At 43.4% G+C, this 71182-nt stretch overlaps 4 protein-coding genes across 9 annotated transcripts; all 4 read right to left on the reverse strand.

Annotated features, from left to right (window-relative positions):
• Positions 1-1995: 1995 nt before the first annotated feature.
• On the reverse strand, positions 1996-7039 carry LOC115177982 (partner and localizer of BRCA2-like). Its single transcript, XM_029738995.1, has 7 exons — positions 6711-7039; positions 6440-6592; positions 5301-5383; positions 4954-5100; positions 4728-4854; positions 3733-3884; positions 1996-3621 (listed from the first exon to the last, which is right to left on the reverse strand). Exons 1-7 carry the CDS (start codon positions 6747-6749, stop codon positions 3411-3413), a joined length of 912 nt encoding a protein of 303 aa, XP_029594855.1. The 5' UTR covers positions 6750-7039; the 3' UTR covers positions 1996-3410.
• Positions 7040-7127: 88 nt separating this feature from the next.
• Positions 7128-15426, reverse strand: LOC115177976 (uncharacterized). Of its 3 annotated transcripts, none has more exons than XM_029738986.1 (7): positions 15104-15426; positions 14842-14928; positions 14664-14723; positions 14296-14479; positions 13455-14085; positions 8370-8887; positions 7129-8222 (listed from the first exon to the last, which is right to left on the reverse strand). In XM_029738986.1, exons 2-7 carry the CDS (start codon positions 14887-14889, stop codon positions 7792-7794), a joined length of 1872 nt encoding a protein of 623 aa, XP_029594846.1. In that variant the 5' UTR covers positions 14890-14928; positions 15104-15426; the 3' UTR covers positions 7129-7791. The 3 variants fall into 3 exon arrangements, with proteins under 3 accessions (XP_029594848.1, XP_029594846.1, XP_029594847.1); XM_029738987.1 differs by having other exon boundaries at positions 15305-15421; XM_029738988.1 differs by lacking the exons at positions 14664-14723; positions 14842-14928; positions 15104-15426 and having other exon boundaries at positions 7128-8222; positions 13455-14098; positions 14296-14433.
• Positions 15427-18571: 3145 nt separating this feature from the next.
• On the reverse strand, positions 18572-32526 carry LOC115177973 (oocyte zinc finger protein XlCOF6). Of its 4 annotated transcripts, none has more exons than XM_029738977.1 (3): positions 32355-32526; positions 24615-25363; positions 18572-22230 (listed from the first exon to the last, which is right to left on the reverse strand). In XM_029738977.1, the coding sequence occupies exons 2-3, from the start codon at positions 25291-25293 to the stop codon at positions 20675-20677; spliced, it is 2235 nt and encodes a 744-aa protein (XP_029594837.1). In that variant the 5' UTR covers positions 25294-25363; positions 32355-32526; the 3' UTR covers positions 18572-20674. The 4 variants fall into 4 exon arrangements, with proteins under 4 accessions (XP_029594837.1, XP_029594839.1, XP_029594840.1 ...); XM_029738979.1 differs by lacking the exon at positions 32355-32526 and adding an exon at positions 32277-32343; XM_029738980.1 differs by lacking the exon at positions 32355-32526 and adding an exon at positions 31049-31086.
• A 10039-nt stretch (positions 32527-42565) lies between these two features.
• Positions 42566-56084, reverse strand: LOC115177974 (zinc finger protein 883-like). The gene is made up of 3 exons (XM_029738982.1): positions 55870-56084; positions 49449-50200; positions 42566-44990 (listed from the first exon to the last, which is right to left on the reverse strand). Exons 2-3 carry the CDS (start codon positions 50128-50130, stop codon positions 43603-43605), a joined length of 2070 nt encoding a protein of 689 aa, XP_029594842.1. The 5' UTR covers positions 50131-50200; positions 55870-56084; the 3' UTR covers positions 42566-43602.
• Positions 56085-71182: the final 15098 nt, after the last annotated feature.

Here is a 71182-nt window from a genome sequence, read left to right on the forward strand (position 1 = left end):
CTTATCTTCAATTTAAGCCTACTAGAAAGTGTGTGCCCTCAGGCCTGGAGGGAAGGAAAAGTCAATCCACCACCTAAACATTTACTTTTCTTATTTACAATAAGTGACTCCAAAATAACAAAATACATTATACACCATTCAGTTTCTGTTGGGAAAAACACACCCAAAACAAACTGCAAATGTATCCAACAAGTTCGTAGTCACAAGATTGATGTGGTCGGCATTGCATGCTAGAATTATGAGGCCAACGACTAAACTTTTGACTACTTTAATAAACTATAAGTGAATTTGGCCAAATACTTCTTCAAATAGGCGAAATAGATATATATATACTTTTTTAGAAATGAAAGCATTTTATGTATGTAAACCCCCCCCCCCCACTCCCAAAAAACAAAGTGACATTCTGTACTGTCGCCTCATATGAAACATTTGATCTCAAATCCAAAATTCCAGAAAATAGAGCCACATTTAAGAAAAGGTATGGGATTTAATCCGATCGCGCTTTGTTCACAATGAACATTTAAAAGGCAATGTCCAATTAAAGCATTGTGTCAGGAGAAAAACACTAAATATATTTAATAAAAAATACCTGAAGTGAGGAGTTCCCTTTACATGTAGTATTGTTGCTTTACACTCGGACATTCAGAGACGGGACATATTATCGTGGCCCTGGTGGATTTTTAATATATATATATATTTAATGGTTGTATATAATACACATCGAGGTGAGGGTGATGGAAATGCATTTGGCGATTGATCTGCTCCTGCTCAATGGGTGGCACTGTGTGCTCTTTTCGAAGGATGGGTTCTGGTCTCTCCGGGGCTATGGGATCCAGGGGGTCGGGGGTGGTCTGCCGGGCATTGGGATGACAACCCAACTTGGGATGAGGAGGGCTTTTAGCGGGTGGAATAGTGGGGACCAATTGGAGGTTTACTTAGTAGCAATGCAAATATCATGGTACAGCTATATAGACACAAAATCATCATGTTACTTTTTAATGGTATGTTTAAAAACATTTACTTTGATAAATAGAATTGAAACTTGTGTCTCATTATGATAAGTGGTGAAATAAGTATAGCCAGTTATAATTGTAATGGCCTAGCAGATAATAACAAAAGACCATCAGTATTTACCTGGCTAAAAGAGAAGGAATGTAATATCTATTGTTTACAGGAAACTCATTTACCAATTTTAAATTAAGTTTTGTAGAAAAGGGACAGGGGGAGCGAAATATATTTCTCCCATGGGCAAAGAAATTCAAAAGGGGTGATAACATTAATTAACAGTAATTTTGATCCAAATGTGCAAATTGTCCAAACAGATCATCAAGGTAGATGGATTATTTTAAATATGTTATTGGACAATAAACAGACATGGCTTATTAACTGATATGGTCCAAATAATGATCATTCAAGCTTCTTTGAAAATATTTATAAGAATTGATTAACTTTACAAGCAACACTGGACTCTATTATTATGGTGGGAGATTTTAATGAATCATGAATGCCATGGATATATTGGAATTAGTGGATATATGGAGGCTTAAATACCCTGCCCTAGTGAGAGATACATGGCGGAGGCTTAATCAAGCTTGTCAACTTGATTACTTTCTTAGGTCATTCTCTCTGGCACCAAAAGTTTAAAAAGTGTTGATAGGAGACAGAATGCGGTCAGATCATCACATAATTGGCATAAATATTACTCTTACAGACTTTCCACGTAGGCGAGGATATAGGAAATGTAATCAAAGCCTACTGGATAACTTGTTTATAACTAGGACAGAAGAATTTATAAACTGATTTTTTCAGACATAAGATAGGTACAGCAGATCCCATTATTGTATGGGACACTTTTCAATGTGCCTTTAGAGGCCATGCAACTCAGTACTCATCTATAAAACAAAGGCAGTTTAGATCAAAAGAGTCCATATTAACAAAGGAAATTGAAGGACTAACAGTAGTTAGATAGCAATAAAAACTGTACCACAGCAACCAGACAGTTGAACCATGTCATTTATATGTAGGTACATATGGAACACAGACGCATGAACCAGACAGTTGAACCCTGTCATTTATATGTAGGTACATATGGAACACAGACTCAGGAACCAGACAGTTGAACCATGTCATTTAGATGTGGTAGAAAGTGATTCAGAAGAATCAGAATCAAAATGTGATTCAGCACCAGAGAGGTCACGGTTGCAGGTGTTTACTACAAAGCAAGAGCAATGTGTTATCCAGCTAACTTGCCTAAATATTCTGAAATAACTTGTTTTATAGAAATATATAAAGTGCATGGCATAATAAAACAACCAAAAACACATACCTAAGTTTAGCTTTCTTAATGAACAAGAAAATCAATAGTTATTTCTGGTTGCTTATCAAAGTTAGAGCGCTAACTCATTGATCCTGCTATGTAGTATACCCTTCTGGGCTGCATTCAGCAGGACACGTTGGATAACCTCAGATAGAAATGTGTTTGGTAGAACAAACATGCCTCTCTGGCATGTATAACAGTAGTTCAGAGTGGTCTATAGTGGTTCAGAGTGGTCTACAGCAGTCTGTAGTAGTTCAGAGTGGTCTATGGTAGTGCAGAATGGTCTATAGTGGTCTGTAGTAGTTCAGAGTGGTCTATAGTGGGTCAGTTGTGGTTCAGAGAGGTCTATAGTGGTTCAGAGTGGTCTGTAGTAGTTCAGAGTGGTCTAAGGTGGTCTGTACTGGTTCAGAGTGGTCTATAGTGGTTCAGAGTGGTCTATAGTGGTCTGTAGTTGTTCAGTGGCCTATAGTGGTCTGTAGTTGTTCAGAGTGGTCTGTAGTTGTTCAGAGTGGTCTATAGTGGTCTGTAGTTGTTCAGAGTGGTATATAGTGGTCTGTAGTTGTTCAGAGTGGTCTGTAGTTGTTCAGAGTGGTATATAGTGGTCTGTAGTTGTTCAGAGTGGTCTATAGTGGTCTGTATTTGTTCAGAGTGGTCTATAGCGGTCTATAGTGGTTCAGAGTGGTCTATGGTAGTTCAGAATGGTCTATAGCGGTCTGTAGTAGTTCAGAGTGGTCTGTAGTGGTCTATAGTGGTTCAGAGTGGTCTGTAGTAGTTCAGAGTGGTCTAAAGTGGTCTGTAGTAGTTCAGACTAGTCTATAGTGGTCTGTAGTAGTTCAGACTAGTCTATAGTAGTCTATAGTTGTTCAGAGTGGTCTATAGTGGTCTGTAGTTGTTCAGAGTGGTGTATAGTGGTCTGTAGTTGTTCAGAGTGGTCTATAGTGGTCTGTAGTTGTTCAGAGTGGTCTATAGTGGTCTGTAGTTGTTCAGAGTGGTCGATCGTGGTCTGTAGTTGTTCAGAGTGGTCTATCGTGGTCTGTAGTTTATCAGAGTGGTATATAGTGGTCTGTAGTTGTTCAGAGTGGTCTATAGTAGATCAGAGTGGTCTGTAGCGGTGTAAGCAGACATCTCCATTGAGGTGTGCCGTCAGGACAGTTCCCTGCACCCCCCAACGGGCGAGCTGACACCCCAGCTCTGGGAACCAGGCCCCCTCCTGGCCCTGACGCCTCCCAAGCTGCCACACACACACGGAGCCGGACCGGAAAACCCCAACCACACTGGAGCCATGGACATCAACCTCCAACAGCCTAGGGAGAAAAAACACACACACAGAATACACACACACCCACAAACGAGAGAGAGGTTAACACACAATTCCCTCTTCCTGCCAACTCTCCCCTTCCTCCTCCCCCTCTCACCTCCCGGTGCAGGCTTCGGGGAGGCCTAGTCTGGTTGCCAGGGCGACGGTGCCAGTCAGAGGGTTGGTGGCGACCAGCGAGAACAGAGCCCCTCCCTCTTCCTCCTCCACAGCACACAGGGACGGGTGTTGCAACAGGACAAACAGCACCCCCTGTAGGACGAATGGGGACATGACAAATCAAAATTCATTCAAAGTGTATTTCTCCAGGTCTCAACACACTTCACAGAATAAATAAATAAAAAATAAAAACAAGAAACAACCAATAAATCAGGACAACATCATGACTATACATACCATCACTATATCTACAAAGGTACCCCCGCACATTGACTCGGTACCGGTTCCCCCTGTATTTAGCCTTGTTATTGTTATGTAAATGTGCTCTTTTACTTTCTGATTGATTTGATCTTTTTTTTAACTTTAGTTTATTTAGTAAATATTTTATTAACCATTTCTTGAACAGCATTATTGGTTAAGGGCTTGTAAGTAAGCATTTCACGGTAAGGTCTACACACCTGTTGTATTCGGAGTGTGTCACAAATACAATTTGAGTTACACATTGACTGTCTCAATTCTCTGTACTCCCTGTTCACTTCCCTTCATGGATTTAGAAGGAAAGTAGTGGACACTCCCTCTAACCCATGGATGGGTTTTGGACAGTAATGATTTTAAATGTGTGTGGGAGAGAGTGCACATAGAGAAAGGGCAGAGAATTGGGTGGTTTGAGACGCAGACACTGGGAGGTTTCGTAGGACAGAATGGGACATGACAACATCATCACTATTCAGTCAAGGTGGGTGGAGGCTGTTGGTTAGACATGGGGAATTACATGGTGAGAATACACAAACAACAATCAGAAATTCTCCCATGTCCTTTAGGTCCTCTCACACATTATAGTAGGAACGAACACACTCTTCCTGGTACAGATACCACACACACACACACACACACACACACACACACACTAAATACACACTAAATACACACACTCACGCAGAGGGAGTATCCTCGGAGGCAGAGCGTATCCGTTGAGCCAATCAGAGCGTCAGTCTGTCCCTCCACCGCCGCCACGGTCCGCACGCGCTCAGTAGGACAGACCAAAGACAGGCAGCCATGCAGCCTGAGAGAGGTCGGAGAGACAGAAACACAGACATAGAGTACACACACACACAGCATTAACCATGCCAGACGAGAGAAGACCCTGGTCACCCGTGGTTACCTGCCATCCTGTGTCAGTGTGTAGACCTGCAGCGGGGTTGTGGCTACAGAGTAGGAGGAGCTAAACCAGCCTTCGGTTGGACATGCCCACCACCATCTGGACCTCCCCCTCACACAGCACTGGGACAGACTAGAGCAGCACAGTACCCTACACACACAGAGATACATGCGCACAGACACAGACACAGAAATATTAATAGAAACATTTACAGACGCATGAACACAGAGACAATCAAAGAAGAAGGAGAGAGAGGAGAAGGAAGAACAGGGAAGAAAAAGAGGGATGGGGAGTGGTAGCAATGTGTGTGTGTGTGTGTGTGTGTGTGGGTGGGTGGGAGGGGGTAGTACCTGGCCTCTCTGATTTCCAGCTGGCCCAGAGTCACACACAGAAGTCCAGGAGCGTCCGGCACAGGAAACACTGACATCACTGACTTAAACACACACACACAATGTACACTCACTGGACAGTTTATAAGGTACACCCATTTAGTATCGGTCGGACCCCCCATTGCACCAAGAACATTCTGAATTATTCGGGGTATTCTACAAGGTGTGGGAAACGTTCCACAGGGATGTTGGTCCATGCTGACGTGATGTCATCACACAGTTGCTGCTGATTGGACGGCGGTACATTCATGCCAGCAACAGCCCGTTACATCTCATCCCACAGATGCTCTATAGGGTTGAGGTCTGGGGACTGACCAGGCCACTCAAGTAAACTGAACTCGCTGTCATGTTCCAGGCGATGTTTTTCCACGCCTCTTGACCAGTGTTGGTGACGGTGTGCCCACCGGAGCAGCTTATTCTTGTTTTAAGCTGATAGGAGTGGAACCCGGTGTGGTCGTCTGCTGCAATAGCCAATCAATGACAAGGATCCACGAGTTGTGTGTTCTGAGATGCCGTTCTGAGCTGTTATTTGTCTGTTTGCAGCCCGCCTGTTAGCTTGCACGATTCTTGTCACTCTCCTACTCATTCAAGGGTTTTTCTTTATTTGGTCTATTTTCTACATTGTAGAATAATAGTAAAGACATCAAAACTATGAAATAACACATATGGAATCATGTAGTAACCAAAAAAAGGGTAAACAAATTAAAAGAGAGAATGCTAAGAGTGTGCAAAGCTGTCATCAAGGCAAAGGGTTGATACTTTGAAGAATCTCATAAAATATATTTGTTTTTATATTTATCTGTTAAACACTTTTTTGGTTACTAGATGATTCCATATGTGTTATGTTGTAGTTTTGATGTCTTCACTATTATTCTGAAACGTAGAAAATAGTAAAAATAAAGTACAACTCTTGAATGAGTAGGAGTCCAAACCTTTGACTGGTACACACACACACACACACACACACACACACACACACACACACACACAGTATTTAACACAGTTGTTACACACACTCATTAAAACAAAGAAACACCCATAAACAATATAAAACTCACAGTTGTTGCACACACACATTAAGACACACAACACAAAGTTACTTCTATGAAGGTCCAGGTGTGCAGTCGTCTCCAGTGTGGGGGGTTGGTCTGACCCCAAACACACACCTCCCACTCTCCTGCCACCGCTACACATACACCTACTGACAGCCACGACACACAGCACACATCCACCAGGCTGCCTCCTGCAGGGGCCTACACACACACACACACACACACACACCAGATTATTATTACACACAGACATTCTCTGAAGTGAGTTGTGACATGGATGTTGAAATACACAACAATGGCTTGACATCACAGTACTGACCTTCAGTGTGTGAGAGAGCATTAAGACACCCTCTGTCATCCCATCCCTCTTCTCTTCTTTCTTCCTCCACGCTCTCTCCTCCTCTCCTTCTCCTCTCTCCTCTGTGGCCTGTCTGGTTGAGTGGAGAGAGGGAGCTGGCTGGCGAAGAAGTTGGGTAGGGGGCAATGGAGGGGGTGTATTTGGGTTTGGAGGGAGAGATTGAGGCAGTAGTAGAGGAGTGGGAGGGAGCAAAAGTTGGGGCAGGGAATCAACCAGGCTGGGGTGGCAGGGAGCGAGGGAGGGAGGGGAGGAGGAGAGAAGGATGGCTGGAGAGGGGCAGGGAGAGAGGGAGGGAGGAGAGAAGGCTTGGGTGGAGGGACTAGAGGGGAAGGGGAGGGTCAGAGTGGGGGGGAGGGAGAGCAAGAGAGGGGGAGGGTCAGAGAGGGGGGGCAGGGAGGGCAGGAGAGGATGTGAGTCACCGGCTCTAAAGAACGTAATGGGGAGCTGTCAGGGAGGGAGAGGGGTATGTTGGGGTTAGGGGTCAAGGGGTCATCCCTAAGGAAGGTAAGGGGGGACTGGAGGAGAGGGGAAGGGAGTGGGTCTGTCCGCGAGGGGTGTGGCTGGTTAGAGAGGGGCTAAGGAGGAGCAGCGAGGGGCTGGGGGGGACAGCACACTCTGCATCTGTCTCCGTCCGGAGGGAAGGGCACTCAGTAGTGCACTCGACAGAGAACTTCGTAGGACACGTAGAAAGGCACTTAGTCTTTGTGTGGAAGGATGGACACTCGGGAGGGCACTCGGTCTTTGTTTCAGTTTGAAGGGAAGGGCACTCAGTAGTGAGTCGGCCTGTCTGCTGGTCTACTGAAGGAAAGTCTATAGACTGGCCAACTAAAACGGTAAGCTGATGGCCTATAGGCTGGTTTACAGGATGGTCTGTAGACTGATGGCCTATAGGCTGGTCTGTAGACTGATGGTCAGTAGGCTGGTCTACAAGGTGGTCTGTAGACTGATGGCCAGTAGGCTGGTCTACAAGGGGGTCTGTAGACTGATGGCCAGTAGGCTGGTCTACAAGGTGGTCTGTAGACTTGCAAACTGAATGATACTCTCAATGGAGGTCTGTAGAATGGTCTAGTGCGTCTGTAGACTGCTGGCCTATAGGGTGGTCTATAAGATGCTGGCCTATAGATCTGTCTATAGACTGTTCTACCGGAGTGACACAGTCTGTGACTGGAGGGGTGAGGCTGAGAGGGAGGGGCTCAGGCGTAGGCGCTTTAGACATCAGACCACCTGTGTCGCCGTGGACCGAGCCTCTGCTGCGGCGACGACGCATGTTGTAAGGTGAGAAGGGTTCCGGTTCTGGGACGGCAACGGCAGACGAGGCGCGAAGCTTCTGGAGCTTTAGCTGTCCGAACTGGTCGTCGGGGAGATGGAAATCCTGGAGGTCAAAGGTTGAGATGACGCGGCCCAGACTCCCAGGGTGCACTGCTGGTCCTCCAGGGGAGAGGGAGGAGGGCAGGAGGAGACACCACACACTCTCTACACACACACACACACACACACACACACACACACACACACACACACACACACAGAACACGAGTGAAAGGATTAAAATGTTAGTTAATAATTGAAGTCACAGTGAAACGTAACAGCCTTCAGATACACCACACGGCTCAGTCCCACCTTTGCTCTGCTTTGGTGTGTGAATGAGGGGAGAGACACAGCTCCTGAAGATGGGATAAAGCTGTTCCTCCACACCTCCAGAGAGAGGCCAGCGCTCTGGACATCCACCCCCAGGGAGAGGCTGTGAGGCTGGGCTAATAGCGGCCGGGGTCTGGGTGTTGTCTGGGCCTGGTGCTGGAGGATCCGAGTCCAAACTTAGAGAGCGGCCCAGTCTCGACCTCCTTCCTCTCCTCCTCCGGCCTCTGATAGGCCGAACACTGCAGGCTCTGGAAGGTAAACGCTCACTCTGATTGGTCCCTGACTCAGAGGTAAGCATCTGATTGGCTGATGGCTCCTCGACCGGTGTGCGATTGGTCGGTGAGTTTGAGGTCAGTTGACTTGAGCACTGGCGGTGATTGGAGGGTTGTGCTAGTGAGTCGGAGTGTGAAGTTGAGAGTGAGTGTGGGTTAGACATCCGGCCCCTGCTCCTTCTGTGGCGCCCCCTGTTGAGTTGGTTCAGAATGACAGCCTGCAGGTCTCTGAAAGTAGCATTAACAAAACAAGTTACATTAGATTTGTGAACCACAGACGAGACGGAGTAGGCTCACATTCAAATTACTGATACGCCGTTCAGTTGACGGTGGTGGAAAACGCTAAATGATGGAATTTCACGTGGACGAATGGTTATGCATCCCTCCAATAGAGTTCCAGACACTTAAATAATCTTTACCAAGGCGCATTTGAAGCAGTTCTGGTGGCTCGTGGTGTCCACAAAGCTTTATGTTGGCGTTCCCTTTGTTTTACCTATAATACAGTGCATTCATCAAGTATTCAGACCGCTTGACTTTTTCCACACTTTTTGTTACGTTACAGCTAGAGTTGAAACGGTATGAACATTTCATATCACTATTATAGTCACCAAAATGATCACGGTTATCAGTAATGTCAGTGTTAACTGTATTGTGAGTATTATTGCAGTTATCAGTATTATCTGTATGGTCAGTATTATCGCGGTTATCAGTACTATCAGTATTATCAGGGTATTGTTAAGATGTGCTGGAAATGTTCAAAATGTACTGACACACTGAAATAATTTCAAGGTTTATATTGAAAACCAACAAACAACAAACACAATTAGCAGCACTATGCACTTTTTAAAATAATATCATTAACATTAAAGATGGTGCCATGTGGCCATGCACTAAGTTTCCTTAAGGTTGTGTTCATTAAAACATGCACTAAGTAAGCAAATCAAAATGTCCATATAAAAGCAACACAAGTAAAGCAATGTGCATGTAAGAACAATACAAGCATATGTAAACACATCCAATGTGCAGGTGATAACATTAAAATAACACAATATGTAAACAAATCAAATGAACAACACTGATTGTATGTCCGTTCTCTCCTTCATAAAGAAACAAGGTGCTGCTGGCCTAACATCCTGTATGTATGTTCTCTCCTTCACAAAGAAACAACATCCTGTATGTATGTTCTCTCCTTCATAAAGAAACAACATCCTGTATGCATGTTCTTTCCTTCATAAAGAAATAAGTTGCTGCTGGCCTAACATCCTGTATGTATGCATCTTTGTTCACTTGAAACTGAAATGTAAAAATGTCGACATATTTACATTGTCCGGTTTAAGTCGTGATCTGCGAGGGGAGACAATGTGCCCGCTGGCACTGAACACTCTCTCTGATGGCACGCTGGGATGCACAAAAGCTTCTGCTGCCTTGAGGTAATCCTTCTCAGCAACCCAGCCCTTTCCCCTCTGATGCCGCTGTGGGGGTGTTGGAGGTGCTGCTGGTGCTTTGTGGTTGTTCCCTGACTTGTGCAGCTGCCAGCTTCAAGGCCTCCTGGACACAGCAGTCAGTGTCAACTTTGGCAGCCTCAGGCTCATTTAACAAGCTCCTTTTAAAGCAGGGGACATATTCTCAAAACTCTCTGATGTTGTGAGCTGAGTGATCTTCTGGGAAGAACTGTGTTTCCAGGCAGTTTGATTCCAGTTGCCAGTCTGGGGTGAGGTAATGGATAGTGAAGCTGATGTACGGTTGACCACCCCCTGCTTTCACTGGTCCAGAGGTCAGTAGTTGCAGCGAACCATGTGCCTTGAGCCAAACTTTTTCACAACATCAGCTTTAACCTGGTTGTACAGGTTTGGGATGTCAGTCTTGGAAAATAATGTTGGTGATGGCACTTTGTAGTGAGGCACAGCAACCTTCATCAGCCTCAGAAATCCAGGCCTCTCAACAATATGAAATGGCATCATTTCCTTTGCAATGTAATATGAAAGGGCTGCAGTGAGGTCTTGAGCATGTTTTGACGTGGATGCATAAGCAGCCTGCCTTTTAAATGCTTGCTGGAGTGTGTGTCACAACTGTAGATGAGGGACCAGTAGCATCACTGGGTTTGCTGCACGGCCTCTGTAAACAAGGGAATAGCAAATTTATTATTATTATTGGTGTTGTTAGACTGTGAGTTAATAATTATAATCTATCTTCTGTGTTGCATTTGAGTATATGCAATGACCCCATGCACAATTGACATAAATACAAATGAGTCTTAAGAAGACAGTGATAGTAATTGCAATGAGTCCAACAATTGACATAAATACAGGAGTCTTGTATAGGAGTCTATAGTGTTTCTCCTGTTGGAACACTAACAACCAAGTCGACGACTGACGGATTTTAAATCAACAAAATATGTCGGTTGGGTAACTAAACTACATAACGTGTTATCGTGTGCAATGGGGGAATAGAGTCTGCAGACACACGACCCATACAGCAGCAGAATAACGTGTTGTGTTTTTACAAGAGTAGGTAACACTGAAAGCTTCAGTTTACATTATTGACAAGCTTTTAGCAAGTTAGACAAACAATGACATTTCCCCCAATCCCAAAGTCCCCACATCATGCATTGAGCTAAAAGTTAACTTACCTTGCATTCGCTATAAAGTAGTGGGTGGTGGTCACGAAGATGACTCGAGAGATTTGAAGTGTTGCCCCCTTTCACAGCAATTATTTTGTTGCATGTTCTGCAGACAGGGTGACCATCTTCGATTAAGTTTCTCTCAGCACCCTTGTAAAACCCAAAATACAACCACAGTTCAGATTTGGTCCTCTTAGAAGGCTGAAAAATCTCCAGAGCGCTGTCACTGCCTTCCGCCATGTTTTCACACAAAACAAAACCCACATTGCATGCTGTGCCTGCATCAGACTGTTGCCAACTTTGGTTGATGCTGGACAGTATTTAACACATGTTTTGCAAACCGCGGTAATCAAACACGGTTTTAATGATAATATAAATTTGAAACGATAATACTAACCGTCGGGAATTTTACCGTGGTTAATCGTGAAACCGGTAACCGTTTCATCCCTAGTTACAGCCTTACTCTAAAATGTATTAAATAATTCCCCCCCCACCCTCATCAATCTACACACAATATCCCATAAAGACAAAGCAAAAACTGGTTTAGACATTTTTCTACATTTCTATAAAACATTTAAAAAAAAAATTATATCACATTTACATAAGTATTCAGACCCTTTACTCAGTACTTTGTTGAAGCACCTGTGGCAGCGATTACAGCCTCACGTCTTCATGGCACATCTGTTTTTGGGGAGTTTATCCCATTCTTCTCTGCAGATCCTCTCAAGCTCTGTCAGGTTGGATGGGGAGCATCGCTGCACAGCTATTTTCAGGTCTCTCCAGGGATGTTCGATCGGGTTCAAGTCCGGGCTCTGGCTGGGCCACTCAATGACATTCAGAGACTTGTCCCGAAGCCACTCCTGTGTTGTCTTGGCTGCGTGCTTAGGGTCATTGTCCTGTTGGAAGGTGAAGCTTCAACCCAGGCTGAGGTCCTGAGCGCTTTGGAGCAGGTTTTCATCAAGGATCTCTGTATTTTGCACCGTTCATCTTTCCCTCCATCCTGAATAGTCTTCTAGTTCCTGCAGCTAAAAAACATCCCTTCAACATGATGCTACCACCACCATGCTTCAGCATAGGGATGATGCCAGGTTTCCTCCAGACGTAATGCTTGGCATTCAGGCCAAATAGTTGAAACTTGGTTTCATAAGACCAGAAAACCTTGTTTCTCATGGTCTGAGAGTCCTTTAGGTGCCTTTTGGCAAACTCCTAGCAGGCTGTCGTGCCTTTTACTGAGGAGTGGCTTCCATCTGCCACTCTACTATAAAGGCCTGATTGGTGGAGTGATGCAGAGATGGTTGTCCTTCTGGTAGGTTCTCCCATCTCCACAGAGGAACTCTGGAGCGTTGTCAAAGCTTGGTCACCACCCTGACCAAGGCCCTTCTCCCCCGACTGCTCAGTTTGGCCGGGCGGCCAGCTATAGAAAGAGTCTTGGTGGTTCCAAACTTCTTCCATTTAAGAATGATGGAGGATACTGTTCTTGGGGACCAGCAATGCTGCAGAAATGTTTTGGTACCCTTCCCTGGATCTGTGCCTCAACACAATCCTGTCACAGAGCTGCACGGGCAATTACTTCGACCTCATGGCTTGGTTTTAAGCACTTCTGGACCCCACAAGAATAGTTCTTTATTTTAATCTTATTATTATCTATCCTGATGCCTAGTCACTTTACCCTGCCTTCATGTACATACAGTATCTACCTGGTACCTCTGCACAGTGATCTGGTACTGGTACTCCCTGTATATAGATGCAGTGATCTGGTACTGGTACTCCCTGTATATAGCTCCACATTGATCTGGTACTGGTACTCCCTGTATATAGCTCCACATTGATCTGGTACTGGTACTTCCTGTATATAGCTGCACAGTGATCTGGTACTGGTACTCCCAGTATATAGCTGCACAGTGATCTGGTACTGGTACTCCCAGTATATAGCTTAATTCTTCTGTATTTTATTCCTTGTGTTACTATTTGTATTTTTCTTATCTTATTATTTTTAACTGTGCAACATTGGGAAGGGCTTTCAAACTTTTATTTGATTATTGGTCTAAAAGGAGCTAAAACAGCCAATTTCATCATGAAATGGTTTGTGATACAAATGTAAAAGGCATATCAAACATCCTTAGAGTACAATACAATCAAGTATAACAACAACAGATATTAAAGGTGACCACTAACCTGTGGCTCTGTGAAGAGGCCATGCGTCTTGTGGTTCTGATGTAGTATTCTACAGGGAACGGCAGACCTTCCACCAGAGTGCACGAGTCCAGGACCCCACCAGTGTTACACAACCCAACAGCCCCTAACACGGAGGCTCCCACAGCTCCTGAATCACCTCCCTCTTCTCTCTCTCCATCTCTCCTCAGGTTCACCCATTCCTTCTCTATCTCCTTCTGTCCATATGTCCTCTGTTCTTCTCTCTCCTCTCCATCTCTCTGTTTCATTGCCTCTTTATCTGGAGTTAACCTCTCATTCTCCTCCCTCTCTAGCTCTTTCTTCTCACCCTCCTTCTCTTCCCCCATCTTTCTCTTCTCTCCGTCCTCTTCTTTCTCTGTCCGTGCGTCCAGCTCCAGCCCGTCCTCGCTGGTCTCTGTGTCATACCTCCCCTCTGCCCCCTCGCCCCTCCCCGTCCGCTCCCAGCACAGCCGGCTTCTCCGTGACCTCAGCCAGAGGGAGTGGCTTCGTCTGTGAGGGTTAAGGTCAGGTGTCCGAGGGCAAGAGTTATCGACGGGGATGAGGAAGCGGATGGACGGACTACTCCGCCTGGTGTTCTCAGATTCCACCGGACACGATGCCGCCACAGTCGAGTCTGCACACATACACTACAACGTAATTTCCAATACACATTACAACCTGGATATAACCTGAACACACACACACACACACACTACGACATAATTTACAATACACATTACAACCTGAACACACACACACTACAACCTTAATAATATAATAGAGGTAATATGCTAACGTCACAAAACTCTTTACAGCACTTAGTTTCTAATACAGGCAGACTGACCTCCAGCGGGGCCTAGTGGTAAGGCTGAACCTGGGGCTGTCCTAGCAGGGCAACCAAGGGAGAGGGGGGGTAGAGCTGGGTTGGGAAAGGTGTTGGCTGGGACTGGGTCTGTCTGGTCCTGAAGGTTCTGCTCAGAGATCCGGCTCCTCACATGCTTCCGCACGGCATCTGAACGCTCAGCTCGCTGTGTGTGTGTGTATAGGGGGGGATAATGTACATCAATGTGGTCAAACACGTGCAGTATCACACAACACAGATATCAGTCATGATTGTGGTGTTTGCTACACACACTACTAACGCACCAGTGCATACACCCCCCCCCCCCTCCCCACACACCTGCTACCGCCTTTACACACCATATCTCTCACCTGTAATCTCTGAACTGTCCTGGAGTACTCCCTCTGTAGCAAGGCCAGTTTCCGCCTCAACTGGGGAGGGACACACACACACACTTATCATGCTACTTGAGAAGGAAGGTAGACATAGCTACATGACATTTTAAGACCGCTTACACAGGGCCCTACTATATGTAAACAATACACCTACCTCCTCCTTGTCATCGCAATGGAGCACGCTCTCCAAATTATCCTCCATTCTTGTCACGCGATCCTAACGGTCACCTTTGACAGTTAGCTAAAACACAAGAGGTTTTCAAAAATAAACTATAGATTTAGCAAGTGAACAAGAATCATAGCTAGCGTTAGCTGACAAACTAGCTAGTTAGCTAACTAGTGTTAGCTGACAAACTACTGTAACGTTAACTACCTCACATTTTCAGAATAGTAGCTAACTATTTGATAAAACGTACCATTCAAAGCCTTTTGTTTCTGTATTTATCGGCGTCAATATGCTTAGCTAGTCACGTTTTTTGGGGGGGGGGCAGGAAGAATTCCATTCCAGTCGCTGTTTTTTCTGGTTCAATCAATGAACAAAGCAGACCCAGACCCAGCTGCTATCGCATTGGTGTCTATGGGAGCGCCACCCTTTTTAGCAGACCGTAAATTGATACCTTTTTTAAACGGCCTGAGTGAACTCCATTTATTTCTCCACCATTTCTGTCCAAACTCTCCCGCGACTTCACGGTCCAGACAAGACCAATGGATAACCGAAAATGCAACAGCCGGTTGACTAACTGCTTCTCAGGAAGGAATGCTGGCTGGCGAGGCTGGAGTGTATCTTCTTCTTTGGTATCATGGCGTTCACACATTTTGTTTGTGCATACCGCCACCTACTGTGCGATAGTGTGTGTTCAATCACGTTACATTTGTGATACAAACAGAGGGGAAAAAAAATTGGCCACCAACCAACCCGACACCTGTATAGCACAGAGGAGGCTGGTGGGAGGAGGACGGGCTCATTGTAATGGCTGGAATGGAATAAATGGGACGTTATCAAACATATAGAAACCACAGCTTGTTTGAATACTACACAATGAGTACATACTATTAGTTAATTTTAGGATACTGTAAACGAAGGATACTAGCACTTTGCCTGTCTACTGGAAGTTGATGCTGTTGCTATGCAACTTCTTGCTAGCATAACAAATAACTAGCTGACATTCGACGATTTTGGGTGTGTTTGTAAATTCAATCTGGAGTGCCAGAGTGCGCTCTGGGCCTTTTCGTAAATCAGGAGTATGGTGAGTTCTGACCTCACAATGGCAGTCAAGCACCCAAGCTAACTGGCTAGCTATTTCCAGACACAAATTAGAGAACACCTCACTCTGACCATTTTACTTACCCTAGTTAGCTGGTTAGGCTGTTTTCATGTTATCCTGAGCGTTGGTGAATGTAACTGTGCTGCTGGCAACAATTTAATTACGCTTTTTTTTTGCCTACTTTTACTAACACCGGCCATATATTCAATATATTCGAGGTGTTGAGCTGCACACTCAAACGAGAGTGCTCCGAAATCGGAGTAGATAGCCAGAATTATGTATTCGATGTATTAGTAGCCAACTAACATACCGGTTCGTAAGGATAGCTTAGCTAACAAACTGTCAGCCAACATAACGTGTAACTTATTTGACAAGTCATTACTTTATTACATTTCTTAACATTTGTCATAATTGGTTAAAGCAATGAATTTGTATCCGCTCTCATCGGACTTCGGCTGCATATTTTATTTAATTTTCTTCAAATCTGAAAACATTGTGAAGCCACGCCCATTTTCGGAAGAATTGCATTATGGGCCCTAAAAGCACGGAAATAGTGTCCACTGCTTGTATAGCTCCTATTTTGGCAAATTTAGTACGACATCTGGGAACTTTTATCATACTAACTATATCCATACTATGACCAAAAAACATACTACATACTCAATTTACATCGCAAATAGTTTGGTTAGTGCGGTTAGTATGAGTATTCGAACAAAGCTCACGTTTGACTCCGTTCCCTTTATTCCAGTCCAGCCATTACAATGAGCCCGTCCTCCTATAGCTCCTCCCACCAGCCTCCACTGGTATCCCACAATTTGATATAAATCTCATTAACATAAACTCTTCTTTAGTAAAATGTCATACACCCATGTAATTCTCTGCAGCTTCCACTTCCACTCATTAAAAACCTACTAGCCCATTCAACTACTTTGACAATATCTGCTCCTGCACCATGCCAACGGCCTGGGAGGACGGGACACTACCTCTCAACACACCCTGGAACTCTTTGGAAGTCAAATCTTGTTCACTCCCTCTCTCCCTCTAGACCAACACACTTCCCTCCCTCCCTCTCTAGACTGACACCCCTCTCTCCCTCCCTCTCTAGACTGACACCCCTCTCTCCCTCCCTCTCTAGACTGACACCCCTCTCTGCCTCCCTCTCTCTCTAGACTGACACCCCTCCCCTCCCTCCCTCTCTCTCTCTCTCTCTCTAGACTGACATCCACCCCTCCCTCTGTTTCTCTCTAGACCGACATCCACCCCTCCCTCTCTAGACTGACACCCCTCTCTCTCTAGACTGACACCCCTCCCTCTCTCTAGACCGACACCCACCCCTCTCTCTAGACTGACACCCCTCCCTCCCCCTCCCTCCCTCGACTGACACCCCTCTCTCTCTAGACTGACACCCCTCTCTCTCTAGACTGACACCCCTCCCTCCCTCTCTAGACTGACACCCCTCCCTCCCTCCCTCTCTAGACTGACACCCCTCCCTCTGTCTCTCGCTAGACCGACACCCACCCCTCCCTCTAGATTGACACCCCTCCCTCCCTCCCTCTCAAGACTGACACCCTTCTCTCCCTCCCTCTCTAGACTGACACCCCTCCCTCCCTCTCTAGACTGACACCCCTCCCTCCCTCCCTCTCTAGACCGACACCCACCCCTCCCTCTCTCTAGACCAACAACAAAGTCCTTTCCTATTATTGTGTATTCTATTAACTATCTGTGTTGATTGTTGTGTGTGTTTTAGTGTTATCTTGTCCACAGACTTATTACAGTGTAAGGAAACCAGTATGTCATTTTGTTATTAGGGTGAAATAACTTTCTTAAAACTACGTCTTTGTTGATTGTAATTGTGTGTTATCATAATCTGATGGCTCATAGAAAGTGTTACTTTGTTATTTTTTTAAAATTGTTAGAAATTGTGTCTTTTCCACAGCAGTACAAGTGAAAAATAAAAAAAATCTGTACCCACAGAAATATCCTTTATGTTTGAAGGTCTTTTTAAGCAGCAGTGGTCAGAGGAAACGGTTGTGTTTCTGCGACAGCCTTCGTCAGACATGAAAACTTAAAGAACAGCCTTTCCAGTATATATATATATATATATATATATATGCCTTTTAAACCCAGCAGCCGAAGACTTTTTGTTAGTTTTGAGTTGAGCACGCCAGTTCTCATTCTCATTCTAGTACGAGTGATGTTCAATGTGATGGATGCTGCCTCTCATAGCTACAGTAATATTGGTTTACACTTCAAATGTTCACATTGATATCGACTGTATGCAGATATGACCTGTATTTACCGTTTGTCTGATGTTCCCGTTCATACAGGAGAGAGACATGACTATTGTGGATCCTCTGGGAAGCCTCAACAACGTCATGAAGCTGACAAGGCAGAGAAGAGTCTCTCGATTCCCACCGGGGACCAGTATGAAATATTGTGAAAAATGTATGTACTCACTACTGTAAGTCACTTTGGATAAGAGCGTCTGCTAAATGAGTTAAATGTAAATTGTAAGCCTGACCTCTGCTCTGTCTGTGGGGAAATGATTTGCTCAATCAACCCATTTTTAAGTACACCAGCGCACACAAGAGAGAAGACATAAGGTTGCCATAGACACCATTGAAAACACACGTGAATTTTGTAATGATTTGGGGTTGAATTATACTTACACATCCATAAATCACTTACAGTCCTCATCTTATTTAATGTAAACCTACTGAAATGTATACATATACACAATGTCAGTCCGGAGTTCACGCCAGTCAAACTCAATCAAGCCCAGATAAAGTATTTGAAATGATTTCAGTCACAATGTACACAATGTTAACAATGTAATACTAAGTATGTTTAAGCAATGTAAAAAACAAATAAAAGCTTGTACAACACAGAATTGTTATCAGTAATTATGAGCTGTCTTTTGCCATGTGCTTTCATTCTTTAATTGAGTCTGCATGTACATGTGTGTGCATACATGCATGTTTATGTGTGTGGTTGCGTGTACATGCATGTGTGTGGTGCAATGCATACATGTGTGCGTGTTCTCTGATATATACAGGTAACTGCCAAAATAAAGGAAACACTAAATGAGGCAAGGTATATAGAAAGCAGGTGCTTCCACAGGTGTGGTTTTTTGAGTTAATTATCATATAAAAATTAGCATTATTTTGGCTACAAGAGATCTCCGTGACTTTGATAGAGGGGTCTCCAAGGAGCACAGAGGGGGTTAAAGTGTGTGTGTCAGTCATCAGATCACAACCGAATTTAACACTTATGAGAGATTCTGTAGTGGCGCCTGAGAAAGCGTTTTCCACCACCATCAACAAAACCCAAATGATGGAATTTCTCGTGACAGAACGGTGTCACATCCCTCCAACAGAGTTCCAGACATTTGTAGAATCTATGCCAAGGAGCAGTGAAGATGTTCTGGTTGCCGCAAAGCCTCATGTTAGTGTTTCCTCAATTATACCTGTATATGTACTACTACTACTGTTTTCTACATACATAAACAATGTATATAACAACATATTTATACAACCATATAGAATTAAGAGGACTGGAGCCTAGGGCTTTAACATGCCATAGACCGAGGCTACACAGGTTACCTATAACATAATTCCACTTGTGACCTATAAAACAGATTTCAGATAAGACATGTATTCTCATTTAATTAAACCTTTAAACTTCACATTTTATCCTGGTTAGTTTCATTGATAAAGATTTGTCTTGCAATAAAGGAATTTATGTCAAATGTTCACATGAAATCTGCATGAAGATTTAAGTTACCATGGAAACATATTTAGTCCTAAATATTCTGAAATAACTTAACCATACTGGTAAAGGAATATAAGGACTTGAAATTGGCATGGTGGAATTGACTCCTGCTTTACTGTGACTGGGAGCAGCGGTGTGTTCCAGAGACCAGATCCTTAAACCATTTGATCTCTTAAATCAGGGGTTTATTTTGAAAGCTAACATGAACATGTGTTGCTGGTTTTTCAAGTCTATATTTGTCCAAAAAAAATGATACTTCAGAATATTTAGTAGAGTAACTCAATGAATCTGCCATCTGGAACAGCCCCCAGGGAAGGGGAAAGTGTTGGGTGAAGTTGCCCCTAGATGCTGATCTTGTAGCATTTGCCACTAATGCTTAATAATAGGATTTGGGGAGGAGAACCTGATCCTATACCTGTCAGTTGTGTATGCATAAAACACAACACTGTGATTTCAGACAATTTAAAAGCCACAAATCCTTGTTTTGTGATTCAGTCCAATGCGGAGGAAACATAGTAACTACTCTCAAAAACCTTGGTAACCACTCTCAAAAACCACTCTGTGCTCCCAATTCCTCTGGGTGGAAAGGAAATGAGGGATAACTAGCCAGTTGCACAACTAAATGCCTTCCGCATCTGAACCCTCTGAATCACAGAGGTGCGGCGGGCTGCCTTAATCCACTTCATATGTGCCTGGGGAGGAGTTGACGGGGGCTAACTGGCTTGCTCAAGGGCACAACAGCACATTTTTCCCCTAACCTTTGCCGGCTCGGGGATTCGAACCAGCGATCTTTCGGTTACCGGCCAAACGCTCTTAATTGCAAGGCTACCTGCCGCCCTCTGGGTTTGTCTGCGTGTGAGAGTGTTTGTGTGTCTCTCTCTCTGGGGGTTAGATTGTAAGTAAAACGACAAATTGATGAGGTCTTCTGCAAGTTACAACACAAAGTTCTCTCTATTCATAAACAGAGCTAGAATCATCCTGAGGCCATTCTGCACAAAGTACATCACCTGCAGGATGTCCATGTCCTTTCTTATGTTTCAACATGGCTACTAAATAGGTGAACCTCTCCTTGCATATATCACAGCTGTAAGGCTTCTCTCCAGTGTGAGTGCGCTTGTGTACAGCCAGTGCGTCAGTTCGGGAAAACCTCTTCCCACACTGATCACAGGCGTGAGGCTTCTCTCCAGTATGAGTTCTCTTGTGTGCAGCCAGGTTTTGTGACCGACTGAAGCTCTTCCCACAGACAAAGCATGGGTAAGGTCTCTCCCCAGTGTGTGTTCGCTGGTGAATCACCAAAGAATTGTACTGAGAAAACCTCTTTCCACATTGATCACAGACGTAAGGCAGCTCTCCGGTGTGCACACGCTGGTGTGTTGTTAAACCTTGGCGGAATACGAAGCTCCTGCCACAGTCGGAGCAGTGGTACGGTTTCACTCCTTGGTGTATCTTCATGTGCGTTTTGAAGTTGCTTGGATGGTTGAAGGTCTTCCCGCATAGGTCGCAGACAATGGACTTCTCTTTACTGTGCCTTTTCTGGTGTTTCTTCAGATATATCGGATGAGAGAAACAATGCCCACACTCAGAACAGCGGTAAGTTCTCTCTCCCCGGTCGTGGGTCAGCTGGTGAAATTTAAGATTACCTTTTGTAGTAAAACACGCCCCACATTTAGAGCAGTGGAAGGGCCTTTCGGCAGAGGGCTTGTGTTTATGTTTGTGTGCTTTCAGTAAACTGGCGTGAATGAACCGCATTCCGCAGACGGAACATTGGAATGGTTTTTCTTCAGTATGCATTCTCATATGGAAATTAAAGGATGCCGAAATACAAAACTTCTTCTCACAGAATAGGCATTGGTAAGGCCTTTCTGCAGCAGGCATGTGTGTTTGCTCGTGGGCTTTTAGAGTGGATTTCTGAGCAAAACTTTTCTCGCACTTGGAGCATTGGAATGGTTTCTCTCCTGTGTGTTTTCTTTGGTGGTTTTTGAAGGTTGATAAAAAACTGTAGCTCTTCCCGCAGTCAGAGCAGTGGTAAGACCTTTCTGCGGGAGGCTCATGTACCGTTTTCTCATGTATTTTTCGATAGTGGTTGTTTGCAAAACCTTTCCCACACTTGGAGCATTGGAATAGTTTATTTTCAGTGTGGGTGCTTTGATGGATTTTCAAGCTTGATAAAACACTGAAACTCATTCCGCAGTCAGAGCAGTGGTGAGGTTTCTTCCCAGTGTGCATCTGCTGGTGAATCTTAAGAGTAATTTTTTGACTGAAAGTCTCCCCACACTGTGAGCAGCGGTAAGGTTTCTCTCTTGTATGGATTCTTCTGTGCATTTTGAGAGTCGCTGGACAGCCGAAAGTCTTCCCACACTCAGAGCAGCAGTGGTGTGGTTTCTTCCCTGTATGTCTCTGCGGTTTTTTATTGAGGTGTTTTGATGTGGGGAGACTCCAGTCTGTGTTGTCAGCATGAGGTTGTTGTTGATGCTCCCCAGAAGATCCACGGTTTCCACGTCTCTCTCCTGTGTGAAAGAAAGAAACAAACAGTGAACAGTTTGTCCAACACAAAGAAAGTGACGACATATTGAGGTATTAGTCCCTTCCAAAAGTATTCCCACCCCTTGATTTTTTCCCACATGTTGTTGTGTTACAGCCTGAATTTACACACATATACCCCATAATATCAAAGTGGAATTATCTTTTTAGAGATTTTTACAAATTAATAAAAACAAGAAAAGGTGAAATGTCTTCAGTCAATAAGTATTCAACCCATTTGATATGGCAAGCCTAAATAAGTTCAGGAGTATAATTATTTTTTTTAACATAAAACAGACCTTGAATAACCCTTGGAGCCTGGTGAAGTTATTAAATACACTTTGGATGGTGCATCAATACACCCAGTCACTACAAATATACAGGCGTCTTTCCTAACGCTGTTGCCGGAGAGGAAGGAAACTGCTCGGGAATTGAAGACTTTAATGGCTGTGACAGGAGAAAACAGAGTGAAAAATAGGGACCCTGTACAAGGCTCTGCATCTGTCCTCGTGCTCCTAGATCTCATTACCGCTTTTGACACCGATCACCAGATTATTTTGGAGAGATTGGAAACCCTAATTGGTCTAGCATGGACAAGTTCTTGCTTGGTTGTCAGAAAGATATAATTTTGTCTCTGTGGATGGTTTGTCCTCTGACAAATCAATTGTAAGTTTCGGGGTGTTAGTCAAGGTTTTGTTTTAGGACCATTATTTATTCTACTTCTTGGTGATGTCATTCGGAAACACAAACACTCAGAACAGCGGTAAGTTCTCTCTCCCCGGTCGTGGGTCAGCTGGTGAAATTTAAGATTACCTTTTGTAGTAAAACACTGCTTTTTTCACTGCTATGCGGAGAACACATAGCTATAAATTTCAATGAAACATGTTGAAGCATCAAAATTGCTTACCCTGGAAGCGGATGGTGGCAAATGTTTTACTTTTAAACTGTGACAAAACGAAGATGCTAGTTCTAGGTCCCAAGAAACAAAGAGATCTGCTGTTTGATCTGACAATTAATCTTGATGGTTGTACAGTCGTCTCAAATAAAACGGCAGGACCTCAGCGTTACTCTAGACCCTGACATTTCTTTTGACGAACACATAAAAAATATTTCAAGGGCAGCTTTTTTCCCCCATCTTTGTAACATTGCCACCCAGATAAGCACTAAATGCACTTCAGTTAGTGCTGCTAATCACTGTGGTGGAAATGTAATATTCATTATATACTATACTGTTTAATTAGACATACTATGCTGTTTTACTTAGAGATTTGTCCATTGTTATATGTTAGTATTTTTACTGATACATGCTAGTCTTGTGCGACTTCGTCATTAATCTGAGAATACAGATTAATGAGCTGCTTGGGTGCAACCGCATTATGCAACTTCCTGTGTTTACGATCGGCAGAAATGTAGCTATGTGGGAAGTGCAGGGAGGAACAGAGAATGGTGGCGATATCAGCTATCTTGATCTACACAGACAAGCTAAATTACTTTTTACAACTCCGTTCCCAGGGCCTGATTCTACACATCTGCTAACTGTCACAAAGATAAAAGGATGTACTTTCTTTAAGAGGAGAGAGGCAACTTTGTTCATTGAGCTTTCAACTCTTAACTATTCTTAGTGATGGTTGATTGCTTCATTTTTGCAAATCTTAAACTAAATGTTTTTTTAAGAATCTGCAGTATCTCTTCCAATAGAATACCTGCGACACCACGGCTGCTAGAATCTTGACTAGAACCAAAAAAATAACTATCATATTACTCCAGTGATAGCCTTAACAGGAAGCCAGTGTAGAGGCTAGGTAATGGAGTGACGTGAGAGAGAGAGGATAGACAGAGAGATGGGGCAGAGGTAGAGGTAGAGAGGTAATTGAGTGGTGTGAGAGGGAGGATAGACAGAGAGATGGGGCAGAGGTAGAGAGAGACGTAATGGAGTGATGTGAGTGATGTGAGTGAGAGGATAGACAGAGAGATGGGGCAGAGGTAGAGAGAGAGGTAATGGAGTGATGTGAGTGATGTGAGTGAGAGGATAGACAGAGAGATGGGGCAGAGGCAAAGAGAGAGGTAATGGAGTGATGTGAGAGTGGGAGGATAGACAGAGATGGGGCAGAGGCAGAGAGAGGTAATGGAGTGATGTGAGAGTGGGAGGATAGACAGAGATGGGGTAGAGGCAGAGAGAGGTAATGGAGTGATGTGAGAGGGCAGAGGGGTGCATTGCAAGTCGCTGTGCTCTATGTTTAACGATTCTACAATGAAAAAAGGTATTGATGCAACTTACAAAACGTTGATATCAGACTGCACTGTAATGTTAGACAACAACACATAGCAATGGTACTTAGAACCAAAACAAAAGGTATCCTGCTGCACTTACTTTGATGAATCACGTCTCCTTCCTCCTCCTCGTCTCCTCCAGCAGTTCCTCTCAACCCTGGTGTTTTCCTGCAGTCGACCAGCTGCACAGACACCCTCTTCAGACCCAGCAGTAAGGCATTACCAGGAGAGGACAGAGAGGGGGACCCACTCACGCTCTCCTCCCTCTGCTCTGGTGTGTATTTCTCTGGAGCTGGCTCCACCTCCAGCCCTTTGCTCGGCAACAAATCCCTGTCCTTCACACATTCTTCATCACAGTCTGCAGCGTCATCATCAAATGATTGGCTGGGACTCATGGGTTCCCCCTCCAGCCTTTTGCTAGGTAACCAATCCATGTCCTTCTGGTTCCCTTCTTCATCATAGTCTACAGCATCATCATCAATGGATTGGCTGGGACTCAAAGGTGCACCGATACAATCCTCCTGTATCTTTCTGATGTCCTCTTTCAGTCGGAGTAACCAAGACATTCCCTGCTCCTCCGATTCCATTGAATCTGCATTTTTCCCAAGTTCCTCCAGGATTTTACGGCACAATGAGTGATGGTGATTCTTTCCTTGAACATCAGAGCCATCCTTGCCACCTATTCCACTGCGTTCACACAGGCAGCGTAAACTGTCGTTGGTTAAAGTGTATAAACGCTGTTCCATTTCCTCCATCAACGTTTCCCTCTCTCCACTCATATTGTCCTGCTCACGTGGCAACAACAGCAATGAAGTCAATGTCAAGACAGATATAGTTCAGTTAGATGACCTGTAATGAAAATGAAAGATTATAACACATTAGCGATTGCATCTGTCATTTCACCCTAAAATGTTGTTTCTTTTACTTTGAGTGTTAAATTGGTTTAGGAATATACAGGCATCTTTAAAATTAAATATTAATGTTGGTATAGTCACAAAATGACATGAAAAGGCTATGCATGTCAAGATGAGATGGTGGTTTACGTCTGTTGTGTTTTGCCTTAGTTGGATTAATACCTAGGAACTAAGATGACATCATATAGGGAGATCTGTGGAAGGGAGCCATTTCAATTACGGCGGGCATGGGGTCGCTACTTGCAGATCTTCACAGAGGAGCCCAGGCAGTGGGAGAGCAGGGTTTGGGATACATGTTCCCCGGTTTCAGATACACCAGGGGAGGCAGATGTCTGATACAGTTTCAGTCTTCTCTGCTGTGTTGTTGGCACTAGTGTGGGCATTGGGGTGGGTGGATGAAGTGGGGTCTAAAAGGGTTACTTTGTGTTCAGACTGCCGCTGCCCTGGTCACACTGAGAGAAGGGAAGTCTAGAGCACAACCAGACTTGTTAATCGAGCTGTTGATGGCCCTTAATAGGGTGGAAAGCTTCTCTGTCAATGGCTCCTCCTGCTCTCTGCTGCAGCAGATATTTGAAAGGTCCATTGGATTTACTCATATTTTCATCATGGACAACATGTAATGTGTAGCTACAGCTTTCAATACCAGTGTTGTCCTGAATGCAGCTGCTGGTATCGATGCAGCTCTGTCTTTTGTGGCTAAAGCAGTCTGGACTGGTTGAAGCTGAGTGGGAAGGATTATTTTGAAAGTGTTTCAGTCTGACGTGAATTCTCATTATCCATACACCGGTAAAGAGTCTACAGTTAAAATGCTAAGACAGATACATAATTCTACATATGTTATTGTCTCAACTGTATCCAAACAGTTTTTTTTTTTAAATTGTTAGCTATATAGCTAGCTAGATAGACAGTTGCATACAGGTAAAGTTATAGCCAGCTAGCTATCTGAGCTGGCCAGCCGCATTCTGCTGTTAAGGTTGATAGCTGATGTGCTAAGCCCTGCATGACGATCCTCTTTTTCATGTTTGTCATTTTCAACTAGCTAGCTACTGAAAATAGCCACTGTGTTGCTAATGCTAATCGATTAGCAAGCTAATCAAACCCCATTTTAAGTGATTACGGACACATGCTAAATTGGTTAGCTAGCGAGCCACAATGAAATGATCGCTAAATAGCTAGCTAGCTATTGGACAATAGATTTCAAGGTCATTTTTCCTTGCATGTTCAACTAGCTAGATGAATACCACTTACATCTAGCCAGCTGGTAATTATGAAGCTAAATGTTTGCTAAATCTAGCTTGTAATCTTGTGTCTGCACTGCCATTGTTGGACTGGAAGCAGGTTAAGTGTGTACAGGACGTTTTAGTACAGCTGTTGAGGTCAACAGGAAATAACAATCTATAAGAGATTAATTCATTGATGTTTCAACACCTTTTTCTGTAATTTGTCTTTCAGCATAAACCTGCTCTCCACCATCAGTACAAGGAGATGGTCGAGGGTGAACAAGAAACACTTCAGCTATTTTGTCTTTGTACTGCCCTCTTAGGCCTCCCTCCCCCATCTGAGATATCTACCCTCATCCTCCACATACAACACCCGTTCTGCCAGTCACATTCTGTTAAAGGTCCCCAAAGCACACACATTCCTGGGTCGCTCTTGTTTTCAGTTTGCTGTGCCTAGCAACTGGAACGAGCTGCAACAAACACTCAAACTGGACAGTTTTATCTCAATGTCTTCATTCAAAGACTCAATCATGAACACTTACTAACAGTTGTGGCTGCTTTGCGTGATGTATTGTTGTCTCAACCTTCTTGCCCTTTGTGCTGTTGTCTGTGCCCAATAATGTTTGTACCATGTTTTGTGCTGCTTACCATGTTGTGTTGCTACCATGTTGTGTTGTCATGTGTTGCTGCCTTGCTATGTTGTTGTCTTAGGTCTCTATGTAGTGTTGTCTTGTCTCTCTTGTCGTGATGTGTTTTGTCCTATATTTAAACGTTATTTATTTTTAATCCCAGCCCCCGTCCTCGCAGGTCTTTTGCCTTTTGGTAGGCCGTCATTGTAACTAAGAATTTGTTCTTAACTGACCTGCCTAGTTAAATAAAGATTAAATAAAAATAAAAAAAACGTATTGCTTGGACTTGGGGGTTAATTAATGTTATTTCTGGTATGCAAGGTTTGAATGTCTTGTCTATTTTAGTCTGCTTCGTCCTTTACAGGTTTAATTGTCTGAAGCCTGGTGTTGTTGTGGCCAATGAGCTTTCCCTCAGATGGAACCAGGTTTCAGCTGCTGTGCAATGTTGACGTCCTTCCTCCCAGAGATGTGAAAACATCCCCAGGACTGGACACAACCTGGCAAACATATTGAGAAGATCAGGACTTTTGCAATGAAAATGCCATGGACATTACATGTCCTGCTCCAAAAGGGCAGGACAGAAATATTCTCTCAGGCTAGATTGCTTTGTCCATATCATAACCTTTAGTACTTGAAGTTAATACAGGAAGGCTGTATAGTTTAACACCATCTGTTCTAATTTGCTCACAAAACAGTAATTCAATCAGATCTAAATGCATATGTAAATGCTGCCAAATGGTTTTATTCATGTAGGCTACACTGTTCCACAATTTTCCTGCAAAATGATCCTGTTGTCCTGCATGTGGGTATTTTAAATGTGGTCACCCTAGGCATGTGTCTGTACAGTTTCGCTCTGTTGCGCGCAGTAAACAGACACATGCAAGCAATTGAAGTTAAATTAAATTAATCGATGGGAGCGGATCAGGCTGTAATTTCATAAAGTAGATGACTCAACTGTTTCACTCATTTATACTCGCTTGGGTAACCGATTAGTAGTAATTTATACCCACGTGTGAATTTTTGATAACCAACATTACCTTTTCTGTAGGCTACAGCAATAACTCGTTGGAACCGAAACTTGAACATTTAAACTTTCTGTCCGGGTAGAAGATTGGTCAGTGCCATTAGTATTGATATGATACAATGCACTGCCTTTTAACGTGAGGCAGGTTGGCAGTGCTTGCTGTGACTTGCAGTGCAGCACATCGCAGCCTAATGGGGGAACTTGAGATAATGTTCAGAGAATCAATTTTGGCAAAAGTATTCATTTTCTAATTCTTTTACCCACCTTTTTTTCCCCAATTTCATTTCTATCCAATTACGATCGAGTCATGAATCCTCCGAAACATGACCCTCCAAACAGCGCTCCTAAACACGCCAGCCACACCAATGTGACGGAGGAAACACTGTTTAGCTGACAACCGAAGTGGTGGGCCACAAGGAGCCACTAGAGCGCGATGAGACCCGGGTTCGAGCCAAGTAACAGCTTTGTATCAACATTAAATCTTATTCAAATCTGTTCATATACAGTTGTGGTCAAAAGTTTTCAGAATGACACAAATATTAATTTTCACAAAGTCTGCTGCCTCAGTGTCTTTAGATATTTTTGTCAGATGTTACTATGGAATACTGAAGTATAATTACAAGCATTTCATAAGTGTCAAAGGCTTTTATTGACAATTACATGAAGTTGATGCAAAGACTCAATATTTGCAATGTTGGCCCTTCTTTTTCAAGACCTCTGCAATCCGCCCTGGCATGCTGTCAATTAACTTCTGGGCCACATCCTGACTGATGGCAGGCCATTCTTGCATAATCAATGCTTGGAGTTTGTCAGAATTTGTGGGTTTTTGTTTGTCCACCCGCCTCTTGAGGATTGACCACAAGTTCTAAAGGGGATTAAGGTCTGGGGAGTTACCTGGCCATGGACCCAAAATATCGATGTTTTGTTCATCGAGCCACTTAGTTATCACTTTTGCCTTATGGCAAGGTGCTCCATCATGCTGAAAAAGGCATTGTTCGTCACCAAACTGTTCCTGGATGGTTGGGAGAAGTTGCTCTCGGAGGATGTGTTGGTACCATTCTTTATTCATGGCTGAGAAGCAACCCCACACATGAATGGTCTCAGGATGCTTTACTGTTGGCATGACACAGGACTGATGGTAGCGCTCACCTTGTCTTCTCCGGAAAAGCTTTTTTCCGGATCCCCCAAACAATCGGAAAGGGGATTCATCAGAGAAAATGACTTTACCCCAGTCCTCAGCAGTCCAATCTCTGTACCTTTTGCAGAATATCAGTCTGTCCCTGATGTTTTTTCTGGAGAGAAGTGGCTTCTTTGCTGCCCTTGACACCAGGCCATCCTCCAAAAGTCTTCGCCTCACTGTGAGTGCAGATGCATTCACACCTGCCTGCTGCCATTCCTGAGCAAGCTCTGTAACGGTGGTGCCCCGATCCCGCAGCTGAATCAACTTTAGGAGACGGTCCTGGCGCTTGCTGGACTTTCTTGGGCGCCCTGAAGCCTTCTTCACAACAATTGAACCACTTTCCTTGAAGTTCTTGTTGATCCAAATAATGGTTGAGTTAGGTGCAATCTTCCTGGCAGCAATATCCTTGCCTGTGAAGCCCTTTTTGTGCAAAGCAATGATGACGGCACGTGTTTCCTTGCAGGTAACCATGGTAGACAGAGGAAGAACAATGATTCCAAGCACCACCCTCCTTTTGATGCTTCCAGTCTGTTATTCGAACTCAATCAGCATGAAAGAGTGATCTCCAGCCTTGTCCTCGTCAACACTCACACCTGTGTTAACGAGAGAATCACTGAAGTGATGTCAGCTGGTCCTTTTGTGGCAAGGCTGAAATGCAGTGGAAATGTTTTTTGGGGGGATTCAGTTCATTTGCATGGCAAAGAGCAGACTTTGAAAATTAATATTTTACTTTTTCAATTACAATTCTGACAAGCGAGCACTTAGATATGATCATTTTCATAGCCTGGTTCACCAACTACTTCGCAGACAGATCAGTGTGTCAAATCGGAGGGCCTGTTGTCCGGACCTCTGGCAGTCTATGGGGGTACCACAGGGTTAAATTCTCGGGCCGACTCTTTTCTCTGTATATATCAATGATGACGCATTTGCTGCGGGTGATTCCCTGATCCACCTCTACGCAGACGACACCATTCTGTATACATCTGGCCCTTCTTTGGACACTGTGTTAACTAACCTCCAAATGAGCTTCAATGCCATACAACACTCCTTCCGTGGCCTCCAACTGCTCTTAAACGCTAGTAAAACCAAATGCATGCTTTTCAACCGTTCGCTGCCCGCACCCGCCCTCCCGACCAGCATCACTAGTCTGGACGGTTCTGACCTAGAATATGTGGACACCTACAAATACCTAGGTGTCTGGCTAGACTGTAAATTCTCCTTCCAGACTCATATCAAACATCTCCAATCCAAAATCAAATCTATAATTGGCTTTCTATTTCGCAACAAAGCCTCCTTCACTCACGCCGCCAAACTTACCCTAGTAAAACTGACTATACTACCGATCCTCGACTTCGGCGATGTCATCTACAAAATAGCTTCCAATACTCTACTCAGCAAACTGGATGCAGTCTATCACAGTGCCATCCGTTTTGTTACCAAAGCCCCTTATACCACCCACCACTGCGACCTGTACGCTCTAGTCGGCTGGCCCTCGCTACATATTCGTCGCCAGACCCACTGGCTCCAGGTCATCTATAAGTCTATGCTAGGTAAAGCTCCGTCTTACCTCAGCTCACTGGTCACGATAACAACACCCACCCGTAGAACGCGCTCCAGTAGGTATATCTCACTGGTCGTCCCCAAAGCCAGCACCTCCTTTGGGCGCCTTTCCTTCCAGTTCTCTGCTGCCAGTGACTGGAACGAATTGCAAAAATCTCTGAAGCTGGAGACTTACATTTCCTTCACTAACTTTAAACATCAGCTATCTGAGCAGCTAACCGATCGCTACAGCTGTACATAGTCCATCTGTAAATCGCCCACCCAATCTACCTACCTCATCCCCATATTGTTTTTATTTACTTTTCTGCTCTTTTGCACACCAGTATCACTACTTGCACATCATCCTCTGCTCATCAATCACTCCAGTGTTAATCACTCTGCTAACTTGTAATTACTTCGCTAATATGGCCTATTTATTGGCTTACCTCCTCACGCCATTTGCACACATTGTATATAGACTTCCTTTTTTCTATTGTGTTATTGACTGTTATTGCTTGTTTATTCCATGTGTAACTCTGTTGTTGTTTGTGTCGCACTGCCTTGCTTTATCTTGGCCAGGTCGCAGTTGTAAATGAGAACTTGTTCTCAACTAGCTTACCTGGTTAAATAAAGGTGAAATAAAAAAAATAAAAACATCGAATGTTTGAGAATGATGTAGAATAAGGCATATGTGAAAATTCCTAAGCAATATATTCAGCTGGTGTTGCGTGTTGGTAAATCCATCAACTATTCTGCATCAGGCGCACACAGACCAGAGTGCTCTGAAATCCGAGTAGACAGCCAGAGTGACTTTTAAGAACGCTAGAGACATGCTAACTGGATAATAGTCGTTCAAGTTCAGCATAGCTAGTTAGCAAAGCGAATCACATTTCTTGCTAGCTAACCAAATAACACCTGGATCTAGTTGTAGCCACCGAAAAACGATATGAGGGGTTAAAAATCGGTCACTCGCCCACACCTCCAATGACATGACATCCACCCAGCAGCTAGCTAATATGAGGCTCCGTGCTCTAAGCTTGCCACACAAACAGATGTGCTAGCCTATTAGCCACGTCATAACTGACTTGTGATCATTGCCCTTGCTAGTTTTATTGTATTGACATTCCCAGCATTAGTTACATTCGTCCGTTTTTGTCCAAAATATTGAGTAATTGAAACTGAAACGGTGCATTCCGAATAAAGGCAGCAAACAATGTACCAGGCCAGCTGTGATTAAAATGACATTTGCTACCTACCAGGTACAGTAGAAAGGCTAGCTAGCTAACAGGCTAGCACGTCTCTGTCCAACATGACCAAGTGGGAAAGAAGTATACCTCGTGACTTTCGCTTGATGTTCCTTCGATAACGTTGTTTTGAGATCAGTTTTAAGCTGTATTTTGGAGATTGAATGTAGGAATTCCCACAATGTTGGAAGACTAATCTACTTAGGGATAGCTCCTCATTCTTTGCTTGGTTCCAATGTATGCTATGCCGTCATCACACACAGACCAGACCAATCAAGTATCGATATATCAATGGTAAACTCTACTGCTGGAGCAGTTGTGGCTGATGATGCTTCGCGTAATCTCACTTCAGGATAAATTTTTGGTGCATTTAGAATGTTCTCAGGCAAATGTAAATTGTGAAAAAAATATTTTTTAAGTTCAGATGAGCTTTTTCTGTGATTTTATTAACATACAGGCTTAGTTGTCTAAGGCTTACTACGTACTTAACATGAAAAAAGGCGTGCGCAGTTAAAACATGTAATCAAAACACTAACATATTACTCAATTCTACCTTATAGATGTTTTCTATTGAACCTTTATTTAGAGATCTGGAACCCACCACTAGTTGTTTTCTGTCAGGTGGATGGATTATCTTGGCAAAGGAGAAATGCTCACTAACAGGGATGTAAAAAAAAAGTTGTGAATAACATTTTAGAGAAATAAGCTTTTTGTGTTTGGAACATTCCTGGGATCTTTTATTTCAACCCATGAAACATGGGACCAACACTTTACATGTTAAGTTTATATTTTTGTTCAGTATAGATCACCGCTATAAGGTTTCTCTCCAGTGTGTACACGCTTGTGTTAAGTCAGCACTCTTGTATGAGCAAAGCTCTTCCCACAATCAAGGTGGGCTAAGGCCTCAATCCCCCGTATGAAGTCTCTCAGATTAGATTTTATGGTGTTAGATGCAGCGAAACTATTCCTTTGCTGAGAGAGTCTGTAAGGTTTCTCTCCTGTATGGATTATTCGTTGTACTTCAAGATCCGCTGGGCTGGAAAAATAACCCTCTCCTGTCAGAGCAGCAGCGGTGAGGGTCCTTCCCTATACGTCTCCGCTGATGCTTCTTTGGGTGTCTCTGACCACATCGTTATGTTGAGGCTCCCCAGAGGATAAGCCCCTCCCACTGAGAGAGCGAAGGCTAGAGCTGTCTCCTATGAAACAAAGACTAATTAGGTTCTGCAAATATGGGCCCATGAACAAAACATGATAGTCAGTATATATTATTAATCAATGAACTGTCACAGAAGCAGACTGTGGCCTTATCCACACATACTAATTGTTCTTACTTTATGAAATATAAATTCCTCTTCTCGCCGTTCCACTCCGCCCCAGTTGTTTTCCTAAAGTCGACCAGCCGCACAGACACACTCTTCAGACCTAGCAGTAAGGCACTACTGGTAGAGGTGCGATCTGGGAGGGTGGATGGAGATGTGCTAGGTTTGTCCTGGTGACCCCAGAAAGTATTCTACATAGAGAATATCATTCGACCAAACATTTGATTACTTTAGTCTATTTAATCTTTATTTAGCTAATCATGTTAGTCTCGTTGAGATAAAAAATATTTTTTAATAGAGACTTGGACCTAGTAGGATCTTATTGTGAAGGACAATAAATCCCAATAACTTCTCTCACCCTGGTTTCTACTGTCCAAACATTTAAATCTAGGCGCAATGAGCAATCAAGCATTGATCCAGTTGTCTGCTATCATTTACTTTTACCTGACAGCTATACTGAACAAAAATATAAACACAACATGTAGTCGTGTTGGTCCCATGTTTCATGAGCTGAAATAAAATATCCCATAGATTTTACAGACACACAAAAAGCTAATTTCAAATATTGTGCACAAATTTGTTTACATCCCTGTAAGTGAGCATTTCTTCTTTGCCAAGCTAATCCATCTTCCTGACAGGTGTGGCATATCAAGAAGCTGATTAAACAGCATGATCATTACACAGGTGCACCTTGTGCTGGTGACAATAAAAGGCCACACTAAAATGTGCAGTTGTGTCACACAACACAATGCCACAGATATCTAAAGTTTTGAGGGAGCGTGGAATTGGCATGCTGACTGCAGGAATGTCCACTAGAGCTGTTGCCAGATAATTTAATTTCTCCACCATATGCCGCCTCCAACGTCCTTTTAGAGAATTTGGCAGTATGTTCAACCAGCCTCACAACCGCTGACCACATGTAACCACGCCAGCTCAGGCCCTCCACACCCGGCTTCTTCACCTGCGGGAGTGTCTGAGACACTTCAAAACTGTGTTTTGACATTGGGCAATTTATCAAAAGTTATTGTCAATGGGAAGCACCAACAGCATCATTTTCAAATTATGTTAGAGGAATATAAATGGAACTTTCAACATTCATTTCCAATAGAATTCTACTTAATTAGGTAAAAACTACTGAATGAGTCCAAAAACATGTGATTTATTTATTTTGATGATCTATCAGGAATCATAAAAACGGGTTTGACTTGCCTATAATAGCTAGCTAGCTAAGAACCTGACAGGCAACATGTGTCTAACAGTAGTTTCTTAGCTAGCATAAACACTAGTGCATAAAATGCTATACAATGACAAAAATATGACAAATCAAATTATATTTGTCACATGTGTAACAGTATAGCTTCCGTCCCTCTCCTCACCCCTACCTGGGCTCGAACCAGGGACCCTCTGCACACATCAACAACTGCCTCCCACGAAGCATCATTACCCATTGCTCCACAAAAGCCGCGGCCCTTGCAGAGCAAGGGGCAAAACTACTTCAAGGTCTCAAAGCGAGTGACGTCACCAATTGAAACGCTATTAGCGCGCACCCCGCTAACTAGCTAGCCATTTCACAATCGGTTACACATGTACCGAATACAACAGGTGTAGTAGACCTTACAGTGAAATGCTTACTTACAAGCCCTTAGCCAACAATGCAGTTTTAAGAAAATACCCCCAAAAAGTAAGAGATAAGAATAACAAATAATTAAAGTGCAGCAGTAAATAACAATAGCGGGGCTATATACAGGGGGTACCGGTACAGAGTCAATGTCAATGTGCGGGGGCACCGGTGTCGAGGTAATATGTACATGTAGGTAGAGTTATTAAAGTGACTATACATAGATGATAACAGAGAGTAGCAACAGCGTTCCGGGGGGTAGAAGCAACTTAGACTATGCAAATAGTTTGGGTAGCCATTTGATTAGCTGTTCAGGAGTCTTATGGCTTGGGGGTAGAAGCTATTTAGAAGGCTCTTGGACCTAGACTTGGCGCTCTGGTACCGCTTGCCGTGCGGTAGCAGAGAGAACAGTCTATGACTAGAATGGCTGGAGTCTGACAATTTGTAGGGCCTTCCTCTGACACCGCCTGGTATAGAGGTCCTGGATGGCAGGAAGCTTGGCCCTGGTGATGTACTGGGCCGTATAAACTACCATCTGAAGTGCCTTGCGGTCGGAGGCTGAGCAGTTGCCATACCAGGCAGTGATGCAACCCGTCAGGATGCTGTCGACAGTGCAGCTGTAAAACCTTTGAGGATCTGAGGACCCATGCCAAATCTCAGTCTCCTGAGGAGGAATAGGTTTTGTCGTGCCCTCTTCACGACTGTCTTGGTGTGCTTGGACCATGTTATTTTGTTGGGGATGTGGACACCAAGGAACTTGAAGCTCTCAATCTGCTCCACTACAGCCCCGTTGATGAGAATGGGGGCATGCTCAGTCCTCATTTCCTGTAGTCCACAATCATCTCCTTTGTCTTGATCACGTTGAGGGAGAGGTTGTTGTCCTTGCACCACACGGTCAGGTCTCTGACCTCCTCCCTGTAGGCTGTCTCATCGTTGTCGGTGATCAGGCCTACCACTGTTGTGTCATCAGCAAACTTAATGTTGGGAGTCGTGCCTGGCTGTGCAGTCATGAGTGAACAGGGAGTACAGGAGGGGGCTGAGCACGCACCCTTGAGGGGCCACTGTGTTGGGGATCAGCGTGGCAGATGTGTTGTTGCCTACCCTTACCACCTGGGGGCAGCCCGTCAGGAAGTCCAGGATCCAGTTGCAGAGGGAGGTGTTTAGTCCCAGGGTCCTTAGCTTAGTGATGAGATTTGAGGGCACTATGGTGTTGAACCCTGAGCTGTAGTCAATGCATAGCATTCTAACGTTGGTGTTCCTTTTGTCCAGGTGGGAAAGGGCAGTGTGGAGTGCAAAAGAGATTGCATCATCTGTGGATCTATTAGTGTGGTATGCAAATTGGAGTGGGTCTAGGGTTTCTGAGATAATGGTGTTGATGTGAGCCATGATCAGCCTTTCAAAGCATTTCATAGCTACAGAAGTGAGTGCTACGGGTTGGTAGTCATTTAGGCAGGTTACCTTAGCGTTCTTTGGCACAGGGACTATGGTGGTCTGCTTGAAACATGTTGGTATTACAGACTCAGACAGGGAGAGGTTGAAAATGTCAGTGAAGACACTTGCCAGTTGGTCAGCGCATGCTCAGAGTATCCATCTGACCCTGCAGTCTTGTGAATGTTAACCTGTTTGAAGGTCTTACATGCTGACCACGCCGCTCGCGTCGCGTGCGTGAGCGTTGCAAAATAAATGTAAACATACATTTTATTCAATTATTGCGCGCCAACGAGTGTCTGCGTTGCCAAGAGCTAAAATAGAAGTCAGTTCTATTTGTGATGCCGAACACGGTGCAAGTCCTGCCTCTCCCATTTCCTCATTGGTTTATAGAAGCAGATACCCACGTGCCATCTCCTCATTGGTTATACCCACGTGGGTGACAAAGATGAACTGAGTTTGGTAGGTCGTCGTGGTAACACCAATCGCCATATAAAGTCCAAAGAAGAAAAGCCTGGAAGGAGGAGAGATGACTAGAAACGATTCGGTTGACCGTTTCATGTGTGGATTAATTGTCGGAGTAGAGGACCTTCTGCATTTTAGGTAAAATAACAACTCAACAGCAAATTAGCTAGCAACAGCAAGCTAGCTAAATAGGACAAATTAGCTAGCAACTGCAAGCTAGCTTGCTAAATTGCCATACATTTTTTATGCTTTTCGACCTGTCCCCAAATTAAGAGCATCTGGCCAGCGGGGTGGTGGCACTGGAATCCTTATCTCTCCCAAGTGGACATTCTCTCTTTCTCCCCTGACCCATCTGTCTATCGCCTCCTTTGAATTCCATGCTGTCACAGTTACCAGCCCTTTCAAGCTTAACATCCTTATCATTTATCGCCCTCCAGGTTCCCTTGGAGAGTTCATCAATGAGCTTGACGCCTTGATAAGTTCCTTTCCTGAGGATGGCTCACCTCTCACAGTTCTGGGTGACTTTAACCTCCCCACATCTACCTTTGACTCATTCCTCTCTGCCTCCTTCTTTCCACTCCTCTCCTCTCCTCTTTTGACCTCACCCTCTCACCTTCCCCCCCCCTACTCACAAGGCAGGCAATACGCTTGACCTCATCTTTACTAGATGCTGTTCTTCCACTAATCTCATTGCAACTCCCCTCCAAGTCTCCGACCACTACCTTGTATCCTTTTCCCTCTCGCTCTCATCCAACACTTCTCACTCTGCCCCTACTCGGATGGTATTGCGCCGTCGCAACCTTCACTCTCTCTCTCTCCCGCTACTCTCTCCTCTTCCATCCTATCATCTCTTCCCTCTGCTCAAACCTTCTCCAACCTATCTCCTGATTCTGCCTCCTCAACCCTCCTCTCCTCCCTTTCTGCATCCTTTGACTCTCTATGTCCCCTATCCTCCAGGCCGGCTCGGTCCTCCCCTCCTGCTCTGTGGCTCGACGACTCATTGCGAGCTCACAGAACAGGGCTCCGGGCAGCCGAGCGGAAATGGAGGAAAACTCGCCTCCCTGCGGACCTGGCATCCTTTCACTCCCTCCTCTCTACATTTTCCTCTTCTGTCTCTGCTGCTAAAGCCACTTTCTACCACTCTAAATTCCAAGCATCTGCCTCTAACCCTAGGAAGCTCTTTGCCACCTTCTCCTCCCTCCTGAATCCTCCCCCCCCTCCTCCCTCTCTGCGGATGACTTCGTCAACCATTTTGAAAAGAAGGTCGACGACATCCGATCCTCGTTTGCTAAGTCAAATGACACCGCTGGTCCTGCTCACACTGCCCTACCCTGTGCTTTGACCTCTTTCTCCCCTCTCTCTCCAAATGAAATCTCGCGTCTTGTGACGGCCGGCCGCCCAGCAACCTGCCCGCTTGACCCTATCCCCTCCTCTCTTCTCCAGACCATTTCAAGAGACCTTCTCCCTTACCTCACCTCGCTCATCAACTCATCCTTGACCGCTGGCTACGTCCCTTCCGTCTTCAAGAGAGCGAGAGTTGCACCCCTTCTGAAAAAACCTACACTCGATACCTCCGATGTCAACAACTACAGACCAGTATCCCTTCTTTCTTTTCTCTCCAAAACTCTTGAACATGCCGTCCTTGGCCAGCTCTCCTGCTATCTCTCTCAGAATGACCTTCTTGATCCAAATCAGTCAGGTTTCAAGACTGGTCATTCAACTAAGACTGCTCTTCTCTGTGTCACGGAGGCTCTCCGCACTGCTAAAGGTAACTCTCTCTCCTCTGCTCTCATCCTTCTAGACCTATCTGCTGCCTTTGATACTGTGAACCATCAGATCCTCCTCTCCACCCTCTCCGAGGTGGGCATCTCTGGCGCGGCCCACGCTTGGATTGTGTCCTACCTGACAGGTCGCTCCTACCAGGTGGCGTGGCGAGAATCTGTCTCCGCACCACGTGCTCTCACCACTGGTGTCCCCCAGGGCTCTGTTCTAGGCCCTCTCCTATTCTCGCTATACACCAAGTCACTTGGCTCTGTCATATCCTCACATGGTCTCTCCTATCATTGCTATGCAGACGACACACAATTAATCTTCTCCTTTCCCCTTTCTGATAACCAGGTGGCGAATCGCATCTCTGCATGTCTGGCAGACATATCAGTGTGGATGACGGATCACCACCTCAAGCTGAACCTCGGCAAGACGGAGCTGCTCTTCCTCCCGGGGAATGCCCGTTCCATGATCTCGCCATCACGGTTGACAACTCCATTGTGTCCTCCTCCCAGAGTGCTAAGAACCTTGGCGTGACCCTGGACAACACCCTGTCGTTCTCCACTAACATCAAGGCGGTGACCCGATCCTGTAGGTTCATGCTCTACAACATTCGCAGAGTACGACCCTGCCTCACACAGGAAGCGGCGCAGGTCCTAATCCAGGCACTTGTCATCTCCCGTCTGGATTACTGCAACTCGCTGTTGGCTGGGCTCCCTGCCTGTGCCATTAAACCCCTACAACTCATCCAGAACGCCGCAGCCCGTCTGGTGTTCAACCTTCCCAAGTTCTCTCACGTCACCCCGCTCCTCCGCTCTCTCCACTGGCTTCCAGTTGAAGCTCGCATCCGCTACAAGACCATGGTGCTTGCCTACGGAGCTGTGAGGGGAACGGCACCTCCGTACCTTCAGGCTCTGATCAGGCCCTACACCCAAACGAGGGCACTGCGTTCATCCACCTCTGGCCTGCTGGCCCCCCTATCTCTGCGGAAGCACAGTTCCCGCTCAGCCCAGTCAAAACTGTTCGCTGCTCTGGCACACCTATGGTGGAACAAGCTCCCTCACGACGCCAGGACAGCGGAGTCAATCACCACCTTCCGGAGACACCTGAAACCCCACCTCTAAGGAATACCTAGGATAGGATAAAGTAATCCTTCTAACCCCCCCCCCCCTTAAAAGATTTAGATGCACTATTGTAAAGTGGTTGTTCCACTGGATATCCTAAGGTGAATGCACCAATTTGTAAGTCGCTCTGGATAAGAGCGTCTGCTAAATGACTTAAATGTTAAATATAAATGTAATATAAATGTAATATAATTGGTTAATTGGGTCAAATACTTATTTCCCTCATTAAAATGCAAATCAATTTTATAACATTTTTGACATGCGTTTTTCTGGATTTTTTGTTGTTGTTATTCTGTCTCTCACTGTTCAAATAAACCTACCATTAAAATTCTAGACTGATCATTTCTTTGTCAGTGTGCAAACGTACAAAATCAGCAGGGGATCAAATACTTTTTTCCCCTCACTGTACATTGTGAAACAAAACCTATGCCCTATTCCATAGGTTCAAAGAATGTTGAAAATGCTTTTCTGTATTCACCCACCCAACTGTAACTTGTTAGGTAGAGACTTGTTAACTAAACTTAATGCTACAATTTATTGTATCCCAGGTGGAGTTTTCGTTGATATCCCAAACGATGAGATATTAAACCAATGAGTAAGTAGGCAAATTGAACCACTCCCCCAGGAGGAGTGGGGACTGTTTCCCAGTCTATTCTGTCTCAGGTGCCAGACTCATTATGGACAGAGCACTCCAATGACAGACTGATAGGCAGTGCTAGCCCAGTTATAATAACTGTTGATCCCAGAAAGAAACTCTAGTCTCGAGAGTTACCTTAAAAAGGAAGCTCCCTCCAAAGTTTACATCTCCCCTTCTGAATTGGCTGGTGTATTTTATAATTTCGGTACATTACATTTCAATCTCAAAATAAGACATTTAATAAGTGCGAATCAGAAAGTAACATTGTTAGGTTAGACTAAAATGCAAACAATGCCTTCCAATAAGGAGAAAGTTATGTTTGTTTTGTTTGTTTTTGAACCTTACAATAGGGGTAAAAGCAGAACATAGTTTGAGTGTGATCTATGTGCATTAGCAGTAGTGATTGAGAGGGTCTTTCCTATTGGGAAGAAAGGGAGGGTCCTAGTTGAAGGAAAAATATATGGAGACTAGTGAAAGTAACAAAGTGAATGGTAATATTAGCGGCTTTCAGATAGCACTCTAATAATGCAATATCTTAGTAATTTGAAGAGGTAAATGTTTCAATAGAAAGTCACATGACAAACAGAGGGATTGAGCATTGGGACTGATATTACACTAGAGGCTGCCATCTGGTGTTTGGGTTAAAGATAAGCTTCCTGTGGACAAATAGATAAGCCGCCAGTGAAAGTGAATGGTACTTACTGAACTCAAACAGGCTGTAAGGAACAGTGGGAAAATTTGGGTCAGATAAATGATACGTTTTTGACCATTTCCAATTATTATTATTCAATTTGATAGTTTGAATATACTAGTGATTTAAATAAGAAGGTAATGTCATCTAAAACAATAATCTGTTTCCGTTACGTGGAACACTGTCCAGAATTGGAGTAGATCCAAGTAAATATTTTAGTACTGAATACTGAGCTGATAAGTCAGCGCCAACTTTTTGAAGGCCCTATTGTATTTGTTAAACAACAGGTTTTACATTTTGACTAGTTGACGTCACAGGGAGTTAAGTACAGAACAGTTCAATGCAAACCCGATTGTGGTAAAAGCTATGGAAACAAGACATTCCCTGCTCCTCCGATCCCATTGAATCGGCATTTTCCCCAAATTCCTCCAGGATTTTACAGCGCAATGAGCGATGGTAATTATTTCCTTGAACATCGGAGCCTATCTTGCCACCTACTTACACATCCATAATCACTTGCAGTCCTTATCTTATTTTACAACTATACATTCCCAGTCAAACTCAATCAAGTCCAGATAAAGTATTTGAAGTGATTTCAGTCACAATGTCCACAATGTTAACAATGTAATACTAGGTAGGTTTAAGCAATGTAAAAACAAAAATAAAAAGTTTTCTCATCAATTAATTGTTATCAGTAGATATGAGCCAGCTTTTGCCATGTGCTTTCATTGTTTAATTGTGTGTGAATGTACAGTGCATTCGGAAAGTATTCAGACCCCCTGATTTTTTCACATGTTATGTCACAGCCTTACTCTAAAATGGATTAAATACAATATGTTCCTCATCAACCCACACACAATACCCCATAATGACAAAGCGATAACAGGTTTTAGAAATCTTTGCAAATGTATAAAAAAAAATTAAAAACAGAAATACCTTATTTACATAAGTATTCAGACCCACTGCTATGAGACTCGAAATTGAGCTCAGGTGCATCCTGTTTCCATTGATCATCCTTGAGATGTTTCTACAACTTGATTGGAGTCCACCTGTGGTAAAATCAATTGATTGGACATGATTTGGAAAGGCACACACCTACCCATGTAAGGTCCCACAGTTAACAGTGCATGTCAGAGCAAAAACCAAGCCATGAGGTCGAAGGAATTGTCCGTAGAGCTCATAGACAGGATTGTGTGGAGGCACAGATCTGGGGAAGGGTACCAAAAAATGTCTGCAGCATTTAAGATCCCCAAGAACACATTGGCCTCCATCATTCTTAAATGGAAGAAGTTTGGAACCACCAAGACACTTCCTAGAGCTGGCCACCTGAACAAACTGAGGTCGGGGCAGAATGGCGTTGGTTTCGGAAGTGACCAAGAACCTGATGGTCACGCTGACAGAGCTCCAGAGTTCCTCTGTGGTGATGGGAGAACCTTCCAGAAGGACAACCATCTCTGCAGCACTCCTTTATGTTAGTGGCCAGATGGAAGCCACTCCTTCCTGTATATGTACTACTACAACTATGCCAATTTCAAGTCTATATTTGTCAAAAAAATTATGATAGTTGAGAATATTTAGGACAGTACCTCAATGAATCTGCTATTTGGAACAGCCCACAGGGAAGGGGCAAGTGTAGGGTGAAGTTGCCCCTAGATGCTGATCTTGTGTCAGTTTAGCATTTTCACCACTAATGCTAAAAGACGGGATTTGGGGGAGAGGAACTTGATCCTACACCTGTCAGGTGTGTATGTATACAACACAACACTATGATTTCAGACTATTTAAAGCCACAATCCTTGCTTTCAAAAACCACAGTAACCACTCTCAGAGACCATAGTAACTACTCTAAAAAAATCATAGTAACCACTCTCAAAATTATCACTCTGTGCTCCCAATTCCTCTGGGTGGAAAGGAAATTAGGCATAACTAGCCAGTTGCACAACTAAATGCTTTCAACCTTACGCATTTAACCCCTCTGAATTATAGAGGTGCGGGGGGCTGCCTTAATCCACATCCACATCATATGTGCCCAGGGAGCAGTTTTGGTTGGGGGCTAACTGGCTTGCTCAAGGGCAGAACAGCAGATTTTCTTCTAATCTTTGCCGACTCAGGGATTGGAATGAGCGATCTTTCAGTTACTGGTCGAACGCTCTTAACCGCTAGGCTACCTGCCGCCCTCTGGGTTCTTCTGCATGTGTGAGAGTGTTTGTGTCTCTCTCTCTCTGGGGGTTAGATTGTAAGTAAAACAACAAATTGATGTCTTCTGCAAGTTAAACAAAGTTTTCTTCTCTATTCATAGACAGAGCTGGAATCGTCCTGAGGCCATTCAGCACAGAGAACATCACCTGCAGGATGTCCATGTCCTTTCTTATGTTTCAACATGGCTACTAAATAGGTGAATGTCTCCCTGCATATATCACAGCTGTAAGGCTTCTCTCCAGTGTGAGTGCGCATGTGTACAGCCAGTGCGTCGGTTCGGGAAAACCTCTTCCCGCACTGATCACAGGCGTGAGGCTTCTCTCCTGTATGAGTTCTCTTGTGTGCAGTCAGGTTTTGTGACCGACTGAAGCTCTTTCCACAGACAAAGCATGGGTAAGGTTTCTCCCCAGTGTGTGTTCGCTGGTGAGTCACCAAAGAATTAGACTGAGAAAACCTCCTCCCACATTGATCGCAGACGTAAGGCATCTCTCCTGTGTGCACACGCTGGTGTGTTGTTAAACCTTGGCGGAATATGAAGCTCCTGCCGCATTCGGAGCAGTGGTACGGTTTCACTCCTCGGTGTATCTTCATGTGAGTTCTGAAGTTGCTTGGATGGTTGAAGGTCTTCCCGCACAGCTCACATACAATGGACTTGTCTTTACTGTGCCTCTTCTGGTGTTTCTTCAGATATATCGGATGAGAGAAACAATGACCACACTCAGAACAGCGATATGATCTCTCTCCCGGGTTGTGTATCAGCTGGTGAAATTTGAGACTACCTTTCGTGGCAAAACCCGTCCCACATTCTGAGCAGCTGAAGGGCTTTTCTTCGGTGGGCTTGTGTTTAAACTTGTGTGATTTCAGTAAGTAGGCTTGAATGAACCGCATTCCACAGACGGAACATTGGAATGGTTTCTCTTCAGTATGCATTCTCATATGGAAATTAAAGGAAGCCGAAATACAAAACTTCTTCTCGCAGTAGGAGCATTGGTAAGGCCTTTCTGCGGCAGGCATGTGTGTTTGCTCGTGTGCTTTTAGAGTGGATTTCTGAGCAAAACTTTTCTTGCACTTGGAGCATTGGAATGGTTTCTCTCCTGTGTGTATCCTTTGATGATTTTTGAACATTGATAAAAAACTGTAGCTCTTCCCGCAGTCAGAGCAGTGGTAAGACCTTTCTGTGGGAGGCTCATGTACTGTTTTCTCATGTATTTTTCGATAGTGGTTGTTTGCAAAACCTTTCCCACACTTGGAGCATTGGAATGTTTTATTTTCGGTGTGGGTGCTTTGATGGATTTTCAAGCCTGATAAAACACTGAAACTCTTTCCGCAGTCATAGCAGTGGTGAGGTTTCTTCCCTGTATGTCTCTGTGGTTGTTTGTTAAGGTGTTTTGATGTGGCGAGACTCCAGTCTGGGTCGTCAGCATGATGAGGTTGTTGTTGAGGCTCCCCAGAAGATCTACGGTTTCCACGTCTCTCTCCTGTGTGAAAGAGACAATCAAACAAACAGTGAATACAGTTTGTCCAAACAGAAGTGACATCATATTGAGGTATTACAGTGCCTTCAGAAAATATTCAGACCCCTTGACTTTTTCCACATTTTGTTACGGTACAGCAATATTCTAAAATAGATTCAATAAATAAACAATCCTCAGCAATCTACACACACAATAACCCATAATGACCAAGCGAAAACAGGTTGGCATTTTTGCACATTTATTAAAAAAACAGAAATATCTTATTTACATAAGTATTCAGACCCTTTGCTATGAGACTTCAAATTGAGCTCAGGTGCATCCTGAATCTATTGCTCATCCTTGAGCTGTTTCTACAACTTGGAGTCCACTTGTGGCAAATTCAATTGATTGGACATGATTTGGAAAGGCACACATCGGTCTATATAAGGTCCCACAGTTGACAGTGCATGTCAGAGAAAAAAACCAAGCCATGAGGTCGAAGGAATTGTCCGTAGAGCTCCGAGACTGTGTCGAGGCACAGATCTGGGGAAGGGTACCAAAAAATGTCTGCAGCATTGAAGGTCCCCAAGAACACAGTGGCCTCCATTCTTAAATAGAAGAAATTTGGAACCACCAAGACTCTTCCTAGAGCTGGACGCCCGACCAAACTGAGTAATCGGGGAAGAAGCGCCTTGGTCAGGGAGGTGACCAAGAACCCAATGGTCACTGACAGAGCTCTAGATTTCCTCTGTGGAAATGGGAGAACATTCCAGAAGGACAACCATCTCTGCAGCACTCCTCAGTAAAAGGCACATGTCAGCTCACTTGGAGTTTGCCAAAAGGCACCTAAAGACTCTCAGACCATGAGAAACAAGATTATCTGGTCTGATGAAACTCTTTGGCCTGAATGCCAAGTGCCACATCTGGAGGAAACCTAGCCACATCCCACGGTAAAGCATGGTGGTGGCAGCATCATGCTGTGGGGGGGATGTTTTTCAGCGGCACGTACTGGGAGACTAGTCAGGATCGAGGCAAAGTACAGAGAAATCCTTGATGACAACCTGCTCCAGAGCTCTCAGGACCTCAGACTGGGGTGAAGGTTCACCTTACAACAGGACAACGACCCTAAGCACACAGCCAAGACAATGCAGGAGTGGCTCCGGGACAATTCTCTGAATGTCCTTGAGTGGCCCAGCCAGAGCCCGGACTTAAAAAAAATTAATTAGCCAACATTTCTAATAAGCTGTTTTGCTTTGTCATTATGGGGTATTGTGATGTCATTATGGGGTATTGTGTGTAGATTGATGAGGGAAAAAATTATTTAATCAATTTCAGAATAAGGCTGTAACCAAACAAAATGTGGAAAAAGTTGAGGGGTCTGAATACCTTCAGAAAGTATTCACACCCTTTATCTTTTCCTCATTTTTTGTGTTACAGCATGAATTCACACACAATATCCCATAATGACATCACAATACCCCATAATGTCAAAGTGGAATTATCTTTTTAGAGGTTTTTACAAATTAATTTAAAATGAAAAGCTTAAAATGTCTTCAGTCAATAAGTATTCAAACAATTTGTTATGGCAAGCCTAAATAATTTTAAGAATAAAATTAAATAAAGAAAAAGAAATAATACCAGTAATTGAATATCCCTTTGAGCCTGGTGAAGTTATTAATTACACTTTGGATGGTGTATCAATACACCCAGTCACTACAACTATCAGTGGTGGAAAAAGTACCCAATTGTCATACTTGTGTAAAAGATACCTTAATAGAAAATGACTCAAGTAAAAGTCACCCAGTAAATTACTACTTCAGTAAAAGTCAAAGTATTTTGTTTTAAATATACTTAAGTATCAAGAGTAAAAGTATGAGTAATTTAAAATTACTTATTTTAAGCAAACCAGACGGCACAATGTTGTTGTTTTTTGTAATTTACGCATAGCCAGGGGCACACTCCAACAGTCAGACATAATTTACAAACGATGCATTTGTGTTTAGAGAGTCCGCCAGATCAGAGGCAGTAGGTATGACCAGGGATGTGTGAATTGGACCATTTCCTGTCCTACTAAGCATTCAAAATGTAACAAGTACTTTTGGGCGTCAGGGAAAATGTAAGGAGTAAAAAGTACATTATTTTCTTTAGGAATGCAGTGAAGTAAAAGTTGTCAAAAATATAAAATAGTAAAGTAAAGTACAGATACCCCCAAAAAACGAGTTAAGTAGTACCTCAAAGTATTTTTACACAAAGTACTTTACACCACTGACAAATATACAGGTGTCCTTCCTAACGCCGGAGAGGAAGGAAACCGCTCAGGGATTTCACCATGAGGCCAATGGTGATTTTAAAACAATGACTGTGATAGGAGAAAACTGAGGATGGATCAACAACATTGTAGTTACTCCATAATACTAACCTAAATGACAGAGTGAAAAGAAGGAAGCCTGCACAAGTCCTCGTGCTCCTAGACCTTTTTGCCGCTTTTGACACCATCGATCACCAGATTATTTTGGAGAGATTGGAAACCCTAATTTGTCTACATGGACAAGTTCTTGCTTGGTTGTCGGAAAGAATTGTAATTTTCGTTGTTCCTCAAGGTTCCGTTTTAGGACCACTATTTTTTTCACTATATATTCTATTTCTTGGTGATGTCATTCGCAAACACAATGTCAACTTTCACTGCTATGCGGACGACACACAGCTGTACATTTCGGTGAAACATGTTGAAGCTTTATGTAGTACTGTGCGCCTCCCATAGTCTGTTCTGGACTTAGGGACTGTGAAGAAACCTCTGGTGGCATGTCGAGGGGTAAGCATGGGATGTCCGAGCTGTGTGCTACTAGTTTAAAAAAAAGACACCTCGGTGCATTCAGCATGTCACCAATTCTTACAAAAACAAGTATGACTTCATCACATCTCTCTGAACAGTAGTCCAGGTGCCTTACCAGGAGGGGGGGCGGGGGGGGGGGGGGGTGCAGTGGCAGAAAGGGAGGGCAGACCGAGTCACGGTAGAGATATAAAAAGTGGGAGACAATGGAGCAAAAGTGAGGGAGGATAGACAGAGAGATGGGGCAGAGGCAAAGAGAGAGAGGTAATGGAGTGATTTGAGAGAGGGAGGTTAGACAGATGGGCAGAGGCAAAGAGAGAGTTAATGGAGTTATTGCGAAAGGGAGGATAGACAGAGAGAAGGGGCAGAGGCAGAGAGAGAGGTAATGGAGTGATGTTAGAGAGAGTGATGTGAGAGAGAGGTAATGGAGTGATGTGAGAGGGTAATGGAGTAATGTCAGAGAGGGATAATGGAGTGATGTCAGAGAGAGAGAGAGAGAGAGAGAGAGAGGTAATGGAGTGATGTCAGAGAGAGAGTGATGTCAGAGAGAGAGAGAGAGGTAATGGAGTGACGTCAGAGAGAGAGAAAGAGAGAGAGGTAATGGAGTGACGTCAGAGAGAGAGAGAGAGAGGTAATGGAGTGATGTCAGAGAGAGAGAGAGAGAGAGGTAATGGAGTGATGTCAGAGAGAGAGAGAGAGAGGTAATGGAGTGATGTCAGAGAGAGAGAGAGGTAATGGAGTGATGTTAGAGAGAGGTAATGGAGTGATGTTAGAGAGAGAGGTAATGGAGTGATGTTAGAGAGAGTGATGTGAGAGAGAGGTAATGGAGTGATGTGAGAGGGTAATGGAGTAATGTCAGAGAGATAATGGAGTGATGTCAGAGAGAGAGAGAGAGAGAGAGAGAAAGAGAGAGAGAGAGAGAGAGAGGTAATGGAGTGATGTCAGGGAGAGAAGGGTAATAGAGTGATGAGAGAGGGGTAGTAGAGTGATGTCAGAGAGAGAGAGGTAATGGAGTGACATCAGAGAGAGAGAAAGAGAGAGAGGTAATGGAGTGACGTCAGAGAGAGAGAGAGAGAGAGGTAATGGAGTGATGTCAGAGAGAGAGAGAGAAAGAGAGAGAGGTAATGGAGTGATGTCAGAGAAAGAGAGAGAGAGAGGTAATGGAGTGATGTCAGAGAGAGAGAGAGAGAGAGGTAATGGAGTGATGTCAGAGAGAGAGAGAGAGAGAGAGAGAGAGAGAGGTAATGGAGTGATGTCAGAGAGAGAGAGAGAGGTAATGGAGTGATGTCAGAGAGAGAGCGAGAGAGGTAATGGAGTGATGTTAGTGAGAGAGGTAATGAAGTGATGTTAGTTTGCAGTGGGAGTGCATTACATGTCGCTGTCCTCTATGTTTTACGATTCTACAATGAAGGCATTAAATGAAAACCTTTGCATTTTAAGTAAGCATTTCACAGTAATACCTTTTGTATTCGGCGTGTGTGAAAAATACATTTGATATGTCACTATCCTCTTAAAGATTCTACAATGTTACACACAAAGGTATTGATGCAACTTACAAACGTTGATATCAGAGGCCCCTGGACTGCACTGTAATGTTAGAAACTTCACAATGGTACATAGAACCAAAACAAAAGGTATCCTGCTGCACTTACTTTGATGAATCACGTCTCCTTCCTCCTCCTCGTCTCCTCCAGCAGTTCCTCTCAACCCTGGTGTTTTCCTGCAGTCGACCAGCCGCACAGACACCCTCTTCAGACCCAGCAGTAAGGCATTACCAGGAGAGGACAGAGAGGGGGACCCACTCACGCTCTCCTCCCTCTGCTCTGGTGTGTGTCTCTCTGGAGCTGACTCCACCTCCAGCCCTTTGCTACGCCACAAATCCCTGTCCTCATCATCCCATTCTTCATCCCAGTCTGCAGCGTCGTCATCAAATAATTGGCTGGGACTCATACGCTGCGCCTCCAGCCTTTTGCTAGGTAACCAATCCATGTCCTTCTGGTTCCCTTCTTCATCATAGTCTACAGCATCATCATCAATGGATTGGCTGGGACTCAAAGGTGCACCGATACAATCCTCCTGTATCTTTCTGATGTCCTCTTTCAGTCGGAGTAACCAAGACATTCCCTGCTCCTCCGATTCCATTGAATCTGCATTTTTCCCAAGTTCCTCCAGGATTTTACGGCACAATGAGTGATGGTGATTCTTTCCTTGAACATCAGAGCCATCCTTGCCACCTATTCCACTGCGTTCACACAGGCAGCGTAAACTGTAGTTGGTTAAAGTGTATAAACGCTGTTCCATTTCCTCCATCAACGTTTCCCTCTCTCCACTCATATTGTCCTGCTCACGTGGCAACAACAGCAATGAAGTCAATGTCAAGACAGATATAGTTCAGTTAGATGACCTGTAATGAAAATGAAAGATTAGAACACATTAGTGCTGACTCCATTTAGTCGACTGGTCCATTGTTTGGCTGTTGGTCAACAGAGATTTCTTTAGTTGAGCAGTAGCAAAAAAATTATAATAATCATGGTGTACAAGACACCTTTCTGATTGGCTCCTGTCTGAGTGTAACACGATGGTACAGTCTAAGACGTGTTACTGTAATTGTATATGGTTATATTGTCAGAACGGTACACCAATAAAAAATGATATTTTATAACAAATGCGGTCGCTCTCCGCGGTTTTGAATCAAATTAGCGCGCTGTTGAATTGGCGCCTTTTCCTAGAGCATGTTGTTATGTGCATAATAGCAAAGTTAACCAGCATTTTTTTGTTGAGAACAATGCGGTGGAGTTAGGAGATGAGAAAACAGCCCTTTCCTTAATGGTCTAAGAACAGTGAGGAAACCCCAACTTAATTAGGTCTATAATCAACAGCCTAAATGTTAAATGTGCCTGGCTTTATACATCATACATATACTATACCAGTCAAAACGTTTGGACACACCTACTCATTCAAGGGTTTTTCTTTATTTTTATTATTTCCTACACTGTAGAACAATAGTAAAGATATCAAAACTATGTAATAACACATATGGAATCATGTAGTAACCAAAAAAAGTGTTAAACAAATCAAAATAGATGTTATATTTGAGATTCTTCAAAGTAGCCACCCTTTACCTCATGAAGCTGGTTGAGAGAATGCCAATAGTGTGCAAAGCTGTCATCAAGGCAGTCACCTGGAATGCATTTCAATTAACATGTGTGCCTTGTTAAAAGTTAATTTGTGGAATTTATTTCCATCTTAATGCGTTTGAGCCAATCAGTTGTGTTGTGACAAGGTAAGGGTGGTATACAGAAGATTTGGTAAAATATCAAGTCCATATTATGGCAAGAACAACTCAGATAAGCAAAGAGAAACGACAGTCCATCATTACTTGAAGACATGAAGGTCAGTCAATCTGGAAAATGTCAAGAACTTTGAAAGTTTCTTCAAGTCCAGTCGCAAAAACCATCAAGCGCGATGATGAAACTGGCTCTCATGAGGACCGCCACAGGAAAGGAAGATCCAGAGTTACCTCTGCTGCAGAGGATGAGTTCATTAGAGTTACCAGCATCAGAAATTGCAGCCCAAATAAATGCTTCAGAGTTCAAGTAACAGACACATCTCAACATCAACTGTTCAAAGGAGACTGCGTGAATCAGGCCTTCATGGTTGAATTGCTGCAAAGAAACCACTTCTAAAAGGACACCAATAAGAAGAGACTTGCTTGGGCCAAGAAACAATAGCAACGGACATTAGACCGGTGGAAATCTGTCCTTTGGTCTGATGAGTTCAAACTTGAGATAATTTTTGTTGTTGTTGCAACCGCCGTGTCTTTGTGAGATGAGAGTAAATTAATGGATGATCTCCGCATGTGTGGTTCCCACCGTGAAGCATGGAGGAGGAGGTGTGATGGTGTGGGGGGCCTTTGCTAGTGACACTGTCTGTGATATATTTAGAATGCAAGGCACACTTAACCAGCATGGCTACCACAGCATTCTGCAGCAATACACCATCCCATCTGGTTTGCACTTAGTGGGACTATCATTTGTTTTTCAACAGGACAATGACCCAACACATCTCCAGGCTGTGGAAGGGCTATTTTACCAAGAAGGTGTGATGGAGTGCCGCATCAGATTACCTGGCCTCCACAATCCCCTAACCTGAACCCAATTGAGATGGTTTGGGATGAGTTGGACCGCAGAGTGAAGGAAAAGCAGCCAACAAGTTCTCAGCATATGTGGGAACTCCTTCAAGACTATTGGGAAAGCATTCCAGGTGAAGCTGGTTGAGAGAATGCCAAGAGTGTGCAAAGCTGTTATCAAGGCAAAGGGTGGCTACTTTGAAGAATCTCAAATATATTTTGATTTGTTTAAAACTTTTTTGGTTACTACATGATACCATATGTGTTATTTCATAGGTTTGATGTCTTCACTATTATTATACAATGCAGAAAATAGTAAAAATAAATAAAAACCCTGGAATGAGGTGTGTTCAAACTTTTGACTGGTACTGTACATTATCAAGCATTTCACACATTATCCAGATACTGACTGTTAGCACTTGAATGGGCTTTAGAAAGGACAGGGTGTGGTCTATGGTGGCAAAATTGCAAGATTATGTTAAAATACTTTTATTGCATCATGGTTGTTTTATTCAACAGAACAGACTATTCTTAACTATTGTGTGTTCTACTGAGGATGGGCCTCTGGGAGATAACACTGACAGGAGATTTACATTCACATTTTAGTCATTTAGCAGTAGCTCTTATCCAGAGGGACTTACAGTAGAGTGCATACATTTTTTTACATTTTAAATACTGGCCCCCCGTGGGAATCGAACCCACAACCCTGGTGTTGTAAGCACCATGCTCTACCAACTGAGCTATAGTGGGACTACAATGTCTTTTGGGTGATAAAACCTAAAGAGCATTCCAGAACATGAGTTAATGTTTCTGTTCTATACCGTACCAGGGAGAGATGGTTCCAGTTTGGAGTCAGAGGGCCAGACTCTGGTCTATACAATAAACACTGTTGACACAGCAGATACTGTCTGCTATGTATTATAGGCATCTTTCATACAAACCTTAACCTTGTGACCCATTCTATATATCTGTTGTTCGTCATGTAGGTTGAAAGGGGTGTATCTTGGCTATAAAATACCTTTATATTGTCTCGGGGCTCTCAACGGATCATCATTAGAGACGGTGATTCGTCGACCAGCCATCGCTATTACAAAGCTCTTACTATTAAAGATTTAGTTTAAGTATAACTCTGACTTGTGTGAAAAGTTTGTCTCTCCTCATTTGATAGTAAAGGAATTAACCACCACAGGTTGATCTTTGGTTTATACAACGGGTGGGTCTAATCCTGAATGCCGATTGGTTGAAACCGCCGTACAGCCGGTGTCTATTCCACAGTTTACCACCATCTAAATCTATGCCGTTAAAATGCCTATTTACTCTGTTCCATCTGACTGTGCAATCCAATGTCTCATCAGCCCAGCCAGGCAATTTATAAACTTGATCCACTACAAAAGCATCTAGACATTATCTCACATTTCTTTTAGACTGACATTTAGTTTTCAACAGCAGAGATTTGTATAAACCCTGCTGTCTGTCTCTCTCACATTTGCATCATTGTTGCAATGTGTGTAGGGGGTCGGGAGTCTGGAGGAGACAGGCAGAGAGCTTTTCTCAGCCAGTAGAAATCATGAATCAGCTGGCATCATTATTATGGATATATACAATGAAATGTCTATTAAAACAAGGTACAACAAAGCCAGTGTTTGGAGGATATATTGGCATGGTTTGCCAGCCCAAGATGACACCTATGCCAATATATCCTCCAAACACCGGCTTCTCTGACATTATCACTTCATTAGTTATACAAATCTTTGGATACAGTTGAAGTCGGAAGTTTACATACACCTTAGACAAATACATTTAAACTCAGTTTTTCACAATTCCTGACGTTTAATCTGAGTAAAAATTCCCTGTCTTAGGTCAGTTAGGATCACCACTTTATTTTAAGAATGTGAAATGTTAGAATAATTGTAGAGAGAATGATTTATTTCAGCTTTTATTTCCTTCATCACATTTCCAGTGGGTCAGAAGTTTACATACACTCAATAAGTATTTGGTAGCATTGCCTTTAAATTGTTTAACTTGGGTCAAACGTTTCAGGGAGCCTTCCACAAGCTTCCCACAATAAGTTGGGTGAATTTTGGCCCATTCCTCTTGACAGAGCTGGTGTAACTGAGTCAGGTTTGTAGACATCCTTGCTCGCACCAGATTTTTCAGTTCTGCTCACACATTTTCTTTGGGATTGAGGTCGGGGCTTTGTGATGGCCACGCCTTGACTTTGTTATCCTTAAGCCATTTTGCCACAACTTTGGAAGTATGCTTTGGGTCATTGTCCATTTGGAAGACCCATTTCCAACCAAGCTTTAACTTCCTGACTGATGTCTTGAGATGTTGCTTCAATATATCCACATAATTTTCCTTCCTTATGATTCCATGTATTTTGTGAAGTGCACCAGTCCCTCCTGCAGCAAAGCACCCCCACCCCCGTGCTTCACGGTTGGGATGGTGTTATTCGGCTTGCAAGCATCCCCCTTTTTCCTCCAAACATAACGATGGTCATTATGGCCAAACAGTGCTATTTTTGTTTCATCAGACCAGAGGACATTTCTCCAAAAAGTACGATCATCGTCCCCATGTGCAGTTGCAAACCGTAGTATGGCTTTTAATGGCGCTTTTGGAGCAGTGGCTTCTTCCTTGCTGAGCGTCCATTCAGGTTATGTCAATATAGGACTCGTTTTACTGTGGATATAGATACTTTTGTACCTGTTTCCTCCAGCATCTTCTCAAGGTCCTTTGCTGTTGTTCTGGGATTGATTTGCACTTTTCGCACCAAAGTACATTCATCTCTAGGAGACAGAACGCGTACCCTTCCTGAGTGGTATGACGGCAGCGTGGTCCCATGGTGTTTATACTTGCGTACTATTGTTTGTACAGATGAACGTGGTACCTTCAGACGTTTGGAAATTGCTCCCAAGGATGAACCAGACTTGGCTGATTTATTTTGATTTTCCCATTATGTCAAGCAAAGAGGCACTGAGTTTGAAGGTAGGCCTTGAAATACATCCACAGGTACACCTACAATTGACTCAAATTATGTAAATTAGCCTATCAGAAGCTTCTACAGCCATGACATCATTTTCTGGAATTTTCCAAGCTGTTTAAAGGCACAGACAACTTAGTGTATGTAAACATCTGATACAGTGAATTATATGTGAAATAATCTGTCTGTAAACAACTGTTGGAAAAATGTGTTGTGTCATGCACAAAGTAAATGTCCTTACCGACTTGCCAAAACTACAATTTGTTAACAATAAATTTGTGGAGTGGTTGAAAAATTAGTCTTAATGACTCCAACCTAAGTGTATGTAAACGTCTGACTTCAACTGTATATCTGGTTGTTATTTGAACTGGCTAGCCAGCTAGTTAGCAAGTAACGAACCTGGCTGACATTTACTGAATGTGTTTTTAAACGGATGGTTTTATTGGTGTTAAAATAGAGAAAGTATGTTATTTGGAGCACAGGGCTGCTGATGTCATGCAGAGGCTGTCGTTTTGTGTTTACACTTTTTCAGAACGAAAAGTTTCATGTCGGACGACAATAGAATGTTCATGATGTTGCTACGACAATTGTCTACACAGACATATCGATAGACGGACTGTAAACCAGCCTTTATGCTTTTGGCAGATTTCATAACATAGCGTTCAACAATGTAATGTCGACATGCAAATAAAAGTTATTCGGTTCAGCGTAAAAGTTTAAATAGAGAATTTTCCAATCTTCTAGAGTTATTTGGATAGTTATCTACGTTAGCTAGCAACTTTCAACAATACTTGTCGGGTGATTGTTGCCCTGTCGGCACCTCACAAACCGGGAATTAAACAAGTTATCAAATAAAAGCCCTGAACATTAGCTAATCGTAAAAGGGGTTAATAATATGATTCGTGGTGTACAAAAACATAAACTCGGCTGCAGTATAACTGTGGCCGTAATCTTTGCTACCTACCTGATACAGTAGCTAGCTAGCGGGCTAGCACGTCTCTGTCCACGTGGGAAAGCAGTATATCTCCTGACTTTCGTTTGATGTTCCTTTGACAACGTTGTTCTGTCAGTTTTACGTTGTAGTTTGAAAGTAAAGTAGAATATCCAGCTATGCTTGAAGACTAATCTAGATAGCTAACTTTTCCTTGTCTAACGTTACTTCCAACATAATCACACACAGACCAGAGTAGTAGAGTATCGATAGCTATAACCATGATTAAAAGCTTCTTCTTTGGGTTTTATGATGAACTACATGCAAAAAGGTGTTTTTGCCACAAACTGGATGAAAATAAAGACGTTTGACTTTCAGAAAAACATATTGGTCAAGCTCAGGCACTTTATATTATTTTTATTTACTTATTATGTGCATAATCCTAACAGGCTGGAAATTTGGAGCCCAAATTAGCCATAGCACTGTGAGTAAGCAAGATTGAGCTAGCATAATGGTGAACACTTGAACATGATTTTAACTTCTCTATCAAACATTTGGTTAATGTTCTCTATAATTGAGAGTAACAGGGTGTAAACATATGAGTTGGATGTACAGACTAACATCATGAAACATGGACAAATAGATACAACTGAGTGTTTATATTTATTTAGTGTTGCACCATTGTTTTCCCACCAAAGAAATAATAACACTTTCTGAATGTGGTGTCATTTTAGGAAGGGTTTGCTTTCTTAAAGGAGAATTACAACACTTTCTGAATGTGGTGTCATTGTAGGAAGGGGTTGTTTTCTTATAGGAGAATTACAACACTTCCTGAATGTGGTGTCATTTTAGAAAGGGGTTGTTTTCTTAAATAGAGCATTACAAAAAAACTAACAGCGTGGAAAGTGATATCAGGGACACATAGAACATCTGTTACGAACCCCTTTTGCCCTGCAGTCTAGGGGGGATGGCAACGAGACCGTAACATAAATCATGCAAATATTAATAGTGATAAGAAACAGTGAGAACCAATAACTACAGACAACTACAATCTACCGTCAAACTCTAATGGTTTATTTATCAACACACGGTAATGGGGTGTGAGAAAAGGGGCTGAGCTGGACCCAAGCAAAGAAACAATAAGCCAAAAACACCCCTAAGCTAGACTAGCCTATTTCAAGAACAGTTAGCTAACTAACCAAAAATACAGAGGGTGGTCCGCCCAGTTCTAACTAGGGTACTTAGACACAGTATTCCTACGGGTAATGTATGCCCATGGGCGACTTGTCTTGGTACCCCCTTTTCCCACCAAACAAACAAACAACAAAACTCACAGGATTACCGGACAAATGTGACATGCAGTTGCAAAAACAAAAGAGATCAATACAGAGATAGCGCGCGCGCGCGAGAGAGAGAGAGAGAGAGAGAGAGAGAGAGAGAGAGAGAGAGAGAGAGAGAGAGAGAGAGAGAGAGAGAGAGAGAGAGAGAAAGAGAGAGGAAGAGAGAGAGAGAGAGAGAGAGAGAAAGAGAAAGAGAGGAAGAGAGAGAGAGGAAGAGAGAGAGAGAGAAAGAGAGAGAGAGAGAGAGAAAGAGAGAGATTGATTGAGAGAATAAACACAAAGATTGATCTCAGATTGAGAATGAGCTTGCGAGATAATGAGCTGGGGAGAAAACAACTGACTGGGTTTTTAAACCAAGGGAAAGGGGCTGTGATTGGGTGAGGAAAGGGGAGCAGGTGTCTTCTGATTGGGGACTGGTTGATGACTGATTGGGGAGTGATGATTGTCACCTGTGAGGAGGAGAAGGAGAGAAAAGAAACACAAGATACACACTTGTATCCGTAACACTCCCACCCTTAAAAGAGCAACCCCAGGGGGGATTGCGAACAAAGTATTTACTATAAGTCCCCACAATATCAACAAACAAAATCAATCTTTCAAAAAAACAGTCTTCACAGCACTAAGGTAGCTAACACCGCAGCACTAAGGTAGCTAACACCGCAGCACTAAGGTAGCTAACACCGCAGCACTAAGGTAGCTAACACCGCAGCAATCAGCTGCTCGTAGAGAATTTCAGGAATCCATTTCCTGAAATACATACATGATAATACACAAACCACAACACAGAAATTGGGGAACGTAACACGCCCACCACAAAAAAAATGCAAACATACAGTTTGCAATAACAAAAATCAACGCATCCCCAGTTACTAAACCCGTGATAGAGCGTCGGCAACCACATTTGCCGAGCCCTTCACATAGGCTATCTGTACATTATATCCTTGTACAATCAGAGCCCACCGCATAAGGCGGCGGTTCTGATTGTACATTTGCTTTAAGAACACCAAAGGATTATGGTCCGTGAAGACCATTACAGGCAAGGCACTGGAACCCACATATACCTCAAAGAACTGTAATGCTAGCAATAAAGCCATCGTTTCCTGTTCAATTGTGGAGTACCTTGACTGACACGAGTTGAACTTACGGGAGAAGAAACTGACGGGTCGATCCACTCCCTCTTCATCTTCCTGCAAGAGAACCGCACCCACCCCCACTATACTAGCGTCTACCTCCAACTTAAAAGGTTTGTCAAAGTTGGGGGCGGCAAGCACTGGGGCACTACAAAGTAGCGCTTTAGCGGACTCAAAAGCATAGTTACAGTCCTGGGACCACTTAAATGGTACCTTCGGACTAAGCAGAGATGAAAGGGGAGCTACTACCGTCGAGAAATTCTTACAGAACGTACGATAGTAACCTACCATCCCCAGAAATCTGCGCAACTGGCGGCGAGTCGTGGGAGCAGGAAAAGCAACAATTGCTTCCACTTTGCCAGTTACTGGGCGCACTTGACCTCGTCCCACTTGTTTCCCTAAGTAAGTCACTGTAGCCTTCCCAAACTCACACTTGGCCAAATTGAGGGTTAAAGAAGCATTCGCCAACCGCTGAAACACACTTTAAGGTGGCGAGATGATCAGACCAAGTAGACGAATGTATTACCACATCGTCAAGATAAGCAGTACAATTTGGTACATCGGCAAACACAATGTTAACTAACCGCTGAAAAGTAGCAGGTGCATTACACATTCCAAAGAGCATCACAGAATATTGTACGAAGTTATCTGGCGTAACGAAAGCCGAGATGTCAGAAGCTCGAGAGGTCAGAGGCACCTGCCAATAACCTTTTAGCAAATCTAATTTACTAACGTAAGCAGCAGAGCCTATTCTATCAATGCAGTCATCTAAGCGAGGTAGAGGAAAATAATCAGACTTTGTAACGGCATTTACTCGACGATAGTCCGTACATAAGCGAGACATACCGTCAGGCTTAGGAACAAGAATACACGGGGAACTCCAGGAGCTGTTACTGGGTTTTGCCATGTCATTCTGTAATAAATAAGCTACCTCACTTTTCATTACCTCCCTTTTTTTTGCATTAACCCGGTACGGATGCTGACTTATAGGAACAGCGTCCCCCACATCCACGTCATGTTCCAAGATGGACGTGCGACTTGGAACATCCTGAAACACAGTGAGAAAACTGTTTATCAATAAGATAAGATCCTTAGTTTGGTCTTTATCCAAATGTTCCATTTGAGATGGTAACTTTTTCAGCATCTCTGAATTACATAAGCGTTCACACTGCTGTAACGTATGGCGTAACTCCAACCCATCCTCCTTATCCTCCTCTAGATACCAGCCAGGCTTCAGCACCACCGCAGCCACACTGGAAACGGCGGGCTGGACAGGCTTTCTTGAGGAGCTGTTGGGAGAATCACGCATATAATATGCTTTCAGCATGTTAACATGACACATTCGGGAAGAACGCCTCCGATCTGGGGTCTTTATCACAATTGGTGTCACTGAGTTTCTTTTCCACAAGATATGGTCCAGAAAAACGTGCTGACAGAGATGAGCCAGGGATTGGCAACAAAACTAAAACTTGATCACCTGGTGCAAAAGAACGGCCAACAGCCTTTTTGTCATAATGCAACTTCATGCGTTTTTGAGTAGAGGAGAGAGACTTTTGGGCTAATGCACATGCAGCGTGCAGTCTCTCCCGCATCTTACTGACATAATCCAACACATTTGTAGGGGCGCTACTGGGTGTAGGAGATAAGATATGCTCCTTCAAAACCTTTAGCGGACCCCGTGGGGTGTGTCCAAACACAAGGTCAGCAGGGCTGAACCCTAAGGACTCTTGTATTGTTTCCCTAATAGCAAATAGGACAAAGGGCACCCCGTCATCCCAATCAGTACTGGTTTCCATGCAATACTTGCGTAGCATTGCCTTCACCGTCTGATGCCAGCGTTCGAGAGCCCCTTGACTCTCTGGATGATACGGACTGGAGACCTGATGGGAAATACACAGCGTCTTTAACACACTAGAGAACAGCTTTGACATAAAGTCGGATCCCTGGTCAGTTTGGATTACTTTAGGGAGTCCAAACGTAGAGAAGAACTTCACTAGTGCCTTCACCACAGTCTTAGCCGTTATCGTACGGAGAGGAATAGCCTCTGGGTATCGAGTAGCACTGCACATTATTGTTAGTAAGAACTGGTTACCTGACCTGGTTTTCGGCAACGGACCTACACAATCAATTATCACTTTTTCAAACGGTTCCCCCACCACAGGAATCGGGCAGAGCGGCGCACGTGGAACTGTTTGATTCGCTTTCCCAGTGAGTTGACATACGTGTTATGTCTTACAGAATTGGACAACGTCAGACTTCAAACCTGGCCAAAAAAAATGTCGAAGGACTCGGTTATAAGTCTTCGTGATCCCTAAGTGTCCGGACCACGCCTGGTCATGGGCGAGTGACAGCACCTGCTGTCGGAACGGTGTAGGAACAACCACTTGACACACTTCACTCCAGTCACTAACAGTGTCCTGAGCTGCCCATTTACGCATCAAAACTCCTGATTCCATAAAGTAGGCAGTTTCTTTAGTTTTAGCTTCCTCAATGGAAATTACCGAAGCAAAACACTTGCGAAGACTGATGTCTCCCTTTTGACATTCAATCACCTTCTCGGGGGTGACAGTCAAAAGAATGTCATGTAATTGGGGCGCGATTTCACTTCCCCTGGGCTGTTTGTCAGAGGTGATCAGCTTCTTAGAGGTAGTACACAACCCATCCTCTTGATCATCTTCTTTAAACAAAACAGTGTTTGACAAATCTATCACGTCACCCATTTGTCTTGCCTGAGCACGAGTGACAGCACAAGCGGGGAACACATGGGGATAACTCTGTGCCAACTCATTGGAGAGAGAGTGGTCACTTTCATCCAACACTTCCAATACGGGTACTACCTTTCCTCCAGCAATATCGTTACCCATTATAAAGGTCACACCTTTTACTGGCAACATATGACGTACCCCTACTCTGAATATTCCACTGATTAACTCAGTGTACATTCACAAAGTGCAACGGCACTGGGACAAAACTATTTCAATACCCTGAACTAACACACTGGAACCACAGTATGTATTGTCGGATAAGGGCAACACATCAGACAATATAAATGACTGCGCCGCACCAGTATCTCTAAGGATTTTAACCAGGCGCTGAGATGCTTCGTCATTCGCTATGGACACAAACCCCTCGAAAATGAAAGGTTCGTAACTGCGGTCGGGTACTGAGACTTTCAAACTACATTTACCCTGAGGCACTTGTTTCATTTCAGACCGCACAACAGTACGAATTAGCCCAACACCTGTTGGCGGCTTGGCACGAATAGGCATCCCTTGTTTGCGTTTCAGTAGGAAGCAATCATTAATCACATGTCCCACTTTATGACAATAGAAGCAGGGACGCTAATTTTTCTGGCGTGCTTGATATACTGCTGGCCGACTAGGACTAAAAGTAGGCAACTCAGTAGCTCTACTCTCAGTATGAGCGGAAAACACACTCTTGTGCGTCAACACAAACTCGTCTGCCAACACAGATGCTTCTGACAGGGAGGATACTTTCTGTTCATTTAGGTATACTACAATGCGTTCGGGTAAACAATTTTTAAACTCTTCCAACAAAATTAACTCCCGGAGAGAGTTGAAATCAGTTACCTTACTAGCAGCATGCCATTTATCAAACAGATTTCCCTTGTCTCTAGCAAATTCCACATAAGTCTTACTAGGAGACTTTCTATGAGACCTAAATCTCTGTCGGTATGCCTCAGGCACAAGCTCATAAGCGCGAAGAACGGTAGCTTTGACCACTTCATAGTTCAAACTATCTTCCAGAGGTAGCGCTGACAAAACCTCTTGGGCTTTACCAGTTAATTTACACTGAAGTAATAAGCACCATACTTCTTCAGGCCATTTCAAGGCTACGGCTATTCGCTCAAACACACAAAAATAGGAGTCAACCTCTGACTCTCTGAACAAAGGTACTAAGGCAATCTGCCTACTAATGTCAAAATTGTTGGAAGCTGGTGAGGACGCCTCACTAACAGGCACAGTAGGAACGAAGGCTAGCCTCGCTGTCTCTGCCTCCAGTTCCATTTGGCGCATTTTGAAATCCAACTGCCGCTGTTCTCATTCTTTTTCTTTTTCAAGTTTACACATTTCCAACTGCCGCTGTTCTCTTTCTGCCTCAATTTTACACATTTCCAACTGGAGATTTTCTCGCCTAATTTGGGCTCTCTTCCGCCTCCAGTTGGAACTGTATAGAACGGACATCCCTCCTGGCATCACCAGTTGACATTGGGGAGAGCGGATCAAAACGGGGCAATGTGGCTGGAGCTTTAGCCTCGCCTTCGGTCTCAGACACCGACGGGCTTACAGGAGCAGCAACATCCCCTACAGGGGTAGTAGGTTCAGGCAGCGGTAATACAAGCACCTGCTCTTCTAACAATACATTTAACACTAGTTTCTTAACCTCCGCCTTAACTAAATTGTGCGAAATAGACAATGAATAATGGTCAGCCAAGGTCATTAAATCAATTTTACGACACTTATTAAACACCTCCCACGAAGGGTTATCCAAAAAGGATTTTACATCAAAAGTAGCCATTTTAAACTACTACTCCAAACACAAAAGCCAACAAATAGCAAACACTAATGCTATGACGCTCAACACTGAACTAGACCACTACAATAACTTGCATGAGCGGCATGGGTGTCAGTAATGACAGATCCCGGATGAGCCCCCACTTATGTTACGAACCCCTTTTGCCCTGCAGTCTAGGGGGGGATGGCAACGAGACCGTAACATAAATCATGCAAATATTAATAGTGATAAGAAACAGTGAGAACCAATAACTACAATCTACCGTCAAACTCTAATGGTTTATTTATAAACACACGGTAATGGGGTGTGAGAAAAGGGGCTGAGCTGGACCCAAGCAAAGAAACAATAAGCCAAAAACACCCCTAAGCTAGACTAGCCTATTTCAAGAACAGTTAGCTAACTAACCAAAAATACAGAGGGTGGTCCGCCCAGTTCTAACTAGGGTACTTAGACACAGTATTCCTACGGGTAATGTATGCCCATGGGCGACTTGTCTTGGTACCCCCTTTTCCCACCAAACAAACAATCAAACAACACTCACAGGATTACCGGACAAATGTGACATGCAGTTGCAAAAACAAAAGAGATCAATACAGAGATAGCGAGAGACACAGAGAGACACAGAGAGAGAGAGAGAGAGAGAGAGAGATTGAGAGAGATTGAGAGAGATTGAGAGAGATTGAGAGAGATTGAGAGAGATTGAGAGAGATTGAGAGAATGAACACAAAGATTGATCTCAGATTGAGAATGAGCTTGCGAGATAATGAGCTGGGGAGAAAACAACTGACTGGGTTTTTAAACCAAGGGAAAGGGGCTGTGATTGGGTGAGGAAAGGGGAGCAGGTGTCTTCTGATTGGGGACTGGTTGATGACTGATTGGGGAGTGATGATTGTCACCTGTGAGGAGGAGAAGGAGAGAAAAGAAACACAGGATACACACTTGTATCCGTAACAACATCTTAAATAAAATGATAATAAATACAATAATTATGATAAAATAACTATTGATGAGCGAGAATTTAACTAGGACTATAAAATAATGAAGAAAGATTTTAAGTATGTAATTATTTTAAGGCTTATATTTCTCGTGGAAGTTGATTAATAACACCGGTGGCAAAAACACCTACGTCCACTGACAAAACATTTTCAAAATGCATAAAATTCACTTTTAAGGTTCATATTTTTGTGTTTTTAAGGTAAAGGACACCTGACCTTATATTTAAAGCCTTTTGGAATTCTAATTTTACACTAAATAAGAAGTGATATTTCCTGAGGACAGAAAAGGCACTGCATTGTAGGAATGACCCTATCCATGTCTGATCCCTAAACAGGCTCAGGAGCCTGCGAGGGAGGCACCTACAATCCTTGTAAATGTTCCGCTGTGAATTCCTGAAGCCCCAGATACTTTCCTGCTGCAGCCACAATGAAGTCCAATTTCTTTGATTTCCTTTCTACTTGAGCCGTGCAGTTTATCGCAGTTGCAATGAACACCATTAAAAACACATTTTGTTTACATACAGCATATCCGGTTCTCTTGGTTGACAAATAGGGCTATTCACTATGGGCATTCACTACCATTTCTTCAATTTCACCTGTTCTTCTTTTTATTGCTTCCGCATAGGATATATCCAATGGACTTTTGCCCACTCAACCTCCTTCACCCTTACAGGGCACTCCAGGAACTCTGGGTCATGATCCCCACCACAATTGCAACATGGCCGTTCTTCAATCTGATCTTCTGTATACTCCACCCGTCTACACACACTTGAAACACAGCCAAATCCTTTAAAAGTTGTACACTGTAATGGTTTGGTTTCTGCGTGTACCTCATATACCTCAGCTTGACATGTGTAGGGAAGTGCTCATCATTAAAAAAAACTATAGAACCACATTTTTTGTTTCCCTTTCTTCCTTCCACCATGCAGGTCAAACGATGGGCACTAACCACACCTGGGATTCCTGTCGAAAGGTTTTCCTCCTTAACTTCCATTGACACCGCGGAGATGACTCCCTTAACAGGTGCCCTACTCCGGAGCACAAAGCACGATACTTCAGTTGACTCGATTATAATGGCGCTGATGTTTTACGGGCTCCTAACCAAATGTGCTTTTTTTTCACATTGTTTGTAACTTTTTTTTAAACTTATTTTGTAGATAATGTTGCTGCTACCGTCTCCTATGACTGAAAAGAGCTTCTGGACATTTTTTCTTTAACGAATCCGACGCGAAGGATGTACTGCTTTCTAGAGACCAGGCCCAAGAAAAGACAGAGAAAAAGGGGTAGGAGGTCGGGCTGCCTTCTAAGAATTCGTAGGCGAGTGAGTGAACCTCCACCACCACGCAAACTATTGGTCAACATGCAATCATTGGAAAATAAAATGGATGATCTACGATTAAGACTATCCTACCAACGGGACATTAAAAACTGTAATATCTTATGTTTCACAGAGTCGTGGCTGAACGACGACACAGATACTATAGAGCTGGCTGGGTATTCAGTGCATCGGCAGGACAGAGAAGCTACGTCTAGTAAGGGGTGTGTGTCTATTTGTAAATAACAGCTGGTGCACAATTTCTAATATTAAAGAAGTCTCGAGGTATTGCTCACCTGAGGTAGAGTACCTCATGATAAGCTGTAGACCACACAATTGTTTTATTTAACTAGGCAAGTCAGTTAAAAACAAAATTTTATTTACAATGATGGCCTACCCCAACCAAACCTGGACGACCCTGGGCCAATTGTGCGCCGCCCTACGGGACTCCCAATCACGGCTGGATGTGATACAGCCAGAATTCGAACCAGGTACTGTAGTGACGCCTCTTGCACTGAGATTCAGTGCCTTAGACCACTGCGCCACTAGGGAGGCCAACCTATCTATCAAGAGAGTTCTCATCTATATTATTCGCAGCCGGCTATTTACCACAACAAGTCGATGCGGGCACTAAGACCACACTCAACGAGCTGTACAAGGCCATAAGCAAACAAGAAAATGCTCATCCAGAAGCTGCGCTCCTTGTGGCCCGAGTACTTTAATGCAGGCAAACTTAAATCCGTTTGACCAAATTTCTATCAACTTGTCACATGTGCAACCAGAGGGGGAAAAAAACTATAGACCACCTTTACTCCACACACAGAAACACATACAAAGTTCTCCCTACATTTGGCAAATCTGACTATAATTATATCGTCCTGATTCCTGCTTACAAGCAAAAACTAAAGCAGGAAGTACCAGTGACTCGCTCAATACAGAAGTGGTCAGAAGACGCGGATGCTACGCTACAGAACTGTTTTGCTAGCACAGACTGGAATATGTTCCGGGATTCATACAATGGCATTGAGGAGTATACCACTTCAGTCACCGGCTTAATCAATAAATGCATCAACGACTTCGTCCCCACAGTGACCGTACGTACATATCCCAACCAGAAGCCATGGAATACAGGGAACATCCGCATCGAGCTAAAGGCTAGAGCTGCCGCTTTCAAGGAGTGGGACACTAATCCGGATGCTTATAAGAAATCTCACTATGCCCTCAGACAAACCATCAAACAGGCAAAGCGTCAATACAGGACTAAGATTGAATCCTACTACACCGGCTCTGATGCTCGTCAGATGTGGCAGGGCTTGAAAACTATTACGGACTACAAAGGGAAACCCAGCCACGAGCTGCCCAGTGAAGCGAGTCTACCAAACGGGCTAAATGCCTTTTATGCACGCTTCGAGGTAAGCAACACTGAAGCATGTATGAGAGCACCAGCTGTTCCGGATGACTGTGTGATCATGCTCTCGGTAGCCGATGTGAGCAAGACCTTTAAACAGGTCAACATTCACAAAGCCGCGGGGCCAGACGGATTACCAGGACGCGTTCTCAAAGCATGCGCAGACCAACTGGTGAGTGTCTTCACTGACATTTATTAACCTCTCCCTGACCGAGTATGTAATACCTACATGTTTCAAGCAGACCACCATAGTCCCTGTGCCCAAGGAAGCGAAGGTAACCTGCCTAAATGATTCCCGCCCCGTAGCACTCACGTCGGTAGCCATGGTAGCCATGAAAGGCCAATCCTTATTGTGGCTAGCTACGCATAGGTTGGGCGTTCTAAGTTACACTAGCTAGCTACAACAACAAGAGCTGTCAACTTTCAAAATCAAGTGTTAAGGTAAACTCAAACATTTAACATATTATACAACGGTTGGGTGTAATCCAGCATACCAGCCGGTAAAATTTTCTCTGTTCCATCAGCCCAGCCAGGCAATTTATAAACTTGATTTCCACTATAAATAGCATCTAGACGTTACCTTACATTTCTTTTAGACTAACATTTAGTTTTCAACAAATGAGATTTGTATAAACATTGCTGTCTGTCTCTCCGACATTTGCCACATTGTTTTTATATTCAAATTCGATCTCCAGCTGTTGCATAGTAATCTTGAATGTGTCAGGCAGGAGTCGGGATGAGACAGACAGGCAGGCAGCTTTTCTCAGCCAGTAAAAATCCTGAATCAGTGTAATTTATATTGATATATACAAAGAAATATCAATAGAAAACGGTAAAATGAAACGAAGTCCAGCTAGCTTGCAGTCTTTCCAGCTTCAGTTTGAAGTTATTGTGTTAGTTGTGTTGTTGGCTAGCTCCTCTGAACAACAGTGTCCTGCTGAGAGCTCATTTTCAATGCCAGGTGAAATCGCGCATCATTAGCTCATTGTTATGGATGTATCCAAATACATTTCACTAGAAAACAGCTTAAATAAATGCAAATGCAGCTACTTTGCTATTATTCTGGCTGCACTGTTTTACTTGACTGTAAGTTAGCCGAAGTTGGCTAGCTAGCAAGCAAGAGATAAGAACCTTTCCAGCCAGTATGGCAATAGAACATTCACACCAACCTCAAATCGCAAATCACACCAACAGACACACAAAAGAAAGAAGCATACCAACCTTTATTTAACTAGGCAAGTCAGTTAAGAACAAATTCTTATTTACAATGCCGGCCAACCACTGCTCCCAGTATGGTTATGTTTTTAGTCAGTTATTAACTCGGAAGATACATCAGCTATCTCACACAGGAGAGAAGCATTTCCACTGCTCCCAATGTGGGGAGAGTTTCAGGCAGTCATCAGCTCTGAAGAAACGCTAGGGAACTCACAACAAAGTTCCCCAAACACTTTGAAGATGCAAGAGTAACATGTTATAATCATTGAGTATCCTGTAATAAACCCTGGATGTCTGGTAATAAATAGTGGTAGTGAAAGAAGAATTTCCGTTTAAATATTGTATATTGAATAGGGTGACAACCTTTTAAAATTTCTATCATGTTATAAACACTGTAGCTATTATAAAATAAAAATGATGGTGGTGAAAGAAGAGTCAAAGTCATGCTCTGGAGTTGTGTTTGAATGTTATTTATTTAAATAAAGTTGGCACAGCAATCGCATGGCCCGTGGGGCAAAAGCGGTATGAGAGGAGCACCCTTCTCAATCGAACAGTAATCTGTGCCACATGTTGTCAACAAGGCATCATGATGCATCGTTCAGAAACATACATCTCTTTTCCATGAAATGTGTTTGGATTTTCAAACTAGTTTTCATTGGGAAGACAGACAAAGCCTTTTATCAAAAGTAATCACTTTTGCATGTGAAAACCCGGAATCCTACTCATTACTCCACTTTCTTAACCTACCTCACTTTTGTTTTGAGCAGACTTCACCCTCGGCCAAAACGGGGCACCCGGCTTACCCCCGGGAGGCAACCCGGTTCCAATACGAATGCTATCAACGCTAACCTGGTTCATCCTGGGCATTAATCAAATCCCCTCACTGTTCGTGTTGTTGCCCTTTGTCTAGGATTTTCCGAGACTAGTTTAGCACCGCAGCAAGCAAAACAAAAGCCCCACACCTATGCTAAAACTGTCATTTTCATGGAGTAAAGCTATTTTGTTATCTAGCGTTCTGGTAGTGGCAGTAATGCTTGGCTGAACAATGTATCAAGTATATATCACTTTCAATTGCTTTATATATTTTCTTTCTTGGTAAAACGTTGCGTTGCTAGCTCACTGATGGCAGCACAAATATGTCACTTCCGGTTTTAGAACGCGGGCTGAAGTTTATATTACAGATGTTTTTCCTGGAGTATCCTTTACGCAGTCAAACAACTGACGAGAAGGACTTTTATTTTCAACTTTTAAAGGTGAGTTTATGGTCTCGTTAACTACTTGTTAGGGTGACCAAAGGCATGACTTCCATTGTCAATTGTCAGTGATTCACACAAAAACAGTCTCGAAATAAAGAAGACTTACCCGTGAGATCAATGTGGGAAGATTTTTTAGACATCAAGAAAATGAAATAGACACAAGCTTACTCTTACAGGAGAGAAGCCTTTCCACTGCTGTTTGTGGGATGAGTTTTTCTCTTTTACAAACCTTAAATAGACACCAGTTTACTCACAAAGAAGCCTTACCACTGCTGTCAGTGTTGGAAGAGCTTCAGCCTGTTACATAAACTAGACTCACCAGCTAACTCGCACACGCAACAAGCCTTACCATTGCTCTCTGCATGTGGTTAGATTCAGTGATGTATGAAACTTAAGATATGTTCTGGAACTTTTTAGCCAATAGTTATGAAAGTAGCTCTTGAGCCAAAAGTGGTCCCCAAAAATTACATACTACGTCACATATGTGCACCAAGTAATTTCGCTCTCTCGCTTTGCTGTGTGTGCATCTTGCTAGCTGTCCCTCAAATGGCGAGGGACTGAAGCATATTGGCTGGAACTTGAATTGCTAGGGGGCTGATTCACGTTGGGGAAAATGTGGAGAAAACAGTTCCTTTCCAACTAGGACAGTAATTATTCTCATAGATTAAGCATGTATGCACTACACATTGACATATCCAGCCCATAGTGGGAGGTTTTATAAATACTTATGTTGTCGCCAAAGTTCCAGAGCATGTCTTTAACGACTCACCAGAGAACTCACATAGGAGAGAAAAAAAGAAACATCAGCTAATTCAGCAGAGAAGCTTTATAACTGCTCTTAGTGTGGGAAGAGTTTTAAATTACTGAAAGAACATCAAAAGGCAATACACAGTGCAGTGCCAAATACTGGGACCGTATCCACAATGTGTATCAGAGAAGAAAATGTGTCATAAGTGCTGAAAATAGACATTTTACTCATACTCTTATGGGTAAAAATCAAATCTATGCATGAAGCCTCTTTAGTCATGAGTTATACCTAGTGGACAGATATTTAGGAGACCTCATGAGCTGTCCTGACCAGTTAAGAGTTACCAGCAGGTGTCTTGGTAATAGAAAAAGGCAGTGGGTCAGTGGTTCCTGCACCACATGCGATTGGTTTGGAGTTGTTCAAAGAATGTTATGATATTTCTATATGATCAATCCAGAAATAATCTAGACGTACATGCAACAGTATTTCTTGCTCTTTATACAATGATTTCACAAGGCCTATTTCTTTGTTTTTGTAAATTTCACATGATATGCCTAAATATTTATAACCACTAGGCTAATTAAACATGGTTTTCTTTCGATTATTGAATTACCTACATCATGTTATTTATTCCAAGTAATCCCTTTGGAGCACAATATCACATTATTACAACAACAAAAAAAATGCCTATAAAGTGTGCAATTGAAGGCATCTAGGGTTTATGTTAAAGACGCAATATGAGTTGATTTTGTATCCACAATGTGTATCACATTTTGAAAATGTATGAGTTGATTTTACTCTGGGCTCAGTTTGACTGGGCAGTGTCCTAACATCATCCTAAAACTTCCTCTGAGCTGGGAGTTTTTAATAGTCCTAACAGGTTTTAAAAGGATTCCTAGGACATTTTCTGAGATGTCTTGTGGATACAGACCCTGATCTCATAATGGTGTTTGTTGCCAAGCTGGTCAATTATGTGCGTATCTAACTAATGTTGACAGACTATTTTTTTCCTCTTCATGAAACCTGAAGTACATTTTTTTTTTCTCTAATATGAAAATGTACTAAAGAGTATGAATTACGACGAGGTCACATTTGAATTAAATTGTCTTATTCCTCCAAAAATCCATTCACTTTCTATCTGCATATATCAATACTTTCTAAACCAAACTTCAATTGTCGCAATTTAACCAGCCAGACACGCTCCTCTTGGAAACGTTTTATTTATGCATATTGCTGTCCATTTCACCAGGGTTGTGGGTTAACTTGTCAGTAACATAATGTGGTACAATAATATTATTACTTGAATCAGTAACAAGGTATCATAACTAATTACACTTTGTATTTGAGTAACAATAACTATAGTTAGCAATGCGTTACTTTCAGAATATACAGTGCATTCAGAA

Source organism: Salmo trutta, chromosome 38 (genome assembly GCF_901001165.1).
Source record: "Salmo trutta chromosome 38, fSalTru1.1, whole genome shotgun sequence".
NCBI classification, from domain to species: domain Eukaryota; kingdom Metazoa; phylum Chordata; class Actinopteri; order Salmoniformes; family Salmonidae; genus Salmo; species Salmo trutta.

Excerpts from the sequence above, each read along its gene's own strand:
- LOC115177982 (XM_029738995.1), bottom strand. The coding sequence starts at position 6,749 with ATGACAGAGGGTGTCTTAATGCTCTCTCACACACTGAAG. Across the intron at positions 5,101-5,300 it reads CTGGAAATCAGAGAGGCCAG|GGTACTGTGCTGCTCTAGTC; the intron begins GTACTACCCCCT and ends CTGTGTGTGTAG. Across the intron at positions 3,622-3,732 it reads CCCGAAGCCTGCACCGGGAG|GCTGTTGGAGGTTGATGTCC; the intron begins GTGAGAGGGGGA and ends TTTTCTCCCTAG.
- LOC115177976 (XM_029738986.1), bottom strand. The coding sequence starts at position 14,889 with ATGGAGGATAATTTGGAGAGCGTGCTCCATTGCGATGACAAGGAGGAG. Across the intron at positions 14,724-14,841 it reads ATTGCGATGACAAGGAGGAG|TTGAGGCGGAAACTGGCCTT; the intron begins GTAGGTGTATTG and ends GTCCCTCCCCAG. Across the intron at positions 8,223-8,369 it reads CACACCAAAGCAGAGCAAAG|AGAGTGTGTGGTGTCTCCTC; the intron begins GTGGGACTGAGC and ends GTGTGTGTGTAG.
- LOC115177973 (XM_029738977.1), bottom strand. The coding sequence starts at position 25,293 with ATGAGTGGAGAGAGGGAAACGTTGATGGAGGAAATGGAACAGCGTTTA. Across the intron at positions 22,231-24,614 it reads AGGAGACGTGATTCATCAAA|GAGAGAGACGTGGAAACCGT; the intron begins GTAAGTGCAGCA and ends TCTTTCACACAG.
- LOC115177974 (XM_029738982.1), bottom strand. The coding sequence starts at position 50,130 with ATGAGTGGAGAGAGGGAAACGTTGATGGAGGAAATGGAACAGCGTTTA. Across the intron at positions 44,991-49,448 it reads AGGAGACGTGATTCATCAAA|GAGAGAGACGTGGAAACCGT; the intron begins GTAAGTGCAGCA and ends TCTTTCACACAG.